General features: G+C 36.4%; 6 protein-coding genes and 2 long non-coding RNA genes across 11 annotated transcripts; 4 read left to right on the top strand and 4 right to left on the bottom strand.

Moving 5' to 3' along the window:
* The first annotated feature begins 23,223 nt into the window (after positions 1-23,223).
* LOC125058204 (protein ANTAGONIST OF LIKE HETEROCHROMATIN PROTEIN 1-like) lies at positions 23,224-25,691 on the top strand. Of its 3 annotated transcripts, XM_047662245.1 has the most exons (3): positions 23,239-23,331; positions 23,436-23,693; positions 24,755-25,691. In XM_047662245.1, exons 1-3 carry the CDS (start codon positions 23,300-23,302, stop codon positions 25,656-25,658), a joined length of 1,194 nt encoding a protein of 397 aa, XP_047518201.1. In that variant the 5' UTR covers positions 23,239-23,299; the 3' UTR covers positions 25,659-25,691. The 3 variants fall into 3 exon arrangements, 2 of the variants coding, with proteins under 2 accessions (XP_047518201.1, XP_047518200.1); XR_007118336.1 differs by lacking the exon at positions 24,755-25,691 and adding an exon at positions 23,798-23,913 and having other exon boundaries at positions 23,224-23,693; XM_047662244.1 differs by lacking the exon at positions 23,239-23,331 and having other exon boundaries at positions 23,386-23,693.
* LOC125058216 lies at positions 23,834-26,161 on the bottom strand. The gene is made up of 2 exons (XM_047662259.1): positions 25,693-26,161; positions 23,834-24,627 (listed from the first exon to the last, which is right to left on the bottom strand). Exons 1-2 carry the CDS (start codon positions 25,865-25,867, stop codon positions 23,834-23,836), a joined length of 969 nt encoding a protein of 322 aa, XP_047518215.1. The 5' UTR covers positions 25,868-26,161.
* Positions 26,162-35,828: 9,667 nt separating this feature from the next.
* LOC125058230 lies at positions 35,829-38,662 on the top strand. 2 transcript variants are annotated; one of them, XR_007118344.1, is made up of 3 exons: positions 35,829-36,415; positions 37,440-37,596; positions 37,730-38,662. It is a non-coding gene; the product is annotated as an uncharacterized LOC125058230 (long non-coding RNA). The 2 variants fall into 2 exon arrangements; XR_007118343.1 differs by having other exon boundaries at positions 37,725-38,662.
* LOC125058222 lies at positions 36,645-39,102 on the bottom strand. The gene is made up of 2 exons (XM_047662266.1): positions 38,560-39,102; positions 36,645-37,328 (listed from the first exon to the last, which is right to left on the bottom strand). The coding sequence occupies exons 1-2, from the start codon at positions 38,690-38,692 to the stop codon at positions 36,682-36,684; spliced, it is 780 nt and encodes a 259-aa protein (XP_047518222.1). The 5' UTR covers positions 38,693-39,102; the 3' UTR covers positions 36,645-36,681.
* A 6,284-nt stretch (positions 39,103-45,386) lies between these two features.
* On the bottom strand, positions 45,387-49,355 carry LOC125058882. Its single transcript, XM_047663026.1, has 8 exons — positions 49,135-49,355; positions 48,984-49,059; positions 48,174-48,267; positions 47,715-47,813; positions 47,121-47,631; positions 46,296-46,347; positions 45,815-46,190; positions 45,387-45,734 (listed from the first exon to the last, which is right to left on the bottom strand). The coding sequence occupies exons 2-8, from the start codon at positions 49,055-49,057 to the stop codon at positions 45,387-45,389; spliced, it is 1,554 nt and encodes a 517-aa protein (XP_047518982.1). The 5' UTR covers positions 49,058-49,059; positions 49,135-49,355.
* A 5,722-nt stretch (positions 49,356-55,077) lies between these two features.
* Positions 55,078-57,189, bottom strand: LOC125058881. Its single transcript, XM_047663025.1, has 3 exons — positions 56,630-57,189; positions 55,174-55,877; positions 55,078-55,090 (listed from the first exon to the last, which is right to left on the bottom strand). The coding sequence occupies exons 1-3, from the start codon at positions 57,056-57,058 to the stop codon at positions 55,078-55,080; spliced, it is 1,146 nt and encodes a 381-aa protein (XP_047518981.1). The 5' UTR covers positions 57,059-57,189.
* Positions 57,190-58,442: 1,253 nt separating this feature from the next.
* Positions 58,443-64,440, top strand: LOC125058243. Its single transcript, XR_007118357.1, has 3 exons — positions 58,443-59,596; positions 59,680-59,816; positions 64,020-64,440. It is a non-coding gene; the product is annotated as an uncharacterized LOC125058243 (long non-coding RNA).
* Positions 64,441-66,096: 1,656 nt separating this feature from the next.
* LOC125058880 lies at positions 66,097-69,443 on the top strand. The gene is made up of 3 exons (XM_047663024.1): positions 66,097-66,285; positions 67,296-67,637; positions 69,424-69,443. The coding sequence occupies exons 1-3, from the start codon at positions 66,138-66,140 to the stop codon at positions 69,441-69,443; spliced, it is 510 nt and encodes a 169-aa protein (XP_047518980.1). The 5' UTR covers positions 66,097-66,137.
* The last annotated feature ends 2,204 nt before the right edge of the window (positions 69,444-71,647 follow it).

The raw sequence follows: 71,647 nt of genomic DNA, 5'->3' as shown, positions 1-71,647 counted from the left end.
GATTTCTGGTTAAAAAAACTTAAAAAATACGTTTAATTAAAATACAATTAACAAAAAATCAACAATATCGTATTTTATAGGAATTAAGCTGGGTACAGATTTCTGGTTAAAAAAACTTAAAAAATACGTTTAATTAAAATACAATTAACAAAAAATCAACAATATCGTATTTTATAGGAATTAAGCTGGGTACAGATTTCTGGTTAAAAAAACTTAAAAAATACGTTTAATTAAAATACAATTAACAAAAAATCAACAATATCGTATTTTATAGGAATTAAGCTGGGTACAGATTTCTGGTTAAAAAAACTTAAAAAATACGTTTAATTAAAATACAATTAACAAAAAAACAACAATATCGTATTTTACAGGAATTAAGCTGGGTACAGATTTCTGGTTAAAAAAACCTAAAAAATACGTTTAATTAAAATACAATTAACAAAAAAACAACAATATCGTATTTTATAGGAATTAAGCTGGGTACAGATTTCTGGTTAAAAAAACTTAAAAAATACGTTTAATTAAAATACAATTAACAAAAAATCAACAATATCGTATTTTATAGGAATTAAGCTGGGTACAGATTTCTGGTTAAAAAAACTTAAAAAATACGTTTAATTAAAATACAATTAACAAAAAATCAACAATATCGTATTTTATAGGAATTAAGCTGGGTACAGATTTCTGGTTAAAAAAACTTAAAAAATACGTTTAATTAAAATACAATTAACAAAAAATCAACAATATCGTATTTTATAGGAATTAAGCTGGGTACAGATTTCTGGTTAAAAAAACCTAAAAAATACGTTTAATTAAAATACAATTAACAAAAAATCAACAATATCGTATTTTATAGGAATTAAGCTGGGTACAGATTTCTGGTTAAAAAAACTTAAAAAATACGTTTAATTAAAATACAATTAACAAAAAATCAACAATATCGTATTTTATAGGAATTAAGCTGGGTACAGATTTCTGGTTAAAAAAACTTAAAAAATACGTTTAATTAAAATACAATTAACAAAAAATCAACAATATCGTATTTTATAGGAATTAAGCTGGGTACAGATTTCTGGTTAAAAAAACTTAAAAAATACGTTTAATTAAAATACAATTAACAAAAAATCAACAATATCGTATTTTATAGGAATTAAGCTGGGTACAGATTTCTGGTTAAAAAAACTTAAAAAATACGTTTAATTAAAATACAATTAACAAAAAATCAACAATATCGTATTTTATAGGAATTAAGCTGGGTACAGATTTCTGGTTAAAAAAACTTAAAAAATACGTTTAATTAAAATACAATTAACAAAAAATCAACAATATCGTATTTTATAGGAATTAAGCTGGGTACAGATTTCTGGTTAAAAAATACGTTTAATTAAAATACAATTAACAAAAAAACAACAATATCGTATTTTACAGGAATTAAGCTGGGTACAGATTTCTGGTAAAAAACTTAAAAAAATACAATTTATTAGTTAAACAAAAAAAAATTATGCTATTTTAAATTATGGTTTAGAAATAGAACTTGAGAGGCTTTGTTCGGTTTTAATGAACTTCTCCTTGTACTAATCGTTAAACCTGCTTTCGAGAAAATTCGCTCACTTGGCACCGAAGTTGCAGTAATGCACAGTCGGCGCTTCATAAGTGTGTATAAATTCGGATAAAGAAGTTTGCGCTCGTGCCACCACTTAAGCGGATCGTCACATCGTTGTAATAACGGCTCTCCTAAGTATTTATCTAGCTCCACTATGGAGGCAGCTGTCGGATTTTTTATCAAATCTTCTTCCACTTGTCTGTCAAATTCTGCCCAAATGCTAGATTTGGTCGTTTGCTGCGCTTGGACTGGTTGTTGTGGCTGGATTTGCTCATGCGAGATCAAATTGCGAAGTTTAGTTTTAATCAAACGCAAACAAACTTCATACTGTTCCCTGTTAGAAAATGCATGTTTTTTAAATCGTGGGTCCAGGAATGAAGCTTCAGAGGTTAATACATTAGATTCTATATCCTTAAACCTTTCGTTTAATTGTTGTCTGAGTTTTTCTAACAAAGATTGACAGCGAGCGGAATTCATGATGGTTAGGGATTTTAAAACGTGGTTTTTCATTAATCTTACAAATATTATAGGTTTTGATATAGAAACTATTTGTTCGGAGCTTATTTCAGTAGTAATTTCATAAAATACTTTTAATATGTTGCAAGTTTCCTCTAGCATTTTCCAGTCTTCGGGTGATAGTGTATTTAGCTTCGGTTGTTCAATTGCTAATGTACTCACAACGGCGTCTTTAATTTTTAAAATGCGTTCGAGCATATCGTAGGTCGAATTCCATCTTGTGACTACACTTTGTTTTAATTTTAGTAGAGGAAGTTCCAACTGGGCTTGCATTGCTTTTAGTTTATGGTCAGCATATGAGCTATGTTTGAAATACTGAACAATTGCTTTTACTTTTTCTAACTCATCCTGAATTGTAGTCAGACTATGAAAAACGACCAGATTAATATCGTGGGCAAAACACGAAAAGTGACGCCACGTCGTTGAGCGTACAGCTGCTAATATATTAGCTGCATTGTCAGTAATGACAGCAGTAATTTTATTACTAAGCCCCCATTTCAACACTTCTGTCTGTAGAAAATTCAGTAAATTTTCTTTGGTTTTCCGCTCATGGAATTCGGTACATCCCAATAAAACTGATTGAAGTTGTGTTTTTTCATCGATGAAATGTGCTGTGAGTGATATGAAACTCACATTATTCATTGATGTCCAGCCGTCCGTTGTTAAGCACACAGCTTCAGCAGATGATAATTGAAGTAAAACTTTTTCTTTGGTTGTTTGATAGAACTTTGGTATAAGACTATTGGATATGGTTTTGCGAGTGGGTATTGAATAAGATGGGAGTATTAATTTAAATATGTTTTTAAATTCGTCTTCTTCTACAATGCAAAATGCGTGAAAGCCTTTCACAATAAATTTGACAATTTGCTCATCCAGTTGTTTTGTTTTATAAACAGGTAATTAATGGTTTTAAAGACTTTGTATATGTGTCGATACGAGTCTGTACAGGTGCCGATACTTGAAACATCCGATTATTTGGCATATTTGTAGAAATATTTTCTGGGCTTTCTGAATTTCCTGGCATTGTTGTAGAAGTAGATGGCTCTGCAAACAAATCGTCATTTGTTCTTAAATTTACTTCCCCAAACGATGGCAGTAATTGTATAGTCCCATGTAATTTTTTCATGTGCCTATTTAAATTTCCGGTAGCACCACCACTAAAAGAAAGTACTTTAGAGCAGTGCTCGCATTTCGCTTTTTGATTATTAATCGGTGAGAAATGTTGCCAAATATAACTTTTTTTTTCATTATTCCAGACATTATGGGAGTTCTTGATAATTGATGTTAGAAGAATTATAATAATATAATTCAGAAATAACGTAGCACGAATTTCAATTGATCAAAGGCACAGCTTCCAGCACCAAGTGTTAAGCTAAAACAAACAAATCATGCAATAACCGAAATAAAATTTAAAAAGTGTCACCAAATTAATATCTATAATAAATACTTACAATTTTTTTTAATATCCAAATCGAAATTAAGAGTCTTAATAATCACATTCTCTAATTAATAACTTTAAACTATACTACTTGACTCTATAAATTTCTATTTAACAATGCTTACACAAATCATAGGTACAAATTTACAACGGCAATTGTTTACATTTTGAATTTGACCCGCGTAAACAAAAAGCGCGTAAAAATCCACATGTTAAAGTAGCCCTTAAAATCTACAAGTTACGAATATTTTTTCCTTGAATCGAGATACGAAGGAAAATTATTACTTTCGCGCCTAAGTATTAAAGTTCAATATAGCTTGACCCTAGTTTCGGTCTTCAGAAATTAACCGAGTGAATGTCAATCGCGAATGTTCATGAGACCGAGAGCCGATAGTAACCGAGGAGCTACCATTTCATAGCGTGCGCTTTGTGAATACACGGTCGCGTCGGTCGTGTCGGTCAAACGTGATTGGGATATAGCGGCTATGAACGATTGTATCAATCACGCGATTGTTGGGACTCGGTCGTTTTGACTCGGTCGTTCATAACCGACACAGGACTACTGCAAATACCGGTTAAAAACTTCCCAATATGTTGATGTCGCAAACGAAACACGTGACGTTTCGCGATTTCGGACCGTTGAGGTTACTAATTTAACTGACTCGTCAAACGTTGAACGCAAAGGCCAGACGTACTGGAAATTGTAAGCGTTTAAAATCGAATGGTAAATCCGTTGGAATCATCGGTATTCGCGGGATCAAGACATCCTCTGACCTCTCCTTTGTATTTTCCTTTTATGATTGTTGCCTCAATGACGTTATTCATCAGCTTTTTAACAGCCAGTCTTGTTTCATTGCATAGTCGAGGTTGATTAATGTTACGCAGCATGATGACAACTGATCCTAAAAAGCGTAAAGGATCTGGTGGTGGGACCAATTGTGGCAATTTTACTTTGCCTCCAGCACAACATAATCCAGTAGATTCACCAGTGTATTTTAACGCCTTACAATATTTACAAATTATTTTCATTTCCCCAATTGTTACCGATTTGTCGGCACAATAATAATCAATTGCCGGATCATAGTGGAATTCAGCTCGTTCAAGAATCACAGGAGCACTGCGTCTGCGGATTCGCTCAATTTCATTATGTCGTGCTCGCTGTTGTTGTGTTTGATGTGCACGAACTCGTTGCATTCTAAGCATATCCACTTCATTGTCCCTCACTAAATAACGCAATTCTGACGCAGTGATCACCCGCCTCACAACCAGGTCGAAATGATTCATAGATATAGTAATCCTTGTTGCTGAAATCTTTGAAAAATGTTTGGTCATGTGTAATTACTTCGTAAGGACATGATTTGGTTCTAGCTTCTTTAGTGATGGTAAAAATGTTTACCGATTTTTCAATTTCCTCTCTATTACCGAGTGAACAGAGTCGACAGAGTCCGAATATTTCTGTGTTATGATTTATTTATTTATTTATAAAATTTGCCAACGCTCGGCACACTGATACATTGATAACAGAAAAATAAAAAACCATTTTTAATGTGTCAAGCACTTACAGGCAAACATAGCATAATATAAGAAACAATAAAAATAAATTAAGCAAAACAACAATATAATTTAAATAAACATTAAACGAAAATCGCTCTTAATGATTAATGACTATGTTCTTTGCCATATCTCAGCAACGTATTTGACACAATATTGTAATTTTGCGCAGTACAACCATCTGTATAAATTATCACATCCTTTGGACTATCATTAATTAACTTGGTTACATAATCTTCGAAAAATTATGCGTATGTCGTAGATTTCAAATCACAGACTGTCTCGTCAAACCAGAAACATGTGACACCATTATTTCCCAGGTAGACTGGTTAATTGCATTGGCAAGTATGTAATGTTACATTATGAGATGTTTCTCCAAGGACTGTCACTTAGGAATCTGTTGAAATCTGTTGTAATGTAGGCGTTTCTTGTCGTCATCATCATGCAATTCGAAGCCATTACATTCAACGTTATTCTGTTAAGTTATCGTCAAGTTGATTGAGGTAACTATCAGAAGGAGAATGAATGCTGTTGACATAGCATGAATCGTCTTCAGAATCTGAGCCTATCAGATCAGATATTTCAGATAAATTTTGGATAACCTCTTCTAAACAAACAACAACCATTGAGAAATAATTGTTTTAATGCAATTATTATTTCACAATCGTTGTTTGTAATTCTTCCTAGAAAGATATTAGAGCTACTCATGGCCACGTGTAATACCTTTTCAGAATCCCTATTAAATGCGCCAAAACTTGTAGTACTGGGACACTTCGGTGGAGTAATTTTTTTTCACAGTGGGGTCCAAAGTAAAGAAAAATTTATGATTTGAAAAAATGTTATATCGTATCACTTAATATTATCTTCAATACACTAAATAAACAACTATAAATAGTATGTCTAACGCAAGAACTCATCAGTACCAATCTAGTGGATATTATGAGAAAGATACAGGATGTAGATATTTTCGAATTTTAAGAAGAATTAGTAAAAAAAGTAAATTTTCATATAAAAACCAAAATAAATCATAACTCTGCAGGGGTTGACCTTAGAGACCTCCCGTAGAACAATTTTTTGCCGCTGATGACCTCATCTATCCCCTATTTGCGTTTGATCCACGACTTTTTGGCCACCCTGTATATATAGATTTATTTATAAATTTTCCATTGTGTTTTCATCTAAGCATGAGCTTGAGATAGAATATCGTCGTTCACTGCGTATTGTTACCATTTACTTTAGCCTCTTCTTTATCTTTATTATAATTATTTCTTGCAGAATCTGCTTTTAGTAAATGGAGCTTTCTCTGAGTTTCAAGATGGCTTTTCTCCTCCTCATTATCACAAGCTTGCATCTTTATATTCAACATGTCACACCTTTTACATGAGTCACTTGATTGGTGGATGAAATGATAAATTAAAATTTTCATTAAATATTTTACTAAACATGTAATAAGATAGAGGTGTAGCACTCTGTTCACAGTACAAAGAGTACATTTTGGTTATGGTCAACTCTGGATGCAAAAATAGTCTATCTGACCTTTTATGTAAAGTGTAATGGGATTCATATGTTGGAAATTTTTCTATAAATGACTTTACATTTTGAATTTGATCATCACTTCTTTTAATTTTTTGGTATATGTCTTCCTCTTTGGTCTTGTGGTGGAGTCGAAACCGACAACTTATTTTTTAAGCAATCTAGTAATTCGACCATCACTTACTTGAAATATTTTTTTAAAAAATTCTTTACACACCTTTGTTGGTACAACATCAGAATTTGCAACTTTGTATTAGAACGCCGAGACGTTGAAGATTCTGTTTTTATCTTCCTGTTGGTAATGTTATTCTCCAGCTTTTTTGTTGAAATAAAGTCCATCCCTTGTCATTTTTATGACATCAAATGGGTTGTCCCTAGCTGCCTTAATAACAGTAGTCTAAGTCTAAAATTGTTACTTTGTAAGTAAGTATCAAGTCGTGAGTAAATATTTTTGATATTGAAGGTAGAATGGATATCGGTCTGTTATTGCCGGGGTCGGCTTTGGGGTCAGATTTATAGATAGGAGTAACTTTGGCTTTCTTAAGAGAATCCGGAAATTCACCTTTATGCAGCAGCTTATTAAAGCAGATCGAGAGATATTCAGAGATATAATTGATTACCGTCAAACGGGGTGAATAGATGGGCTTTCGAACTTTGGTACCGATTTTTGTAATGTTGCGGAATTGAAAGCCATTTTTTTAATTATGCATTTATTGAGTCCTAAACTAAACTTTTGAAATATATTCGTTTCCATTAGGATAAGTATGTAGTTTCTGAAAAAAAAACACAAAGTATACGTGATTTCTATTTTCCTCCCATCAGGGGACAATAGACACACACGAGGGGTGATTAGAAAAATTTCGTAGGGCTGCGCCATCGCAGTTTCCCTGAATTTTGTTTATGTAAGGAAAAGACAAACAAATGAAACTCAATAATGTATTTCAGATTATATTATTTATTAATGTTTTTAAAATATATTAATTGAAGAAAAATAAAAAAAATGTGAAACTCGAAAACAAAACTAGAAAAATGTACTTAACTTAATCAAAAATTATTAATAGGTATAAATGCTTTTTCTTAAAGATTACACTTAACAATACTATCAAAACAAACTTAAAAATCATATTCTAAAACAAATTAAAAATTACATATCGACTGAAAAATAACAGTAAATATAAAATCAGTTATTTCTATAATATTATTTAAATAATGAAAGTCAGTCAGTCAGGCAGTCTAAGAATTTTCATTTAGGTATCTAATTTTTAAATACTGTCATCGTTCAAAGCCCTTAAAATTTCGGCATCACTTTTGTAATAATGTCGATTTTTTGTATTACTTGGTAATTGTTGTCGAGTTTTTTCTTTTTTTATATTAATTACAGTATTCAATGGTATTTTTTTACACTTCTTTAAATTCACGCCACTTCTTCTTGTTAGCTTTATAAATTACATATGGAGGCAGAAGCTCTCCTGCAGCAGTACCAGCCATCATTATAGATATTGATGATTTAGATTGATTCACGACTCTTTCTGGGTACTTAGTTCCCCTTTTCACTATTACCTTTTTACGTCCGGGGTCATCACTGAGGTTTGTTTCATCGTAATTAATTATATTGTTTGGATCTATTTCTTTAAGGGATATCTCTAATTCTTCAAAGTATTCTTTAATGGTTTCGGGTGAAATTTGAGCCCTCGACTTTTTTATGTTTTGACACATTCTCAAAGAAATCGTATCTTTATGCCTTTTTAAAAATCTTGCGGCATAATCTGGTCCAGGCATATTATTTTTAAAGCGCCTGTGTGTGATGCCTAAATTATCTAAATACATTTTAATTAGAACTCTTAAATCGTAAGTATCTAAAGGATAACCCCAATTGCCGCAAATATTTATATAATTGACGATGTGGCGTTCTGTGTCGTCATCTATGGCATTTTGACCACCTTGTGTTTTCATAATTTTTCTACTGTGTCGGTATAGCACCGATTTATTAATATTATATTTATTTGCGATAGAGGCTAATGAGCAGTTTGGTGCAGTATCAAACTCTTCCAAAGCTTGTTGAATTATCTCCTGGTCATATTTTCGATATTGCTTACCCCGTGGATCAGGCTTATAGTTACGAGGCATTTTTGTACCTGCGAAATAAAACAATGATGAAATAACCAAAACCAAAGATGTACCTTATTATTTCATTTTAGGTACTTAATGAATGAGGCTTCATGAGAAGGCGCTATTCACTGTTTACTAATACCATAATACAATTTTTGCTTGTTTCTGGGCCAATCTTCCTCTGTTTACCCCTAATAATAAGACTTGCTATAACCGGCGGGCGTAATCTGGTTCAGGATGCGGGCGGGATAGGGAAAGGCAGAGCATGAGTTCAAAAACGATTAATATTCGGAACGGATTGCAATCTCCTCCTCCCGCTACGCCGCGGCCATACCTAGACCGCGGCACAGCAGTATCGGTCAAACTAGATTACTACGGCCAAATTACTTAGCTATGATTGTATCTCAAGTACACTTATTAAGAACCTCAAAATTCCAAATTTAAACAAAACTAAAAGCTTCAAGTATGAAACTAAGAGTGGAAGTTGAACCGGAGATAAACACTACCAAATAGTCCTTTATCCTTTTTGGCAGCCCTGATTTTATCATATCTAATCACCCTTCTTTCGTAACTATTCACCCCTTTGCTGTATCTATTAACCATATTCGCGTGCTCATTAAACCCTCAGGTGTGTCTATTCACCCCCTTCGCGTGTCTTTTGACCTCAAAAAATTAAAGTAAACTAGACTTACAAAATAATTCTAATTAATTATAATAATGTATATTCTTACCTCAACAATTATAGCACAATATATTTATGATAACACTGACTGTAATTAGAAGATATTTATTGACTTCTATCGCCAAAATTCTCTAAATTACGAATGTTCAAACTCACTTGCACTTTAACGACTTTTTTTTGGTCAACTTTGAAATTTAGTTTTGACGTTTTTAGCGAAGTTGCCATAAATAAAATGTTGCCAGACCAAGGAAAATAAAACTACCAAATGAGTAAAGATACGGTTTTGTTTACTGGTATCACTCAGTTATATAAATTAAGGTTTAAAATTATGCCAAGTGTTTTTCTCTATTCCCCCCGTGAGTTCTATTCACCCCGTTTAACGGTACACATTTTATGGTTTTAGTGTTGATCCTATCTATTCCAGTACTACAATTTGTGTCTAGTGTTTTTATTAAAGTAAAAAAAGCTAACTGGTATAGACTAGCGATCATGCGCATATTGACCATTCTTTGGTCACATAAACTACCATTTTATAATATTGCTTTGATAAAACTTACTTTTAAGACTACTATGGTCTTTTCACAAAGTGATCTTGTAGCACAATGGATACAGAAGCTTGCTCTCTGTCATCAGCTGAAAGAAATATAAAATTTTAATCAAATCTTGTAAAATCTAATATTTCTTTTCTTTCTATTCTATGGGATAATAAATATTATGAATATCAAATTATTGGCACTCAAATTACAATTTTTCAGTGAAATCAGCTAAAATAATTAAACTTTGTTTCAGTGACAATTCTCGACATAACATTGAGATTACAAAGGTCGTAACACAAAGTATGACTTATAATTTTTCGCAATGTATTGCGACATTTGGCGGCAAGCTCCTCATTTTTTCAGCCACATTTTGTCCAAAACTTGCATATTTTTGTGGTTGTATTGGGGGTTGTCTCGGCTCATCGAGTTTTTTTGATATTTTGGTTAGCACAGCATCGGCCTGATTTTTAGTTTTCATGTTTTGTGGTATACGTACTGACTGGATATACTGATCCTTCCAGCTCTCCAGACTTTCCTCCAGGCCGCTCTGTGCTTCCTCCCCCACTAGAGTATCTTCTTGTTCGTCCATTTCTCCATCGGATTTGGTACCCGCTATCGCTTTCAACGACCCAACCCCTTATTTTCCAGCACATTAAAAATTAAAAATAAAACTAGGGTCAAAATTAATAAAACAAAAAAAATATCTATACATAGGTACCTAATAGGTTTCATTGCATGAATATTTTAGTTTAAAAAACTTACCGAGTGGAACATTCCTGAAGAATACTTAGTTCTGATTGGTTCAATCTTTCAATTTGAATATGCTTCAATTCATTATGAGCAATTAAAGAATTATTGAAGTCAGTCGCAATTTTTTTGCACTTTGTAATCACTGGCAAGAGATATTCTTCGCTTTCCATCGCCGATCGAACACACAATTGTAGTTGATGAATAGTACAGTTAGCATCAGTGAAATTAGCCATTTTCATAATAGAACCTCTGTCGCGTAAAATACAATGAACTGATTCCGAGCTTAATTTCCAGTCTTTCAAAATATTGTTCAAATTATTCGCTATGATTCCAAAACCTCCGATTTTTTGATTTAACCTTCCGATGATAACGAGGTAATGCTGCCTGCATTACTCTTTTAAACCCCACACCTTCCACAAAACTAAATGGCAAGTTTTGTAACGAAATCATTTCGGCCACCAATCTATCCATTTCTTTTTGTTTGGCATTACTATCATCCCAGGTACTACTCGTATTATTTTTCAAAAAAATCTGTTAATAATATTCTGTTTTTGACACTTTTGTAAAGGTGTCTGGATGTTTGTGTTTTTAGTTGCTTATTTTGTTCCAAAAGTTCTTTGAAGTTTCAGTGAAGTAGTGCCACCTCCTTTCCGGGAAAAGTTTTTTCTTGATAAAAAAAAATCCAAATAAAATCATCAAAAAAATGTCAAAATCGACTTTGGTCGCACTTTGTTTATAGAAATCAATTTAACACTTAACACAAGACTTTCTTAACCCTTATCGTGGCAAGATTCTTTTTTAGAAGAAAAGCAAAAAAAATTATATAGGTAGCTTCTTTGGGGCATAAAAATCATCAAAAAAATAAATAAAAAAAACGTGACATGAAAATTTTGGAAAAACAAGATGTATACTATTCTATACATTGCTACACGTACAGTGATTATCGCATTTTCAGGAATGTATATTATGCTATACATTGGTATGTTTAGGTAGAGTTGAAATGTTACTAGTAGTTTTTAATATATACCAAAAGATTATTGTTAATAACATGATTTAAAATAAAAATAACTGTCTTGGTGGAAATAAAATGTTTAATAAAATTAATCTTTCTTGAACAACAAAATAATCGTAATTTAATAATTCAGAGACCCTATTGCTTGCAGTGGTACTCCAAAAAACATTTTCGATTCTTCACGTAACAAAGATGAACCTTACATTTTGTTCACATCGTACTTGCCTGGCCAACTTTGCAGTACTTACACCTCTTATATCCGGTTATTTGCGGCCAATGATCATATTTGTCACACCGGACATCATCGCATGGTCGTTCAGATACAACTTTTTATATTTGCTTTGTCCGGTATTACGTCTAAATTTTTCACTGAAATCTTTCGACCTCGTTTCGGTAGGCCACTGTAGATTTCATACCTAAAATCTTCTAGACGATCCTGCTTTCTAGTGGTGTTTATCATTTTGTTATGTCTGTGACGTAAAGCCAAGCGTTGTTGATGCCTACGAGTATATTCAAAAGCTGCGAGAAAATTTTCATATACCACCTGTGCCATCTTATTCCAGTGCGATATAATGCAATCAGCATGTCTGCCAAATCGACACCTCTCATGTGACGATTATAGTCTTTAACAATTTTAGGACATTTTACATCAACACGAGATTTTGCTTCTTTGCCGAATCGTTTTATATTTTCGACAGGGTATGCATCATCATAAGAACTCACCAATGTGACCTGTTTATTATCAACCCACTTGACAATACTAAGTATATAATAATTCTTTCTTTTTCAAAGCCTTTTCAGTTAGCAGGTTAGTAGCAGCATCTTTGAGTCTATTTTGTATTTTGTCTGATTGTTCCTAAACTAAATATACCATAATTTTCCCTCAACATAATTTATAGCAGCCTAAACCCAAAGCAAAAGAAACATGCAAAAAACCCAACGTTATAGTAAAGCCAAACCATATTGTATTATAGATATATATTTATATATCAGTTATGTAGTATTTCAGTAATAATAATATGTGTATTTTTTGTGGGAATCGAACCCCAACTTTGTGTGTAGCTTTCTACAACCACTATATCAACGAGGCAGTCAAACATAAGTTCAACTGTCTTTTAAATTGTAATAAAATTGGTTTAATATATAAGACAGACATACTTGCAATTTAATTTTTATAGTAAAGTCCATTAAAATATTCATTCCGTGCAGTTAGCAATGTATATTATTCTATACACCATCAACGAAAGGTAAATTACTGCAACTGCGGCATTGTATAGGTATTGTATTATATATATACGTTAGTAAAAAACACGGCAAAAACATACTAATTCTCATAGCGACAACAGCATATATATAAAAATGTGTTAAAACAAACATTTAGGCATGTGTATTTTATTAAAAACCTGCATATTTAGGAGTACAAACATAAAAATAAAATAAAACTTACTATAGATAAACCTGTGCGGCGCATTTTGACGTTTATTTTTCACAATTGATTTAAAATTATGACAGATAAACTACTATTTTTATTTTTGAAGTATAAATAGACGTCTAGAAATGTCATGTGTTTAATAAAACTAAGTTAAAAATGATTTTATAGTGATCATATATTTTTATAATTAAAATATTTCATAATTATTAACATTGATTTTTGCTGAACACTGTTTTTTGTGGGATAGAGAATAAGTCGTATTGTATATTATCTGGTAGAATATTAGATAGAAAAGTAATGCTTACAGTTTGTAAAGGAACATACTCATGCCCTACTTTCTTTGTAAGTCTTCTGATCGCAATAATTTCGTATATTGATGATAGCCTACTGTACAACTATATGTAATATTGGAAATGTTAGTCGGAACAAATTTTATGATTCCTGTCTTTTCAATCTGCGCAGCAGGAATGAAAACTTTCATTTCGTATTAAAAAAAAATATGAATTGGTATAAAGTTATTTGCTGTATTATACTGTTTAAAAATAATTGCAATTTTACTGGCTTTCACTCTTTGAATTGCCGTCACACCTTTAACTTCAGTTGCAAAATTGTGGTTTAAGTAAATGGGGCTCTTGTTGCCCAGACTGTCCTTATTTCTTCTTGCATCGACAAATACTTTAAAGTCGGTATTAGCAGAGTTCTCCGGATACAGACTTTTATAATTTGGTTTGTAAAACGGTAAATAAGAGTCATTACGCTCACCGCCAACGCCAGAGTCCGCCTTGGGGTCATCACCACGATCCTCCACGCGAGGACGTTTATTTGAGGTGGGCGGGTTATCCCCGCCCCACTCGTTACCCTCCATTTCTAAGTCACTACTTCTAAATTCTGCTATTTATTTTAAAATTAATAAGAACTCAAAATGTACGCGCGCTCTTTTTGGAGTTCCCGCCCAAAAAAACTGTACAATATGAGAGGGCGTAGTAGTGCAGACAGTTTCACCTCTTTAATCTCTGACCTGAAAGAACAAGGCCTCATGTCAGTCACTTTGTCCTCACTACAAGCAAAACATAACCGAAATTTAGCACGAGCCTCACTTGTTTTTCCTTCACCACTTGAATGTTAAGAGTTCAAGAGATCTGAACAAGTTAGTTCATGTACACATATTTTTCTTATAGTGACACAATCTATCAAAGGCGTAAGCCTAGTACTCAAAGAAAGTAATTTTTTTTAAGTTCCTTGTATTTAGCCCTACCACCATTCATGTGATAATTTAAAACATGTAAAACTTTATTTTGTACATCCTCCAGTTTTGTGACATATATAGTGTAATAGGGATTGCAGATTGGACAGGCGTACTCCAACTGGGACTGCACATATATAGGTGAATGAATGTGGTTTTGTCTTTGAAAGGTCTGGTGACCCGTGTCACGCGTTGAGGCGGAAACATACTCACGTGTCGTGGCGTGTCGTGATGCTTACTGTCGTGACGGTGAGTGTGCACACTGATGTGTCGTGTCGCTGTCGGCGCGGTGGGTGACGTTAGTGTTAGTTTTGAACTGAGCATTATGCTCATTGCAGTTAACACTGGTGTTTATGTGTGAGCTGGTTTCAGTAGATTTACATTCAATGGTGTCATGTTGACCGGCACATTTAGCGCAGGTGGGGGCGCAGGGCATCTGCCTCTGGTGTGCCCAAAGTTAAGACAATGTCTACACTGGAGAAAAGGTGAAAAATTAGAGCAGTGTACATACTCGTATAGATAAGAAATAGCGACGTGGCCCATTTCGACAAACTTGCGCAAAGCGGAGGGGGAGGTTGAGAGAACAAGGTTGAAAAGGTTGTTGCGATTATTACGGCGGAATTTAATGGAGAATTTTTCGTTGGTCAGTTCGGGATTTTGATCCCGAATTGTGTCGATTACTTCTTCTTCTGGTGTTGATTTATTAATTCCCTTTATAATAATCATTGGGTCGAGTCGTTTTTCATTTTCCGCTTTGAGCGGGGAGGATTTGGTTAGTTGCCGAAGAGTATCATAGACTCCTTTGTCGAAGATTGTTGTGCGATATGGCGTTGGAAAGCTCTTTCAAAGAGCTTTCCACAAATGGCTGAAGGGCAACTTTTTCTATGTTGTAGAGGTAGAACTTCAAATTTCTCCAAAACTGCTCAATGGATTTTTTATATTTTAATATTGTTTTAATCACCTTTTTAACACCTTTAATAAACACTTAAAAACAATGGGTCATCGATTTAGATTTCGAGCCGCAATCACTTTTAGTTTTTCCTCCAGAAACGCACTTATATCTTTTTATACAGAACTCGTATCAAAAATACAAAAGCACCACTGTGTTGCTCTTCTTTTGATGTATAACACTTATTTTTAGCTATTTTTTCACTGATAAAACACTTGTTTCGGTCGGGAGCGCGTTAAAAATGATCCGGTCGCCACGGCGCGTGGACTGAGACTAACATAGCAGCAGTTCAGGCACTGTATGGTTGGAAGTTTGTAGGTTTCGACAGGGAGGGAAGTGTGGTAAGAGTAAACCTTAGCAGGGAACATTTGCCCCCTGAAGGTCAGGACGGCAGATTGGGTAGGCACCCAGGTGGTGACACCCTCAGTAACTGATTTTCGGTTCAGTCGCCTTGACAATAATACCTCACCACATCGAGGAAGAAGCTTTAATGACGAGTTCGTCCATTGACAAGTCCACTGCTACACCTCTGACCAACCCCATTCTGGTTATGTTATAAGTAGGGATAATAGCTTTGAAGAAAGTTGTTGGCAGCTTCAGCAGAAGAGAACTCAACGCTAATTTTGTTACGGCCTACATTTTTTACGCAATCGTGTATGGCAGAACTAATTTTAAAGAAAAAACTTTTTAACCGGATTAAAGTTATGTATTATTATTAATTTACAATTATTTAACATAATTTTAAATTTATCCGACGTTTCGCGTGCTTTACAGCGTGCGTGGTCACGGTGACTGAAGACAAAAGGTGTTGGATGTCAAAAAGTATCACAGCTGTAGAGAAAGTTGCATTATCTGTATTTATTTCCCCGGAGTTGGTATCGACTAATCCAACGAGTGTGATCTATTTTCGCGGATTGTTTTTCTTGAGAATTTGGATATTATTGGATCCCAGGTGTTTGACAATTTTAGGCCGTCTTCTCTATTGAAATTAGGGTGTTTTTTTATTTCAATGGCTTCGCGTACCAATCTTTGAAGAACTAATTTTGTCCTTATGCATAAACTGACCGAATGTAATAGCACGTAAAGAAGCTCCGGAAGATGGGTCGTCTACTTCCCGGGAGACGTGGACAATGAACGGACTTTTATCATTGGTTAGGTCGTAAGGTCTAGTTTGTATCGTGCCGGCGGATCGTTTAGAGAAACACGTCTTTACTTCACAAATGTATATTGGCAACTAAATTTCATCGTTAAAATAATTGAGACTACATATTTTTAGATTTAAATTGCAAAATAGAATCACCATAAGCCGCCCACCAAAGGACTACTGAAGTCCTTTCAAAATAAGTAAAATTAACAAAACTTATAGGTGCATGCTTAAACTTACATGCTTTGAGTTTGCTTCTACAACAATTATTAAGTTATCGGTGCGGTCAGAAGAATTTATACAAAGAAGAATAGTACAATAATAAATTTTAACAACTATATAGCACTAATCTATTTCGATGGGCAATGGACATAATTTGGTTACGCATCGCTTTGCTATATGATCACCACTCTTTACACTATAGACTCTGGTAAGACCGTCGGGGCCAGGATGCTTATCGATTATTCGTCCCATATGCCACTTTCCTGGTGGCAAATTGTCCTGTTTTATGAGGACAATGTCTCCTATTTTGAATTCGTCTTCGCGTTTTAACCATTTCGGTCTTTGTTGCAGCCGCGTCAAGTATTCTTTTTGCCATCTTGACCAGAAGTCGTTCAGCAGTTTTTGCGTGTATTGCCGACGTGTCAGGTTACTTATTTTAGCGTCTTTCACGTTCACATCAGGCACGGTTACAGGAGCTTCAGTTATTAAAAAATGACCCGGAGTTAATGGTTCCAACGTGCTGTCTTCCTGCGGGCAAAGCGGTCTTGAGTTCAAGCACGCCTCAATTCCACAGAGAACCGTCGTAAGCTCTTCATAGGTAAGGTTAGTATTAAGGATTCTTCGTAGGTGGTGCTTAATAGACTTCACACCCGTCTCCCATAAATTTCCAAAATTTGGGGAGTAGGCCGGGATGAAGTGCCATCGACCATGCAAGGTGATTGGGGATTAATGGCACCACACGGTCCATGAATCATATTAGTAGTAACAACATCATGTAGGTCTGTATCGACTTCATAATCAGGAATCTCGGCACATAGATGATCTATTTGGTCAGGCTGAATTATTTCCTAACCAAATAAGAATGTGTGCGTGCGGCAGGCCTCGCTTTTGCCATTCGATTGAATACATCCAGCATCGAGTATCTCCAAAGACTTTTGTTTAACAATAAAGTTCATCAGGGACCGAATTTTTTGCCTGAATATACGTGCTGTGATGTCGTGTCTATAACTTGATGTTTGTCTGGGAAGCAGTAATTGAGTGATTTCTATCCATTTTGGATTACAGGTAAAAGTATACACATGCATATGACGTGGACTATCATTGTACGTCGCCGGCAGAATAGTTAATCGACCAATATTAGCTGCATTTCCTTCAGTACTAACTGCATCACGTAAATGGATGTACTCCTCAGAACGCAGTTTGGCTTGGTTCAACCTAATGAATGTTAAACGTTCCGTTTCTATTTTTACATACATGTCAACGCAATACTGCTGAAACAACCGACGAAACCGCAGCAAATAGTTGTCAGCATTTTGACGAATCATCAAACCATTGCGTTTGTTCACCTGAAATTAAAAATTTGATAATTAACCATTTCAAAGGCAAATTTTAAATGCAAACAATACAGACATTAAATTTTTTTTTATAAGCATTATTTTAAATCAGTGTCTTTCACAAATAAATGAAATAAATTATGATACTGATACTCACCATTCAATGGATTTATCATTTTAATATTAAAATAATATCCATCTTCTCCTTGCCAAAACATCAGCGGGTATTGCAATGCGTCATATGATCGATGAGTTTCAGATATTTGTTGCAGTTGCCCACTATTGCGACGTGTAAGCACAATATCGCGTTTTTCTAATTGTTCACCAACAATCAGGATGGCAACTTCGTCTACTGTTGGAGCATTAAATGTCCTTTCGTGTGTTCCAGATGGTCGTTTATCTGCTTTGATGACAACTTTATAGTCATCACTTGGCATGCGCTCTAAAGCACTCTTAAACAACCTGACCGACGCATGATGTTCATGAAGCAGACACTGCAAGTCTTGAAGAATTGCTTCATTCCGGCATTGATCCCTAGGCGTCGATCAAGTTGTTCTTCCATGTTGCCCATGAAATATATTTGTAAAAATTTATTCTGTGTATCTTCGAAAGGTAGTAATGATCCAATTCGATGAATCTGTCCTTGTATCTACAAAATAAAAACCAGACAGTATTAACTGGGTTACACTTTTTTCGGTGGGAGAGTAGAGTTCAGAATTAGCAAATATAATACATACCAATAGATAAAGTAAGTTATTCTTTAACTACATTCTATGTAAGTACAAAAATAAATACCTTAAATGTCGGATTAAATCCTCGTTCTACGATAATATCTGCCCCAAATGACGTCATTTGGAAACAACCATTGTATTTTTGAGTATTTGCAAGAAAGTGGCGTGATTCTTGTGTTTCGCCACAAAGCAATGAATACAATGGCTCATGTGGCGGAGTCAACAATGGCAATTTCACTTTACCATTAAGGCAGCATAATCCAGGCGTTTCTCCGGAAAACTTCAATGCACCACAATACTCGCAAACAACGTCCATTTGCCCAATGCAAGCTGTAATCATTGCTGCAATCGTATTGAAACGCTGCTCGATATAAATCAGCACTTGATAAATATCTTGTTCTGCGTCGCAAATTATCTATTTGTTGACCTTTGTTGTTCGCTCGACGATTCTGCATTGCCAACCGAGCTGTTTCACGGGCTGCTTCATTTTGCTCTCTTGATTGAGAAGCACGAAGTCGAGCCATACTATCGCGGCGCTGTTCACGTGCAATTTCTTGTTCTTCTTCAGTCCTTTCATTTGCAGTATTTCGTATTCTTCTTGCATTACGGCTTTGTCGGGAAAGATCGTCTTGGTCGCGGCATTATTAATTGAACTTCACTTCACTTCAATTCACCTAAAAATTTATTTCAAAACTCATATTTTCAACCATACCGAGTTTTATAGTTCACTTCACTGTTTATACGAATGGGCAATGGCACTATCATTACATTATAATTGTTAATTATTTATTTAATAGAAATAGTTTTAATATTGATTTCTTACAAATATCAAATTGTCATCCATACGTCATTACATAGCTGTCATTATACGTCAATTACATAGGTGTCATTCGCGTTTTGTTATTCCAAGTCTGATTCTGTTTTGTTATACAACGTTTTATAGTGACTGACGTTTCATGTCAAGTCACACGGGAACGCTGTCGAACGGGATAAAAAGTCTTATGTCCGTCTCCAGGCTCTAAGCTACCTTCCTACCAATTTTCAGCCAAATCTGTTCTGCCGTTCTTGAGTTATAAGTGGTTTAACTAACACGACTTTCTTTTATATATATATATAGATAGGAATGCCAGCAGTAATGCAAAAAATGTAAGGGAAGCCTTTGTGCAATATTTTAATGGGGAAGGTGTCAGTTGGCAAGAGTTTAAAAAAAAAAAAGATGATAAAATAGTATAACGTATGCATGTATCTCAGCACTATCTTCAAATGGCATGTCATCGAGGATGGAATTCACTGATCTTGTGTACATCCACATCTGCTAAGAACATTTCACTATAGTACCACAACTTAGGGACATGAATTTCTGCTGTTCCTGCACCAGATCTTTCTGATGCCTTAACCTGTAACACAATATAAAGTCGGTTCAAATATATTAAATAAGTAATTAAGCAATTTGTTAACCATGTTAATATAAACTCCTAATTTTAATGTACAGTAAGAAATTAACAAATAAAATTACTTAAAAAAAACAAATTAGATTACACGAAATTTACCACACAACTACTATTAATTAATAAAGAACACATGACCACAAATTCAACAACAATAACTGTAAGTGACGTCTATATTATTCAGTGCGAGGCGGCGAAGAAGTGAGTGCGCCACACCACGCGCCGTGCTTTTATAGCCTGAAAACCAGTTTAGTCCAGTATACCCCACTCGTACGCTTCAGTTGAGTTTTTACAGCCTATTCGGCCTCTCCTGACGACGGTGCGTCCTCGCCCGTCTGGCGCCTTGAAACTAGATCAGGAGATGACTGCTATCGCGTGCGGTTGTTGTGAGGAAGGACTATCGTCATTTTGATTATTATAACGTTAAATTAACATTACTTACATCGAAAGTAAGAGCGCATCCATTACTTTCGACACAACATCACTCGAAATGACTAATTGTGTAGAACACAATATCAAATTGAAATAAGAGCGCATCCATTATTTCATTTATTTCACATAGCAAGAGTGTCTCCATTGCTATCAACAGTAAGAGTGACTCCATTACTGTACAACACACTAAGCAAGAGCGAATCCATTGCTTTCAACAGTAAGAGTGTCTCCATTACTGTACAACACACTAAGCAAGAGCGAATCCATTGCTTTCAACAGTAAGAGTGACTCCATTACTGTACAACACACTAAGCAAGAGCGACTCCATTGCTTTCAACAGTAAGAGTGGCTCCATTACTGTATATCACACTAAGCAAGAGCGACTCCATTGCTTTTGATAGTAAGAGTGACTCCATTACTATCATACAAGACTCCCGCAGGTCTTTAATAAAATTAGGTTCTAAGTATATGAAAAGCAGTCCTAATAAAATGTCAGTTCTCACAAAACATTTATCAACAAATACAAGTTTTGAAAAAGGCAAGTAAAAATTACTTACTCTCAAAGAATGCGGCACACACATCATGGGTCCATACCCCGCGCCAGGGCATCAGCATGGTCTTACCATAGAAACCAGCGACCAATTTTAGTTCATGCCCTGCGACAACACCGCTAAAACCACATATGGTCCGCGCATACAGGAGTCTAGCTTGCCAACAGATTGACTCGCCTTTTGCACCAATACAAAATCGCCTTTAGTGTTAATTACACCTCTACACGCCCTTTTGGAATGATTTTGGTGTCCTGCGATTTTTATTGACGCGAGCATCTTGAGATACACGGTTTTCCTCTAATCGCTGTGAGGCCTGTTGACGGGCAAGTTCACGTAGCGACTCTCGGTTTGGACTGGTGGCTTCTAAAGCAACATCTCGCACTAAAGATTTAATAACAGGCGTTGCTATATTACTACCAACTAACAAATTCATACGTGCCAATTTAGTAAATTTTTGCATAGTAATGTTCAAGGTGAGCTGTAGTTTCCATAAGATATTAGACCACTTTTCTTTTCCGTAATTAGACTCAACACAAATCATATTCATTACTGTTCTACAATATCGTTCAACTTGACCATTACTTTGATGCATCTCAGGTGTTGTGAAATGTAATTTACAACCTAAATCTTTATTCCATTTAACAAATAAACTATTCTCATACATTCGTCCACGATCGGCTACAATTGACATGGGCGTACCAAACAAAGATATTGCATTTTAAAACGTTTTTATCAATTTATTCGTATCTTGTGCGAGCTCGGCCTTACCTGACCATTGCAAGTAAAATAGGTGCTTTACCTAGCCGATAAATATTTGACTGTCTCTGAGTTTAGGGTCCTAAAATCGACACAAATCCTATCTGACCCGTCTTTTTTCTTTACAAGTAAAATTTGACTAGAATACTCAGAATAATTAGAAAGTCAGGCTCTCTAATTATTTTTTATTCAATAGGTCTTTTATTATTTCTCTTACGCGTAATTTTTCATCGTACGACATTTTATAAGGGCGGTAAACAACCGTGGTATTAGCCGTCCCAACTACTAAGAAATGTATGATTTTTTTTAACTATGCTCATTAAACGTTCCCTATCAAACCCTAACAGCGGAGTATTTACTTGTACGACGTCGGTAGATTCGATAGTCATAACTCTCTCAACACAGTTGGTAAGCCTTTGCACACCGCGAGTACGTGTATAGATAACGTCATCCCGATTTAACACGTCGGTCGCCACGATCATCGGGATATACATGCTTTTATCGCACACTACATAAAAATATATTTCAAGCGATATCTCAGAAAATTCTACTGTCAGAGTAGTACAAAAAGATACTTCGATGTCTTGGCTTCCTAAGCCGCGTAATACAAGAAAACACGATATTTGAGTTTACCGTAAACACTTAGTTACAAACTCGGAAATTAAAGATACCGTCGACCCACTACCTGGCAGTTGTAACATCATTTTGCTTATAGCAATTAGCTAATGAATCACTACAAAAGTTAACATTTAGCCTACCGCTCGAGTCAGAACGCTGTCGAACAAAACAGTCCTCCGTTTTATGTCCTACCCTCTTACAAAATGTGCAAATTATTTTATCATTAAAAAAACTGCCTTTTATTTAAACTTGTATTGTTTGTAGACCCAGGTGCGTTTTCATACTTAGTTTTTTTAGGACACAAAATTTGTCTATGACCAATTTCCCCACATGAAAAACATTTAATATTTGTCGTAAAATAATCTCGCTTTCGGGAATTAGCTCGCAAATTTGTCTTTTTAACATGATTTTGTAATATAGAGCGCGGTTCTAGGGACTTGGTAAATAATGAGAGGAATTTAACTAGGTCTTTCGATGATAAATTAGCACTAGTCGCGACGGCGCGAACTTGTACCCACAAGTTAACACCCCGAATAACTACTGCGACAATTAACTAATCACTCATTACCCGTACGACACGCAATCATAATAAAGAGCGTCTAGCGTATTCCGCATACGTGGGATAACTATCAGGCATCTTTTCCATTACACGGTTGTTCAAACGTACGGTGTGTAAGCCGTACGGTTGAAAAAACGTGCTAGCTTGTACATGATACGGCAAAATCACCGCGCGAGACATTGGTAAGTACTGGCTAGTAGCGCTTTTTACTCGGGCTGTGTAGGACGTGCTGCGTCATGAATTTTCTTACGAAAAAAAAGATTATAGTTGCTTATTACATATATAGGAAAAAGAAAATAGAAAAAAAAAGGGAAGTAAGGTTTTGGATACATCCGATTTTAGAAAAAAGGGAGGAATATGGCGCGTTTCATACACTTGTCAAGAATCAATTGAGAGAAGATGAAGACAAGTTTTACAATTATTTTAGAATGCAGAAAACTACATTCGACAACTTGCTCCAAAAATTATCCCAGGAACTAAAACATCAAGATACTTTTATGCGAGAGAGTATATCGCCCGCAGAAAGATTGGCTGTAACTCTGAGGTAAGTAGGTACAAAATTAAATGACATATTTTAGTTTAAAATTGTTTATTGCACACAAACAAAATTATTACATGTAATTGAATTTTAATAATTATTAATTTAAGAACAAGTAAATCAAAAAATACACTACGCTGAAAATGCTACTCAAGTGCGGTACTAAAATCGAATTCGTCTTCAATAGAAACTTGAGAATCTGCCGAGATACTTTCCGCATTTACACTATGTACAGATAATTGTGATTCGGGTCGGTAGTGGATTGGCTCTAAACCAGAACCGTGTCCAAAATCATGAGAAGACGTCTGTGGACGACTTATTCCATAGCTCGATCTAGCAGCTGTAGAATATCCATATGTTGACGATTGCGCATTTGAGGATGCTGTACCACTTAAATATCCTTGATGGCCTTGATCCCATTGGTTTCTTGATGTAGGTATATACTGAGTACACTGTCTTTGTTGAATATTTTTAATTATTGAAATTACTTGAAACTGAAAGTCTATCATATTTTCATCACTGAACTTGTCAACTGTATCAGCGATTCCCATAAAAAAGTTCATACTACGGCTTTTCTTTTTCTCATCTCGTTCTGCTGAATCCATAAACTTCATAAACCTAATGTCAACTTCACTTAGTTCATTTTTTCTTTTTTTTTTAGCCCTTTGCGTCTCACTCCGTTCAGTGTATCCCGAGCTTGATTGATTCGGGACTGCACTATCAAAATTTTCATTACTGAGGCTAGAATCATGAACATGTTCAGTCATGTTAGAATCGGTCTTGCGATGCTCAACATTTTTTTTTAGGAACATCATTTCATCATAGAACATATATTTTCTTATTTTTTTTGCTGAAGAACCAGACTTACATTCATTAATTTTTTTGTCATATTTTATCCAGCTATCTTTCATATTGGTCCACTTCTTCATCACCATTTGCCCTGAAAATAAATAAATAATAATTATTAAATTCAAAATTTATGAAAACCCCCGACCTAAACTGAATCGACCCCGACCTAAAATGGGGTTTTAGTATTTGAACCTGAACCGTTTTGTTTTATATTTCAGGTATCTAGCAACAGGAGATACCTTTACTGACCTATACTACAGCTATAGAATTGGAATAAAAACCATAAGTTGCATCGTACGTGAAGTATGCCACTACATTTGGTTAGAACTGTATAAAGAATATATGAAAATGCCATCTAAAGAAGACTGGCTACACATTGCAAGCAAATTTCAAGAATCTTCCAACTTCCCGCTGTGCTTAGGAGCGGTCGATGGAAAACACATCAGACTTATTAAGCCAATTGATAGTGGCTCGATGTTTTTAAATTACAAACATTTTTTTTCTATAGTTTTGATGGCAGTAGTAGATAGCGATTACAACTTTATATTTGTTGACGTTGGCGCCTACGGAAAGGAGTGTGATTCCAGTGTGTTTAAAGAGACCCCATTTTGGAAAAATTTAACAAACAACGGATTAAATCTACCCGATGCAACACGTTTGCCTGGAATTGACTACGATTTGCCATATGTGTTCGTTGCGGACGAAGCCTTTGCTTTGCATTATCACTTGCTTCGTCCATTTGGTGGTCATCAGCTTGATCAATTAAAACGTACATTTAACTACAGACTCACAAGAGCGCGAAGATTTGTTGAATGTGCGTTTGGCATTTTATCCAATAAATGGCGAATTTTTCACCGGCCAATGAATGTGTCCATCGATTTGGCAGTTGATATTGTGAAAACATGTTGTGTTTTGCAAAATTTTATACATAAGCAGGAAAACTTTCAGTTTCACAATGCGAGTGAAAATGAGTCCACCCTTGATTCAGAATCGGAACTAATCCAGTTACCTATCACGAATGCAGTTCGCGGAAGTTTGGCGGCTAATGAAGTTCGCAACAGATTTGCACAATATTTTGTATCTAACGAAGGTCGCCTCTCCTATCAAAACAACTATGCATAAGTAAAAAGTTAATAATTAAATATCTGTAACTTACCAAACTTGTTTTTCTCATCACCACTTAAATCTTCAAATGTGGGCTGGAAATGAATAAATATTTCTTTCCAGGAATCATATTTAAGCCGCTTATTTTTATAATCGTCGATGGTCTTATCCCATATTACAGGCCTTTCTTGAATCAACGTAATTAATAATTCTTGATTTATGTTCATTTTATAATAAAATCGCGAAACAGCGTATATAAGCGGTCACGAATCCGTGCGTACGTCCGGCACCGTCGACACACCCCGATAGACTGCCATACAACACTGGTGAAAATCACGCCGTGCGTAGACGCGGCGCGCCGAGGGGCAGTCACGGCGCACGCGGCCGCGGCGCCGTGCCTTGGCGCCACCGTGCATGTCGACAAGCTCATATAGTGATCCATACCACACTGACGACCGTGCCTACACGCGGCGAATTAACCGTAGATTTTCACGGCGAGAAACCGTGTAATGGAAAAGAGGCCTCAGAGTCGGTTTTCATTACGTTGAATAAAATATTTGCTATGTCTACTCGCTGCGGACAAAGTGATTTAAATTCCCTTTTAAAGTTAGACCAACTACGATCATTACTCGGCCACTCATTTAGCCACACTTTAGCATCTCCTTTTAAACAATATCCAATCTGAGATAAGCAATCACGATCATCCCAATAATTAGACAACCGTGCAGAGTCTACCTCCTCACACCAATATCGAAATCGTTAAAAGACGGATCGAAATTAGAAATATAAATGGAGGTCGATCTTACCGGAATTGTGCTCATCGCACTTACAAGTTTGTTGGTCACCTGATTAAGCACCAGGTCAGCGCTTGACTGGCACGCGCTGCTTAAACATGGCACCGGAGCCGGCCGTGGTGACACCACTGGTGGACATGGCTCAGTCACTTGCGTCACGTTAGGGCTGGACGTATTGTAACGTTTCTTCAAGCGCAGGGATAGGCACACCGTCCTTTTTCCGTATTCGCCGCTACCCTCCATTATTTTTTTACAAAACGTATGACACTCGCGTTTCAAACTGACTAAAGTAAAGACATGTGGGCGTAAATTTAAACTAAGCAGAAATGAGAACGAATCCCACTTCTGAAGTAAGAAATTAACAAATAAAATTACTTAAAAAAAACAAATTAGATTACACGAAATTTACCACACAACTACAATTAATTAATAAAGAACACATGACCACAAATTCAACAACAATAACTGTAAGTGACGTCTATATTATTCAGTGCGAGGCGGCGAAGAAGTGAGTGCGCCACACCACGCGCCGTGCTTTTATAGCCTGAAAACCAGTTTAGTCCAGTATACCCCACTCGTACGCTTCAGTTGAGTTTTTACAGCCTATTGTACCTATATTAATGATCGAAGACTTGAAATAAATATTCTATTTTTAAGTCCAGAGCTGCCTGACGTCCATCCAAATGGAATATTTTTTTAACATTCATGGGACGATTTTGGACGACTACTCCATTCGGATTAATGGACGTATCGTCAGTGGTAGCCTTTAGGCATGCGTTTAGTTCATCAGCACCAGTTGAATCGGGGAATAACTGGAAGATTCTGACGACAATGACCAACAGAATCATGGACCCACCAAAAATATTTTGGCTGTCATGAAGATTTATCAACGCTCTGTCCAGTGTCTCCAGTGATATCTTATGGGCCATTGTGCATACATCGCAATCCCTTAATTTGCATACCTGTAGTATTTTGGCCATTGCGCTATTTTTGGCGATGTTGGTTTCGTTGATTTTCAAGTATAATGGTAATTTCAAGGCAGGCAGAATGTTCAGTTCGCCCGCCTTCTAGCAGACCTTCTCGCAGCTATTCCAGATGAAGCCAACGCTAGATTTATATATATATAAATAATATATATATATATATATATATAAATAATATATATATATATATATAGCCTTTCCATATGGGGAACGTGCTTTTCGGAGTTTTAAATGATTTTTTACATATACCTAATCGCCTATTTTATATGGGTCTTGTAAGAGTCGTAATATTGTTTTGATCTCTCTTTAGCTTTCATAATACATTCGAGGACTTTTTCTCTTGAGTATTTTAATCTATGAGTTAGCATTGTGATACTCAGGGTATGTGGTATCTGGATTTGTATTGTTAATTGAATCAGGACTAGAGGGTTTTTGTCCAAACAAAAGTTTTTAAGGGGTATAATTAGTGGGTGGGGCAAAAGTAAAGACCCTATTTGGTTCAGCTATAACATTTTTTCTAAATTAGAAAACTAGATTTAGGTTTTTTTAAATGTATATTTGTGCCATTAAATTTCGTACCATTAGGATTTAAAGATGATGTCTTTTAAATGATGACCTCCAGAGTTGATGCACATTTATATTTATGACATTTTGCATAACTTGCCGTAATACTTCCTGCGATATGTTCCTTATTTCTTGATGAATGTTTTCTTTTAGAGCTGCGAGAGTCTGTGGCTTGTTCACATATACCCGAGATTTCAAAAATCCCCAAAGAAAGAAGTCTGGACTCGTCAGATCGGGTGGTCTTGCAGGCCAAGGCAAATCGCCAAAACGAGAGATAACTCGGCCTGGAAAACCGTTCCTACCTAAGTCGATAGTGTCGCGCGCTGTGTGTGCCGTAGCGCCGTCTTGTTGAAACCAGATGTGCTTCAGCCCCAATTCGTCCAAACTGGGTATCAAAAACTCACGTAACATGGTTCTGTCGCATTGCCTCCAGCGTCTTCGAAAAAATAGGGTCACTATGTCAACACACATGCCACACCATACAGTTACTTTTAGTGGGTGTAAAGGTGTTTCTTGAATAGTGCGTATCAGTGCCCCAGAACCGAGTATTCTGCTTATTGACATGCCCTGAGAGATGGAAATGTGGAGAGTGACGAGAGGATCCGTTAGGCCTGAATCTAGTGCGGCTTAGCATTTTCTTTTGGCAATATAGGGTTTACGGGATAGCGGGATATAGCATCGGCGATGGAATTTAATTTTCCTTTTTTATAAATGATTTCGTAATCGTATTCTTCAAGCTTGAGGCGCCACCGTCGCAGCTTACTGGAAGGATCTTTATGATTGAATAGCCACTTAAGTGGTCTATGATCTATTACGATATGGAATTTTCGCCCATATAAATATGGTCTGAATATAGTAGCTAGCTAGTAAGCTAAATATAGCTGTAAGACATTCAGATAGCCAACAACTCTTTTTCAGTTGTATTGTAGATCGATTCGCTTTTATTGATAGTACGGGATGCGAAAGCAATATGTCTTTCTTCACGCATTGGTCCTTGGGAAAAGAGAGAGCATGGTTAGAAGCATCCGTCGTAAGAATGAAGGGTTTCGTGAAGTCAGGATAGATTAGGACTGGTGCTGAAATAAGTTTTCCTTTAAGGAGTTTGCAAGCTAATTGCTGTTTTCTCCTATGAAAGAAGGCTTGAACCTTTTTAAGGAGTGAAGTGAGGGGTTTTGCAATCTTTAAGAAGTCTAGGAAGAATGTTCGGTAATTTAAAACAAGGTCGAGATTTTAATAAAAGAGTTTATATACCTCTCTAATTCCTAAAAATCTAAAATACTACATGGCTAGAATAGTGAGAAATGTTATTTCGGATTTTTTACTACGAATACTTTTACAATTCCACTGAAATACCAGATTCGCCATTTTTGGTGACAAAAGACTGGAGCAAGTTGATTTGTTAGGTTACGTGGGACGGTACGGGGATATCATCATACTTAGAAAGAATTTTTTTTTTTTTTTTTGTTTCCCCTGCCTACTTGGCCTACCTCCCCGGCAGCGACTGCTCCGGGGCCGTGGAGCTGCGAACCCACCCCTCGACATTTGCCTATCAAGGACCTTTTTAGCTTTATTTATTCATTAAAAATTACATTCATTTACATATTTGTGGTTCTAACATGTTATTCATTTTACATTTTGTTTCTTGCATATTAGTCTTATGCATTGTTTTTACTCAACATTTACTTCTTAAACAAAGTAAACACTTTATTTTAATTCTTAGATTTCTAATTCGCTTATTCATAGATTTACATTCGTTAGATAGGATGTTACAAAGGACTGCCCATTAGCAGTCAAGTACATTGTCATAAGGGGAAACTTCATTGTTGATGAGGGAAAGAGGGCAGATGAGGAAAAGAGGAGGGTAAATTGGAAGAAATTGCCTCATGGGCCGCCTTATCATAGGATTTACCTAATGTTGGCCTGGAGCGAGGAGGGAGAAATACAGTTTTTCTGTATAATGTAGTCTGAGGAGAAACTTGGGAAGGTATGGTAATGGGTTGAGATAAACTGAATGAAGAGGAGGGGGTTGTTTTTGCAGAATCTGCTAAAGATCTTCCACTGCTATGTCTAAAGCGAGCTGATACTTTCTGATAGAATATGCTATCCGATGTTTCTTTGTTTGGGACATGCTTTGGTGGTAGCATAGTGAGAGGCAGTGCAAAATAAACATAAAGATTCTGTTTCTGTTATTACGAGTACAATCATCGCCAGAATGGGCTAGAGTACAACGGTAACATCTTGGCTTAGATCGGCATTTTGTCTTTACATGACCAAATCTACGACAATTAAGACACTGGATTGTTGGGAGTTGGTAAGTTTCAACGGAGAGGGAATTATGGCAAGAGAGTACTCTCTCCATAAGGGTTTGTCCTTGAAAGGTCAAAACAACAGTTTGCTTTGGAGTCCATGTAATCTGACCATTGGAGTTCATCTTGCGATTAAGGCGTCAGTCCTTGAGGACTATATCAAAATCGGGAATTTCTAAAGTTTCAACATATTCCTGCATCGACCAATCACCTGGGACACCTCTCACAAGACCCATACGGGAAACATTGTAATTAGGAATGGTAACAGAATAATTGCTGGATGGTACATGGGATAAGACATAAAATGATTAGCATCTAAGCCCGACTTAAATTCAACAGATATTCTGTTACGTCCCACTCTCTAACACCATCTTGAACAATGTTGGGTACTTTGTTGTTTACTAGGAAGTGACCAAATTTAATTGGGCGGATTGTGGTACCAACGGATGAAAAAAAGGCCCCTTGTCCTTGTAGGTTAGTCAGTGAGGATGGGAGTTAAATCCAGGGTTGACGCCATCAGCAGACGACCGGACATCAGTTAAGACAGTTATCTCTGTTAGTGTGGTATGGACGAAGGCTCGACAGACCATATATTTTTTAACTGTTCTTTAATTAATGACCATCTTTCTCCAAAATTCCGTGGTCCATGTAACCTTAACCCTACTTTCCCTCCCATCCAGCCCTATCGTCAAAATTTTAGGGAAATTTATTTCTGTTAATAAGTTAAATTTATAAATAAGCTAATAAATCTAATAAAATAAGGAACTTTCATGAGATCCAAATATGAACAGTTTTATTATGTTCTTACACAATTTAGTTAATAATAAACATGCTTTAAAATTAACTTAAATAAACTCAACTAAAGAACAGAAATAATGTTTTTTAATGAGATGACAAATTTAACTGAAATTGCTGTAATAACTACTTAAAAAAAATAATTTGATAATTTTTTTCTCTTCCAAACGGTTTCTTCTTTAATTACATATCAGCGCAGCTTTAGAAAAAACTCGTTCTGAAGGAACAGAAGTCGCTGAGACGCATAAACATTTCATAGCTAATTTATACAGCACTGGCATAATCAGTTTCCTTTTCTCCCAGTAAGTAATAAGATCATCTTTTCTAAGTATTCTTCGTCCTTGTATTGTTTCACCATGATAATAGCCGAGGCTAATGATGTTTAATTTGTAGTACGTTCCGAAGGTTTGCATCAAAATGTTCCCATAAATCATTCAAGTCCTTATTTTCTGGTTGCGGTTGGCTTGACGATGAAGATCCGATTCTGTTCGTATATTATCTTGACTTACTTGGCTTAATGTCCAATAACCCCTAGATGGGGCAGAGGGCGTCCACAGTGAGTCTCCATCGCGATCGGTCTTGAGCCTCGTATTTCACCTCGCTCCAAGTCTTTCCAGCTCTCTTTGCCTCGTCTGCGACTGTACGGCGCCAGGTTTGCTCGGGACGGCCACGCTTCCCTTGCGGGTTCCAATCAAGCGCCTGCTTGGGAATATTATGATCCCTTCGAAGTCCAATTCCACTTGCATCGCTTGATCTGCTGACTGATCGTGGTTTCTCGGCAGCGTTCCCAAAGTTGCTCGTTAGTCGTTAGAGATTTTTTCAGGCCAGTAGATGCTCAGAATACGGCGAAGACAGCGGTTGACGAAGACTTGGAGTCGGTGCGAGATATCTTTGGTGACCTTCCACGTTTCACACCCATAGAGCAGCACAGACTTGACGTTGGATCCCAATATTTTATCCATTGTACGTTGCAAAAGTTTGTAAGACGCTTTGTTTGAGATATGTGACTGGGTTGGCATTAATTTATAACTTCCATAAATTCAGGGATTTCAGCTTTCTTACAATCAATGATCGCCAAGTTCAAAGCATATAAAATGCATGAAGCAAAACCTTTTTGGACAAAGTGGGGAACCGATTTTTCTAAACACCATATGTCCTTTTCATCATATTTCTGCTTTGTATTTGAGATTCATTATAAAGATGTTCTGTTGGAGTCATGGGGTTTTGGAGTGGAGTCAGTAGGTATGAAGTATTTTCATAGCCTTTATCACCAACAATCAAAAGGTTTCCAAATTCTCCATTTATCAATCTTTGTTTTATGAATGAATTGTTGAAAATTGTTAATTGGTCTTGGTTGCTCCTCGCTATCTAGCCACTCACTACAGTTTGCACAATAAAGGAAAACTGTGACTTTCTGTCAAAAAGCTTTTTATTAGCTACTAGAAATTCTTTTTCATCAATTCTTAAAGATTTGTCAAACATATTAATTGCATCATACGAATTACTTGTAACTTTGGGGGGAATAGCTGTTTCTCTGCCAAAGAAGAGGAAGGATGGAGTGTAGCCTGTGGTTTCATGAACTGAAGTCCTAACAGCATGAGCAAAACTTTGTAAATGTAAATCCCATTCATTATTTTGCTTAGTAGTAATGAAACTTGATATTGTGCGAATAACCCTATTCACTCGCTCTGTAGGGTTACTCTATGGATGATAATTAGGAGTATACCAAATTTGAGATTTATAACTATTGACTAATTCTTTAAACAATTTTGATTCAAATTGCTTACCATTATCAGAAATAATTGCTTGTGGAACATCAAAAAGTAAAAAAATGGTTTTCAACAATACTGCAAATCTTATCTGCTTTACCAGTTCTAAGTCCACTTAAAACAAATTTACTAAAAAAACAGGTTATAACTAAAAGCTTAGTGTTACCACTTTTGCTTCTTGGAACCGGTCCCATTAAATCTAATGATATAATTTGCCACGGTCTATTAACATGTCTTTCATGACCCATCTGACCAAAAGGTAAAGCTGCTGGCTTGTCACTTAGAAAACCTTTAAGATAATATAGCTTTTGAACAGGTGAGAGAGACTCATCTTTGTCAATCATTGCCCTGAAAAGGTTTATAAACGAGTAATACTCGGTATATTTGCCAGTGAATGTTGACATGACTACGTTAGGTAATTGAAGCTTTGACCTAATGCTCGAAGTTTGCTTACAATCTGAGTCGTTAAGCGTCTCATTTTTAGTGTTCAAACTGTGTTTTTTGATTGTTTTATCGATATTAGAGAGAATGTCGAAGTATATTTCTTCGATTTTACTAAAATCCTCCGGATCTTCAGGATTTTGTGCACATATTTGGATACAAGCATCGCTATATTCTTGAAAAACGCTGACGACCCTATCTCTTACAACTATAAGTCGTTCTAGCGAACGTGATTGCAACTCACCTGATATTAGTGCATTATGAATTTTAGTAATAGACATCTTTGCATAACCCCTTTTTGCAATATTAACTTTTGTGTCGGCCATGTTCACTAATAGGGCAATATATTGCTAGCTTTCCTAATGTTAGTTAACATTTGAACCGAAAAAATACTTAAAACTATGTGTATTTTGTTACAATTAATTAGTAATTACTACTAAAATCAAAATGGTGGAGTTAAATGACGCTTGATGCTTGCTTACGCGCAGTACGAATGTTGTCGGCGACCACGTCGTTTGCTACGGTGAGGCGCGCAGTGATTGGCTACTGGACACTGGTTGCACTCGACACTCGTACGTGATTCGTCGGTTTCGGCGCTCGTATGCTGTGGTGCCAACTGAAGGAAGTGAATCGCAGTTGACATTGACAGACAGCTATTGTGTTTATCGACTCGCTCTTTCCGGTCCGGCTTCGTTTGTTTGTTTGATTGATGTGCTCCTTCCTCTTTGTCTTTGGTAGTATGTTGAAGACTTTGTGAGGGCTTCGTAATAAAGATGGCGGGCGTATGTAATAAAGATGAGTTGGTAACTAACTTGATGTTGATGCTTTTTCTTTCTACGGATACCTCTGCATCCTGGGTTCTGCGTTGTAGCTTCTTGCTGCCCTCGCGGGAGAATTCTTAAAGGCGAAGACGGCTCGCGGGAGAATTCTTTAACGAAGACGGCACGTGCAGACAAGGCGATGGCGCATCATAGAAGGAACATTATGTAGGGCACTAGTGTAAATAGTTACCCAACACACACGGTTATTCCAGCTGCAGAGCGTGGACTGTATATTAATGGTTTCCAGGTGAGGTCAGGCGTAGAAAAAACACTTATTTTTTAGTTATTAACACACCACTTTATTTGAGCACTCGTATAACAATCACGAATCACGAAGCGGAAGGAAGTTAACACCATAGACAAATATGTATATGAAGAAAAATTACAGATAACAAAAATAAACTGTATCAATCGAATCATAGATACTATATTATGTTGCCAACAACATAAAAATTATAAGGGATGCAACGGGTGGCCTTATCGCTAATAAGCGACCAGGCAATAAGCGTCTCTTCCAGGCAACCCTAGTTAAATAAAGAGAGAAACTAAAAAAAGAAACATGATAAGTGCGAGAAGTGCAGAACCAAATGTTATATAAAAAAATATTAATAACAAACTAAAAACTTAAAAGCTAATCTTACAAATTCATGAACAGCGAATAGTGATGCAATGCAAAAGAAAAGGAAACACAGAATTACACAAGTCACGATTGATCAGGATAGGATAAGGTTAAGAAATGTTTATACAGAAGAGTTTTAAAAGATGATAGGGAGGTAGCCAATTATATGGAGTCGGGCAGCCTATTCCACAACTTCATAGCGGAGATCCTAAATGAATTGCCTATGAAGGATGAACTGTGGGATGGAATTTCCAATAAACATCTATTAGAAGAGCGTAACATATTGTTAGAAGGACCTAAGAATTGTAAGTGATTTTTGAGATAAGAAGGGGTTTTCGGATTGAAAAGAATTGAGTATAGGAGTTGAAGATGAGCGTCACGTCTGAATCGAATAGGTAGCCACCCCAGCTGCCTGCGGAATTTAAGACACATGTTCATATTTTCTAAGACCAAATATGAAACGTATGCAGAAATTCTGCAGGCGTTCGATCTTGTCAAGTAGCAGATTCATCTGGATGTCTGTTGCTGGTAATCTTCACAGTTGGTCGGATCCTTGGCTCTTGCTTCAATATCTGAAAATGTGGATCGCATTGCTTGGACGTAACCATTTAATGATTCATAAAGGACATATCCCGTATTAAGGTCATGGTCAGACGACTGCAGAGAAACACTAGTCGCTTGCAAGCGTTCTAGGATTCCGTTCCACGTAATTGTCATTATTCCTGTTTCTAACTTATTCATCGTTGAAACTAGTCCGTAAGATTTATTACGGTACTCCGCTTATCGGTCAACTTTATTGAAAATGTCTTCTAAAACTTGTTTAATAGTGATAAAAGTGCCTTCGTAGCATCAGTTCGTCTAGAAACTATTAACTTTTTACGAAAACCAATCCTCGTCGCCACTGAGATAATAAAGAAACGACGTGTAATACGAATCAAGGTTTATTGGTGACTGACGCACAGCACACTACAATGGTACATTTAGGTATCTCAATTCGTGCGCACGCACACGCGCGCTTCACTCATACACTACAACATGATAAAAAAAATATATCAAAATAAAAAAATCTGAATCGTAACAATATTTTCTCGGTAACGATTTAGGGTCCGTTCACACAGACCGGCTCGGAGAGCATCGGCCTGCTTTTTTCTTTTCACACAGACCGGGTCGTATACGCTTGGAATTGGCCGGAGCGGAGCCGCCAACTATTTCACATCGACCGGCTGGAAGAGATCTGAAAGCGGGTGCGGTTGGATGTGCTCGGAGCCGGTCGGATGCGCTCGGAGTCGGGTGGATACACTACAAAGGCAGTGCCAGTATTCCGCGCAGTCTAAGTTTTGTTTTCGGTGTGTTAACGTGTGCTTTTCGAAACATGGATTTAGATAGCTCCGACGAAGAAATATATTTGTTAGCAAGATTACTTGAAATAGAACATAGGAAACGTAAGCGCAAGCGGAAACAAATATGGGTAAAACATATTTGGAAAAACAGACTAATCCATGGGGAGTTTCACACCATTTTCGAGGAATTGAAGAGAGATAGCCTAAAATTTTATGAGTATTATCGTATGGAATATTGGCAATTTTTGAAATTGACAGATTTGTTAAGAGTACATATAACAAAAAAGACTACAAATTATCGTTGCACCATTACAGCCGAAGAAAGGTTAACGGTAACTTTAAGGTAAATAAAAAACAATTATTTATACTAATCATGTTATTTAGATCACAAAATCACAGCCCTCCATTTATTAAGCATTGTTTACGTTAATGAAATGTAAATTACTTATACTAATCATGTTAAATAACACAAACATCTAAATAGATCACAAAATCACAGCCCTCCATTTATTAAGCATTATTTACGTTAATGAAATGTAATTAAATAGTACAGATTTGTGTGTGTATTTAATTATTATTATTATAATTATTATTGTTTTTGATTGTTTATTATTTTGTATTTTGTGTGCTGGTATTGTACCCGTAAGTAGTCTGATCTGGATAGTTTTGAGGAATATAGGTTTCGTTTGACACTAGGTAAGTAGATTGATTAGTCGATGGCGGTGAATTTATAGACAAAGAATAATTCAAATCTGTACTATTTTCATACAGACTTAATTCAGCTTCATTAACAATGTTAAACACGCGCCTTTTAATTCGTGCTTGGACTTCTTTTGGGAATGTTTCCACTGTATCTGACATAGACAAAAAAAAATTACGTAATGCCTTGTCACGGGGTGTAGTATTTCTTTTTTCTTCAAGATACTCTTCGAAAACCGTAGCAACATCTTTGCTTAAGCGTGGTCTCTTTTTCGAGCCAGAAGTACTTGCAAGCGATTCAACTTCAGAATGGTCAGAACGTTTAGATGATGTCGATGGTGGTGGTATTGGTGTGCCAGGCTCTGAATCATCCGATGATAATGTTACATTAGATATTTGGTTTCGATTGCGAAAAAATGGTATTATAAAAGAAAGTTCTTTTTCAAATTTTATCAATTTGGACGTAGTTGCACCATCGCCACTCTTGCCTTTTCGGTTATAATAGGCTTTTCTGAAGTTATCTCGCAGTTTCTTCCAACGATCCTGGCACTGCGTCACTGGAAAGAACAGAAATGAAAAATTAATAACATAACTCTTTTTTATTTTATAGTTCGTTTTGGTACGGCAGTCTTATATTTCTATTTTGTGTGTTTGTTTTATTTTTACAGATTCCTCATCACTGGTTGCAGTTTCAAAAACTTGTCATTTAATTTTCGAATGGGAATTTCTACAGTTCATTCAATTATTCATGAGACAATCAGAGTAATTTGTGATGTTTTGATGCCCATAGTTATGCAGATGCCAGATGAAGAAATGTGGGAAAAGGTTTCACGTGATTTCTTTAATATTTGGAATTTTCCTAACTGTTTGGGCGCTATAGACGGAAAGCATGTCAATATACAGGCACCAGATAATAGTGGAAGCTTATTCTATAATTATAAAAACTTTTTCAGTACAGTGTTACTAGCTGTGGTCGACGCGAAATACAGTTTTTTAATTGTTGATGTCGGATCATATGGTAAAAATAGCGACGGCGGAATTTTACAGAATTCAAAATTTTGGAAAAAACTCAACACCAATAAGTTAAAGCTGCCCCCAAATAAACCTCTACCTAGTACCACTGAAAGCTTACCACATGTTTTTATAGGAGACGAGGCATTTCCTTTGAGCAATAATATATTGCGGCCGTATCCAAGAGAACAAGCAAGAACAGAATTATCAAAAAAAGTATTTAATCTGCGTTTAAGCAGGGCAAGAAAAGTCGTAGAATGTGCATTTGGAATGCTAACTCAAAGATTTGAAATTTATCAAAAACGAATGAAAATTCAGCCGAAGTACTGTGATTTAATTATATTAGCAACTACATGTTTACATAATTTTTTAATAGAAAATCGGACGCCAGGACAAGAGAATGAATTTCACAGCAATATAAATTTATTAACAGCAATAACAGACAATAATAATGAAAACAGTTCTAATAGCGACGCAGTTCTAACCACAAGGAATAAATTTAAGGATTATTTTTCATCAAGTGGTGCTTTAGATTGGCAAGATCAAGTGGCTACGCGAGTTTCTTAAGTTATATTTAATAAAAATTGTCTACTACATAAGTATATTCTAACGATCAGATACTCAAACGAGTTTTTAAAGTAAGGGCGCATTTAAACTCATGTTATTCCTATTTTGACTTTGAATCTAACACGTCGCAGCACGAGTTTAAGAAGCCCTTGCTTTAAAATTCGTTTGAGTATCTGGGGGTAGGTGTAAAACAATGAAAACCTTACTTACCACTTATTCCGAGACATTTGCTAATTTCCTCCCATGCATTGTCTTTCATTATCCGATCGCTATATGATGGCTTGGTTATGTCAAATAAACACTCATATTTTGACACGAGTATTATTAATTTTTCATCATTCATCTTTTCGTACAAGTACGCACAACTATTACGTTCAAATGTTGCTATCAAAATGGCGGTCGGCGCGGCCGCAGCGGGCACGCAATCGGAGCCGATCGGCTACGCGATAGAGAAAGAGCACGCAATCGGAGCCCATCGGCTGCGCGAGCGAGAAAGAGCACGCAATCGGAGCCGACAGGCTGCGCAAGCGAGAAAGAGCACGCAATCAGAGCCGATCGGCTGCGCGAGCGAGAAAGAGCACGCAAGCGGAGCCGGTCGGCTCCTTTTATTACTTCACACGAAGCGCGTTCAGGCATTTTTAATGACAAAAAAGGTGCAAATGCAAAAATAAACTTTACTACAATCACTCAAAACACTGTTTCCAACGTGATAAAAATCTGCTCTCCTCTCCGAGCCGGTCTGTGTGAACGGACCCTTAGAAATCGGTAAACCGAATTGGGGGCGAGGAGGGGGGAAGGGTTGTAGTAATCACCCCCCCCCCATTTTTTTTTACCTTAAATCCTTAAATCTTTTTACTGCCCTCCATTGCGACTCAATTCTTTGTGTATGAGTCCCATCTTCAGCCAGGTTGTCAGGATCCGAGTGATTGACCTTTTGATGAATGTACCCAAGTCGGTGTGGATGATAGTGCCAACTTCTACGCACATTCATAAAAATAAAAAAAACTTAAAAAGTAATGGCTTTTTAACTGATATTTTGCTCTTTATCACTGTTCTAGCAAAATCCACATTCGATATGCCCGTTTGCGTTTATAAAATTAATAGGGACGTGAAAAATAATATATTTTTTAAAAGTCAAAATCGATTTTTGTATTCGATTTCGAGTTTCGGTTGAACAGTTATTTTAAACAAATATTAAGAGCGCTTATCCCAATTCAGCCAAGTCAAAATCGACGCGAGACGAGCTACACAACAACAAAATGCGTCTGTGTGCGTAAGCGCTATATCGAACGTGGAATAGTAGGATAAAATAATATTGATACTTTGATATACACGGTCACGTGTGTGTGCCCCCATGAAACTTTTTAATTTTTATCAAACTAGTATTGGGTAAATGATACATCATAAATTACATTTTTAGATTTTATTATTTACAAACAAGTGCTCCTGATTGGCATCGACCGGCTTTTCCTGGGGTCGATATATTCAGGTAAGAGGCACTTTTCGTAGAAATTGATTAATTTCGGTTTCATTTTTTGGCACCAAAAACCCTCGTCCCTTGATATTACTTCCACTTTAAGTGGAAATTGTTGACCAGTCCACACAGCAAAAAGACACAATTTCTTTTCGCTGAAACATAAAAAAAAAATGTGAGAATGATTATCGTTACATTCACGTTAGACCCACCAGGCACGCCGTTTGATTTTTACCCACCAGACTTCCCGAGGGTTAAAAGATGTACACCTTTTTAGGGGCGTTTAGTTCAATTTACGATTGGTATAGCTCGTGCAACGAAACGCGCCTAAACGGTATATCGATAATATGAAAAAATATTAACAATGCTGCAGTTACCTAATGTGAAGCTGCCCCTGAATTTGGTTATACCAATCGTGGTTTTTTTTTTTTTTTTTTTTTTTTTTTTTTTAATTGCTAGTAGGCCTACCTCCCCGGCGACTTAAGCCCCGGGGCCGAGGAAGCTAAGCTAAAATAAGCTTTTCATGGTCGTTGTAATTTATTGATGTAAAAGAAACAGTATATACATTGAACGTGGTTAAGGTGGCTGAGGGTTGGTTTTGCTATAGGATACAATTCTTTTCCCTCAGCCACCTGAATAGAGTCCGCGTCTTAAAACTAATCTTAAAATAGTAGTTATTTGTGTACAGTTGCATTATATAAAATTGGGTTTAGAACTTAGTTATATAAGAGTAGGCTATGATAATGGTAACGTTTAACAAAGGTAAATGGAATTAATATATTGTAAACTATAATATAAAAGTACAAAACAAAGGTGAAGTTAACACTTATACATTGTCAAGGATAAGACACGGGTAGGTTGTTGAGGGTCGGTTCTGCTATTTGATACAATAACCGACCCTCAGCCGCCCGATTTAAGTCCGCTACTTAACACGATAATTAAATTAAAATCTAGATATAACAGTACGAATCAAGGTAAATTCTATTCTAAACAATATTAAGTACAATTGAACGGTGAAATTTAACACTACTTCCATATTAAGGATAAGACACGGGTAGGTTGTTGAGGGTCGGTTCTGCTATTTGATACAATAACCGACCCTCAGCCGCCCGATTTAAGTCCGCTACTTAACACGATAATTAAATTAAAATCTAGATATAACAGTACGAATCAAGGTAAATTCTATTCTAAACAATATTAAGTACAATTGAAAGGTGAAATTTAACACTAAAGCCATATTAAGAATTAGACACGGGTAGGTTGTTGAGGGTCGGCTCTGCTATTAGATACAATAACCGACCCTCAGCCGCCCGATTTAAGTCCGCCTCTTAACATGCTAATTAAATATAAGTTTAGATAAAAAGGTACAATTCAAGGGTGAAATTTAACACTAATGCCATATTAAGAATTAGACACGGGTAGGTTGTTGAGGGTCGGTTCTGCTATTGGATACAATAACCGACCCTCAGCCGCCCGATTTAAGTCCGCTTCTTAACACGATAATTTAATATAAATCTAGATAAAAGTACAGCTCAAAGGTGAAATTTAACACTAAAGCCATATTAAGAATTAGACACGGGTAGGTTGTTGAGGGTCGGCTCTGCTATTAGATACAATAACCGACCCTCAGCCGCCCGATTTAAGTCCGCCTCTTAACATGCTAATTAAATATAAGTTTAGATAAAAAAAGTACAATTCAATGGTGAAATTTAACACTAATGCCATATTAAGAATTAGACACGGGTAGGTTGTTGAGGGTCGGCTCTGCTATTAGATACAATAACCGACCCTCAGCCGCCCGATTTAAGTCCGCCTCTTAACATGCTAATTAAATATAAGTTTAGATAAAAAAAAGTACAATTCAATGGTGAAATTTAACACTAATGCCGTATTAAGAATTAGACACGGGTAGGTTGTTGAGGGTCGGTTCTGCTATTAGATACAATAACCGACCCTCAGCCGCCCGATTTAAGTCCGCCTCTTAAAACGGTATGAATCTAAGTATAAATATACCTGTAAGATAAAAACTTTAAAACACTGAAACGCTCCCATTTAGAGTCTTTGAGACACTGATATATTAGGCTATGGTAGAATAGAATATACAAGAAATGATTCGTATGTTGTAGAAAACAAAAAGAAAGAAATGCCTTGTTAAAAATATACAAATTAATTAACTTCAGTATCTAGTAGATTAGTATGTATGTGAAGTCTTGTAACATTAAAATATTAGGTGCTTGCTATACAAATTTTAAATATAATGAACTAACATAAGGTGGTAAAGTGTTGATAAATATCATACCAACCTTAAATTATGTAGAGAAAGATTATTTAACATTAAAATTTAGATTAAGATTAAGATTGTCCGCATGTTATATAAATGCTTGATAGACAGATCTTCAAGTAAGTTACATTTTTTAAAAACAAATATTGAATATAGAAAATAGAAAATAGAGAATAACTTGTTTTTGACAAATTTGAAAATTGCAGTTCTATATACGTTTGACTGATTAATTGATTACATATTTTATAATTGGTGATAGAGTAATATAAAGAAAATGAGGTAAGGTGATAAGTAATTTACATAATTGATGCACAGAGTAAGAAATAATGTTAATATAAGTAAGGGTGGATTACGAGCGTATTATTATTATTGGTTTATTTATTTGATAGCGTCCAGTAGGTATGGGAGGGGTGGTGGTGTTTAATGTTTGTAGTGAGGTGACGGTTGTGTTGTTGTGTGTTATTTGTGTAGGTGGACAAATGCCCCCGGGCGAGAGACGCGTGTGAGGTCGCTATTAATTAATGTTTTTGTGTGATTGTGTTACTGTGTTTATTGTGTTTATTCGAGTGATTATATTAGATGTTGTTGTGTATGTTGGGAATTTATGTGTAATTAATTTTAGCCTCGACACGGGCCCGCATGGCCCTTACTTTAGGGCACTTGTCAGAATCAGCGCGGTGTAGAGTGCCAGTGTTGGTGTTAAATTGTTTATTATGTTCGGCGCAATTGGTGCAGTTATGTACTTCGGCCTTGCACTCCGCTGTGGGGTGGTGAGCGGAGCACTTGGCGCATGTGGGTGTGGTGTTGGGGCAGCGGCTCTTGGTGTGTCCGAAGTTTAGGCAGTTTTGGCACTGCCTAAACGGTGAAAAGTTCTCGCTGTGGACCCGCTGCATCCCTATGTTAACTCTGCCTAGGTCGGCAAACGCCTTCCAGGCAGAGGGTGTGGTGTTTAGTACTACGTTATAAAGAGTTGTGTTCCTGTTTTTTGATATGAATTTGGTGCTAAATGTGTGATCAGTAAGTGTCGGGTTTTGATCCTTGATCGTCTTTGTCAATTCGGTTTCGGGTATTAATTTGTTAATACCTTTGAGTATTATCATCGGATCGATCCGTTTTTCCTCCTGTGTTTTTATGATTGTATTTTTCTGTAATTGTGTAAGTGTGTGTTGTTTATGCTCGTCTCTTTCGAACACTAATTTGATCTTATTTTTAGAAAGCGGGGTGACCTTTAAAGGGGCGTATCCGCCCCGTCTGAAGTCAACTGTTCTGCTTATCTGTGTTAGTAATTGCTCGGCTGTGTTGAGACCCTCTCCGGACACTACGACGGAAGGGCCTGCAGGAGGTTTGGGCGTGGCGGCGGTCTTAGCATAGGATTGATGAATCTTATTCAGGTCCGCCACTACTGGCTGTATTTCCGTCGGCGCGGGTTTAGGACATGCCTTTAAAGCCCTCGTGTGTTCCTGCATAACCCTGTTCGACTCCTCGAGTAGCCGAGAGTGGGCCTCAATTTTGTGTACAAGTTGTGTTTGTGTGGTGCAAATTGCAAGTGTTGTAGATTTAGGTGTAGTAGTTGTGGATGCTGAAGATTTGTCAGCCTGTGGTGTAAGTGGTGTGGGAACGGGAGGGGTGGTGCGGATGGTGGATGGAGGGTCAATTAGGCCAACGACTCCAAAAAGACCTTCGATTGCCTCGGTAATAGCGGCTTTTAGTTCGCCCTTAATGTTGCGAGAGGCAGAGAGAGCTTGTAGGCCTGTCTGCCTGTATTCTCTGGCCATCTCCATATGAGCCGACTCTGTTGGGCGTTTTTCGCGAGCGAAGGCCGGGCTCAACATCTCTACTAAAGTCCGTCTTGCTGGTGTTGAGGACGTAGAGGGAGTAGAGGCTTTGTTTGTTGGTTTGGGTGGAGTTCGGGGTAACATTTTGCTGGTGGAGGGTGAGGGGGGGTGAGGGGGGGCTGAAATGTGGATAGGTGTATTCACCTCTTCGAGCTGAGTCGTTTGATACCCAACTCGAGGGGGTGGGGGTGGGGGGGAAGATTTTGTCGCGGTGGGGGGTGAAAACCTGTATTGTGGGGTGGAGGGGGGTTTTTGAGAGGAACAATGTACACTATCAAATAGAACTCGCCGAGCCGGTTTAAATAAGCCCAAGCTCGACGGGTTTAGGATAAAATTTTGAGAATGTTAAAAAATTTTAAATATGGGGCTGGTAATCCACCCTACCTTGTGTTAGAGTCCAGGATTGCTCGGCAGCTGTTGCTCATGGGGTAGAGGTGATTGGTGTTTTCAGACTGCCCCCGGAGAGGACAAGCCGTTGGTGTTGGTGCTGGAGCTGTTCCAGCTGGTCACCAGACAATCTGGTCTCCAGCTCGGTGAATGGGAAATTCTTGTTGATGAAATGTAAGATGTCTGTTGGTGTTTTTTACGGGCTATCCGGTGAATGTAAATTTAGAATTTTAGGTGTTCTGGATCCTGTGGATATCCTCGTTTCCAAGCTGTTTCTGACCGTTACTTCCTGGCTATGGTTCCGATTCTTACAAACTTGGTGTCAGTAGCTTTGTAATTATTAGCTTGTCTGTGGTATATATAGTGAGGTGTTGTGCATTTGAGTTTGGGGCTGATTAGCACCCAAAAACCGGTTTTCCCTCAGTTCGAGGGGATATTTCAGCTCGGATTTTCTTGTTATAAATATCAAACGATTCCTCTTGGTCTAGCGGATCTAATAGACACGTTAAATGAACTGTAACTTATGGGGCACTGGCAGGAGGGGCAAAACCCTTATTTTTGACGTTATTTGGCTCTAAAAAGTTGGTTCTTGGGCCCAAAATTATAAACTGGGTATCGGACGATAGCCCTCAATTAGGACTATCTTTGAAAGCTATAAAAACACTATGTCACTGATTTAGATAAAAAGTTATTGACCTTTTTCCGGTGTTTTGTCCATGGAATCCGTGGTTGTGGACCCTTATCAACCAAAATTAGGTCGAAATGACCGCCTTAATTCACTCTATTACACTATACCACAAAAACAATTTTTGAAGAACTAAAAGTATTTTTAAAAGACAAAAAACCAAAAAATTTACTGTTTTTTATGAAAATAAAATATTAAACTAAAACTTTTAAAACTGATTTTAACACTGTTAGATAGATCGCAGAAGCGCGCATCTACTAATATATAACACTGTACTAATAACTTAAGAAAAACCACTGTTTTGATTTTTGCAAACTTTTTTAAGGCGCGGAGCGACGTGAGTTCGACCGTTTCGGGTGGCGTTTGGACGCGGACTTACCAATCGTGGTTGGTATTAACGGTGCCGTCCAATTTCCAAAATTTAATTTTGCGCTGCCTTATCGCTTCCTCAGCATCCATGTTGCGTGCAGAATATGGACATTTTATTTCAATAATTCCCTGGTTGTAGAGACCATCGGGAGATGCACCCAAGAAATAATGCTCTTTGTCGATGAAAAGTCCACACTTTTCCACAACGATGTTTTCTTGTTGCTGTAGTTGGTCTATAGCAGATTTTTCATTACTTTTACCATATTCTATGGCTGGCACTTTGTCCAACGAATACGAGTATACGATGGACTTCACAAGAGGTGCTGAGCTTATGTTGGGTCGTCTCTTGCAAATCTAAAAAAAAAATAGCTTAGTACGGATAGCTGAGTTACATTCCAGGAAGAAACCTGCGCTTATATTAATATTTAAATTACCTTGCTGAATGATGAGGCTGTCAACAGGCATCTACGGAGCTCTAGCCACAACGCACTTTCAGCTTGTAATACCGTGTCACGTTCAACGGCATGACGATTTTCCACAAGTTCTTTCAAATTAGACAAAAACAAACTTTTGGCTATGTCGTACTGCTCTGGACTCAAATCTGGTTTTTGGCATTTCTCTCCGTAGTCTCGGTTCTCATTACTAAATATTATTTTCCTTTTAGGACCTTGACGGCGGCGATGAATATTGCGCCTACGCCGGCGCAACTCCAGAATTTTTACAGCTTTCCTCGGACTTTGTTTGAAGTTAGTTTGGTATAAATTGTACTGTGGTTTACCGGTATTAAATGCAACAACCGCAGCATGGCACCTATAATAATAATAAAATATCCATTATCCACAAACAATATGCTACAAATTCTATTCTATTCTACTGGTAATATAAAGGAAAGAGCAATTAGACATTTCATAATACCTGGCAGTATAAGAGTTTTTTAAAGAAAAATTTATTCTTTTCCCCCTATATGCTTAGCCACAATGCTATTAAACTGTTCGGCTCTGTTGTTGTTGACATTCCAGAGTAAACTTTTAGAATGCAAGGCTATTTGGGACACGTGAGCTATAAGTTTACCAAACAAGTTTTTTACAACAGGAACTAGGTTCTGCTCTTTTTTTTTATCCTCTGGACAATAATAATTTTCACATGCACTGTGGTCGCCAAAAACATGCTTCGGACTGTTGATGATAGACGACTCTCTTAGTTTTAAAATTTTTTCAGAGTTGCTTGTAGTTTGAGCATTGCGAAAGCGAGCTGCTGCTCTTACTACCGCTGTTCGGAGACGAGTGATGCGTTCGGAAGTTAATAATTTGCGCTCAGTAAGAGGAATCGAAGTATCTTTTTGCAGTTGCATTAGTTTGCTACAGTAGTTTCTTAATAAGTGATTGGAGCATTCAATTTTCTAGACTTGAACATTGGCATAGGGCCGGCTTTCCAAAATTTTTTTGTATGTGCTCGCATCTCCATCGGCGATAAGCGTCGAGTATATTAAATTGCGCTTTTCAACTGAGTTTTTGAAGCCTTCGACAATACTAGCTTGTTCCATGCTACTCGAGGAACCTGTGTGATTACGAGCACATTTATGATTTGGAGGCGAATTATTGTTCTTCAACGATCGGGCACAAATTATGCAGTATTTATTTTTTACTTCCATATGTAACACCTTCCCTGTTTTAATTCCAATAATTGCGCCTGCTCCAGAAGGTGCAGAAAAGTTACTTTTGTAGGACCGTTTCGACCAACAAGCATCGGCTACTACTGTGATTGAAGGAATTCCTGTTATAACTTCACCACCTTCGATGGCTAGCTTTGCTTCCTCCTCAGCAGCCTCTTTCATTGATGCCTCTGCAGCAACTGCCCACCACTTAGATACGTCATTATGGCAAGTTGCATAAGATTTTTGACCTAAATTTGGAAGATCTATAGCACTCAAAAACTCATTCAGGTTGCTCCAACCACAACCAATTAACATGGCACCAGTCACTGCAGCATGGTTTGTGGTCATCTCTTTTGGAAAATTATTATTGCATAGTGTGACATTAAATTTCTTGTTACACATTGTACATTTGAAGTGGATTGTCGATTCTAAGCCATTAAGTATTTCTTTGACAATTTCAACATTACTTATTGAACAACCGAGTCCAGGATTATGGTTAGCTACGATTTTGATTTGATCAAAGAAATACATGAAATCAACAATCCTTCTTCCTATAATTTGATATGGAGGAATGATATGTTTTTGTGGCTCCACTTCCTGAAATCAGTAATCAAGATTAATAATTGAATTACGCATGGCAGATAGCGTGACTACGTGATATAGTGACCAACGTTATATACCAATTCAAACTCTTCAATATTTGCCGTTTCTTCTAAATGTATATTTTGTTTTTTCTCATCTATTTTTTCCAGATCCGATATGAGTGCATCAAATAATTCCTATTAAAAAAAATAAAGAACTGGATTAACGTTTTATTTTAAATAATAATAAAATAGTAGGAAAACTTGGAGATACCTCCAAGTTACATTGCGTACAACTTACTTGGTCACCTTACCCAAACATCACAAATCCATAAATAGGTATCTGATTTAATATAAATGACTACACGACATTCAGCCATCTGGTTTAATATTGCGCTCAATTACTTGGCTGGTTATTAGACAATGATTTAATTGGAAACCGGGGTTTAGTAAAAGCCTCTAATTTACTGATTAATTTACCCAGATGACTGCTAAATATATACTGATTTAAATTTAAGTATGAATAGCTAATTATACTAGCTGATAGTAAATACTTACATTGTCACGATTATTATTTTTTGAATCAACACAGGAGTCGTTATTGTCAGGAGATTCATGAGTACGTTGGTTTTTTTCCTCGTTAATCTTTCTCCTGGAAAACGTTTTATTATTATAACATTATTAAAATTAGTATTTAAACAAACATTTGTTTGTTTAAATACTTATTTTTTGACGTTACTTTTATAAATATTGGAAATTAATTGACATATTTTTATTTTATTTTTAAATGTAATACTATTGTATATGTAATGAATATTTACATCACAGATATAGATTTACATAGAAAACGCAAATGCATGTACTTCGCGTGTCCGAACCCCGACCAAGCGTCAAGGTCGATCGCCGCTAACTTCAGTCCACGCGCGTCATAAGAAAAGACTAACGGTATAATGTAAGCTGGTAGCAAAGCTAGTAACTAGTGGCATCGGCGGCATCGGTGTCTTTGAATCGGTTTGGATTTCCCGTCACTAAATTTCGGCTGTGACGTCACAATAGGTATTAAAAAGTCGGCACGCTTGGTTTCAATACAAATCGTGATACTTGCGTTATCTATGTACATCTATATCTGTGATTTACATGCTATTATTTTAGCTAAACATGCGAACTCTGTTGATATTGTAACACCAATTTTATACTATGTTTAAAACTAATAAATTATTCTTATTCATCAACCAAGATATTAATATATTATATTGTCTTTGGTTGTCAGTACGCCGTAATTGTTTACTAAACAGTAACGATGAACAGATTTTACTTACATACCAAATTACCTGTAAATGACAGAAAAATATCGCGAAATTAATTTACCTTTTTGATTGCCTGGCGTTCGCTGCAGACTTCGCATTTCTACTGCAACTATATTTTTTGCGTTTGTTACCCATGCCTGTAATAATATTATTTTTTAGCAAAATTGCGATATGACAACTCGAAAGAAACATTAACTAGAAATTTTACTTACTAAAGTATCAAATCCAATGACGCACTATACTCCTTTTGAACCTCGGTCGTACGTAAGGTCAATCAACTTTTAGACGCGCGGGAAATGAGCGATACGTCCACCCTCTGGGATGACCCGGCGCGTACTAAATCACATTCGCCCGTGCGCGTAAGGCCATTTTCAATAATAGTTTGTAATAACTATCGTCGTATAATAATTATGTAAATTTACTTTTATTATTTATTCATCCTCAGTTAATCGATTTAAAATAGTTTTAACGAATAAAATCGGGCTTTTCTCATAAAAAGCTGTTTCCAAAATCGTATAATAAGTCATTTATAAAAATGGGTGCGTAATTATTAAAATATATAATTTTTAATATTTTCCGCTGTGGTTCACCAATAGACTATATATTCTGTCCTACGAAAATATTTAAAAAAATGTATTTACATAGCTTAATGTTAATTTCATATCTCAAAGTGAGCTCTGACGAGCGCTTTTGAAATTTTGCTTTTAAGAAATAACAAATTAAACAAAGATGTACTATTAAATACCAAAATTTTCCTTTGCAGTACACTTCTATAAGACTTTATGTTTACATAATTGTACATTTCTTTATTTAATAAGCTTCGATTATGTGAAAAGTAGCATGTCAAAAGTCACTAAAATATCGAAATCTCGCCTTCTCACGGCTGCACCCTCTTAAATGAAGATTTTTAAGTCCGGTTTTCAGCAGTATTCATAGGAAACAAAGTCAGTTTTAAGATCGGCATAATAATTTGATTTCAACCCCTTTAGAACACGGTATTTTTTGAAAATTTCGTTTAGTGTCACTATCATTCGTATTTTATTTATTTTGTGATATGGCTCCAAATTAGGAATAACGTCACTAAACCTTCAGATTATGAAATAACGTCACTAAAATTAGATAGTAGGTAAAATTAGAAATGGTTTTAAATAAAAGAATAATTTATGTATTACAAAACTCTTTATTCTTTAATAAAAAATAGGAACATTGGCATTTTTATTAAGTTCTTTAAGACACTTCTCTCATTGTTTATAAAGATAGGTTAACTTGAATTCAAAAATCAAAACAGGTAACAAGGCTAATGCCGTTTAAATCTACATAAGTAGGTAACTTAAAGTTTCACGTCTAGTATAATAATTATACTTAAATATATACGTTTAATCACAGAAAAATGTCACATACATAAACCTTCTTAATTTTAACATCAAACTAAAAAAAAGTAATAAATAATCGGCAATTCATGCCAGTAAAACTTCTACAAAACTTGTTTGGTAACGTAAAACGTAAACAGTATAAAAAAATATATTAAAAAGGGATCAAAATTAACATTATAATAATCAGTCTCAAAATATATCAGATATGGCGAGGACTTACATAAGTTACATAATAATACTATTATAAAAAGAAGAAGCATAGTAAGGTGGTATAGCACGTTGTCTAATAAGAGATTTCAAGTCTTCTTTCTTTCTTTCTGCTAAAGGTATTCTTGCGGTATACAATCGTTTTAATGTTGGTCTGGCTCGTCTTTGGCTTTGTAATTTGAATTCTTTAAATTCTTCTTGTACGTATGATGTCTTATAGCTAACTTTCGTACCTGTAGATTCTTCAGTCTTTTCTATTTTTATAATTTTTATATCATTTGTTTTGATCGTTTCACCTTCCGTATTTTTAAATATCTTATATTCCTGGAGACTTTTAATGTCGTAAAATTCAGTGTGGCTCATTTCCTTCACTACGTATTTCTTTCCTTTTTTTTTTGCTTCTCTAATGGCGGTTATATATTGGTCAGGAACGTAAATTGGCCCAGATTTGAGAGTCTTTTTAATCTGTTTCTCTATGGTCGAATGAACGGAGTCACCTTCATTCTGAGTATGACCTTTTATCAAAAACTTATGAGTTATTGACTGTATATTAGGTAGATTCTTCACAGCATAGATATACATAGAAAATATAAACTGGTTTTTCTGCTGGCCGCAGCAATTGTCACTGTAGAAAATTATATGTAACTTCTCAGATGACGAAACTGACTTTTCACGAAGATATCTAAAAACACAAGAACCTATCTCATTGGCTCCTTTCTGGCCCTCAACTTCATTCCAAAAATAACATTCTGTCAAATCGGTCTTTAATTCACTGATAGTAAAATTTAAACAGTTCAGTCTGGATTTATAATAAAATCCGGAAACGTCACCTTTAGGTACTTGTAACATTGCTTGAAGATCGTAACATGCTACTATATGATTCTCGTCTACTGCTTTTTTATCGTTAGTTTTTTCTTCCCTACTCTTTTCTTTTTCTATCAAATGTTTATTGTAATTCTCTTGAAGCTTTTCTTTTTCAACTGGTTCTGCATTTTTATACGCAACACAATCGCCACACTGATCTTTTTTAGGAATAAAAAAACTTATGTTAAAATCTTGATTAAACACCTTCCGATATATATGTATTTTAACGAAATCTTCACCCTTGTCTTTACAATCTTTCTTGTAGTCATTGTACAAATCTGTAATATTTTTACCACCATCAATGTATTCTCGTGTGGTTTGTTTCCTCAAATAATGGCTCTCAATTCTAGGAATACTATCGATGTGTCGTCGGACGCCAGACAGAAGATCCTCTCTAACTTGATTATGTTTTTCATGTTTACCACGCAGATCCGGTTCAATTATCCCAGAAGAATTCAGTTTTTCGATTACAGTACGTATCGGTCTGTCATTGATCCCCAAAGTCCTTTTAAAGTAAATCTTGCAAACTTTTTGTTTTATGTTGTCAATAGTTAGATAAAATGCATGTTTAGGTTTCCGGTTGCTGTCTATTTTTTTATATTGATATTTGGGTTTTACTTCAGTCATGTGTTTGGCAATAAATTCTCTTTGTAGAGACACAGATCCTAAATTCCAATACCTGTCAAAAACAACTTTTCAGTTTCAGTGGCAATGGATTATTTATGTTATTGACCACTTGTGATTCTACTACCAACGATTCGTCTTGGTTTTCAGTGGTTTTGTCGTATGGTGGCAACGATAATCCAAACCTGTGAATAACTTGAGTGGCTATAGTTTTTAAAGAGAGTGGGGTTTTTCCGTTATGATTGTGTGTTGAGTTGGAGTTAATAGGAGGGTTGTAATTTTTAACATTGTCTACAGTGAATTGATTATCTGAGTTATTGCTGAGGAGCTCATTAGTGATGTCTGTATAATCGCGTTCTGATTCAGGTATACTGCAATCTTGGTCATCTGACGAAGACATGTAAATGTCTTTCAGTAGCTGTAAAGTAGATAATGATTGTATTTCAGGTAATGTAATTGTAGGTTCTTGCTTTTTTTCAGGTGTAACTATTTGTTTTTGTTTTTTTGGTGGAGGACCACCCTCAGTTTTTTCACGTGAGATGGATTCTGTGTCAGAAGAAGAACTACTGGAGTCAGAGTCGGAGCTGGCGGAATCAGAATTGGTGCTGGTGGAATCAGAAGTAGAGGTACTTGAACTCGATCCAGAAGACGAACGTGAAGATTTTTTTTTTAGCGTAGTTTTGTATTGAGCTTTGCAACTTTGCTTAACGGGTTTCTTTGTAGTACTTTGCAGTGAATCATATTGTGACGATGAACTATCGGCGGCAGAAGGTTTGTATTCTTTATCGTCATCAGAAGCAGGAGAAAAATCTTCGCCAGAACAAGAGGAACACGATGATTTTCTGTTTCGAAAACTCTGCGTTTGCTGCACATTTTAGGTCTCTCAGTTAAATGTGACTGATTTTTTTTTGTCTCAGACGCAACGTTCGGCGAATAATACTTTAATGCAGGTTTGTATACTTTCCTATTATTATCTTTCTCAGCAACACGTAAGTATTCTTTTTGCGATGGATTTTCAGAGCTTTGTAAATTATGTGGAAAATTTGGCTGATGATCATCTTCTGAAGCGAATGAGTTATCTTCGGAATCGAACTTATTCAAATCTTTGATTATATTTTTTAACTTCAAAGACCGCGGGTTCGGAGGTGGCATTGTAACTGTAAATAATAAGATATGTTTTTGTCAAGCTTGCAAAATGCTGTCACAAAACAAACTAAAACGTTTACCAATTAAATTAGAGAGAAATAACCATGAAAATACAAAAAAATAAAGGCTTATTTTCTGAAGTGTCGTAATGTTTATCTTACATTCGATTATTTTTGAAGAGAATTTAAATGACATCGGCTTTATCACTAATATGTCTCTAACAGTTTAAATAATAATAGTGATTTCTTACAAGGAATGACAGTGAAGAGTCACTAAAGAAACTGTGTCAATATCACTTTTCAAAGCAAATTAAACATAGTGAATTCAATTAACTATCAATGACACTTTTAACATAATGTCGTTGTAAGTTGACGAAAAAATACGAGATATTAAAGTAATAGTGTCAATAAACGAAAAGTGACATTAATACTCTGAATGAATCGTTACAGATTTGTTAGAACTTAATGTAATAATGTCACTTTCACGATAAAGACGATATAGCTTTAATTAAAACATATAACTTACCGGTTAGATTTACTGCAAAACGACACTAAACAAAAAATGACGTTATCCTTCACAGACCAAGCACTTATCTCTTTGACGTCCCCGTCACTACTAAAAATGTGCCGATATCACGCCACGTCATACGCTCCGCCCCCTTAAACGACATAACGACACCACGCCATCTAGCGGTTTCTATGAGACCTACGTTCACAGGAGTCTTTGCATTTTAAAGTTCATGCCTAGTAATGAAAGGTGGCGCTCACAGTAAAGATTACCTGATTTTCGTATAGTGACGTTGTCGTTATCAAGGTTCGATATGTATTTGCTATGTATTTAAAAACAATTAGGTAGATAAATTTTTTTTTTATTACATTAATTATCAAAAACAATTAACAATGTGGTTATAGTAGCTTAATCTCAATTTTGTTCATTGATTAGAAAAAAGTCATTGATAGTTGTCTGTTTACCACCGGTATGAGTTATGACATTCAAAGCGCAATCTAATTTCGTGATGGCTTTCACTACATCGTCACTCAAACCTCCCTTTTTAAGAAACACAGATTTTATTGTATTCAAACCACTTTCTTCTGAAAACTTAGTCAAAACGCGAGGTCGCGCTGGAGCGTTTTTAAAAAGAATAAAATTTTATTTTTAATTAATATTTAATCAACCGGTTACATTGGTGATTAGCTTAAGACTAACTTAATATCTAATAATCGAGACTGGGAGCTAGACAGTCCGTCAGCATATTCCGTGAGAACACGCGTGGGTGTTTCGGTTTAAAGATTAGGAAATATGTCTTGTGACTGTATAACTCCTCTCTCCTTAGAATCGAGATTATCCTCAGGGTTTTGATGATCTCGAATATTCTGTTTAGGTTGAAACATAATTTTCTTAATTCTATTTTTAATTGCTCATAAAATGACACATGTCATGAGTAAAAAACTTATTACTATATTAATTATAACAAAGAATCATTGATTTAATTCACTTTCACTAACACTTGTAGGAACACTATTTTTCACCAAAAGGTTTAAGAGTTGAACGTCTGCAAGGTCAATTCCATCTAAATTCAGACGCTTGTTCTGTGACTTAATTTCGCTGGAGATTAACGGTAGGTTTACAATTGGGAATCGGGTAAACGCGATATCGTTTCCCTGGTGTTCGTGTCTTTTTAAGTTGAAATCCTTGATTCTTATCGAACAATCATCATCTCGGGTTATCAGGTAAGTGCCCATTAATGGCTCATGTGAAACGTCGTTGTCACACATTTTAGATATAATGATTTCTATTCTAGAAAATATTATCCAATGATTTTGTTGTACGAAATAAATCTTGACATCTTCGATTAGAACGGGCACAGGACGACATGAAGATGTGTTGGGGGAAAAATTCATTAGTGTAGTAATACATTCGTCCTTCAATACCGGTGCAGTTTCAAATAAAGGACCTAAAAATCGGTTTTCATCTATTTCTTGGCATGGTCGTGAGAGCGGCTCGACTTTCAACCCTTTCACTAGGACATAGGGATACTTAGGAAGGATAATGTTAGATATATATAGCCATCGGCCGGGTATTACTGTCCCTTCAACTTCGGCATCGAATGATCCTGGGGGAGTGAACCTTTGTGAGGAAGCTAAATCTCTACGCAAGTAGTTATATAAGCATATGGTAGTCAATACGACTTTCGTAGCTTTTTCTGGTTCTAATAGTAGCGGCTTCCTCAGTACTCTAAAAACGGAGCTTAAAATGCCAAAGGCATTCTCCACAACTCTTCTTGCTCTGGACAGCCTGTAATTGAAAATCCTTTCCATTGAACCTCTTTCTGGAGTACCTTCATAAGGTTTCAATGTGTAATCATTGAGAGCAAAAGCTTTATCGCCTAGAATAAAATAGGGCACTGCAATTTTATACGGTATTTGTAATATTTCTGGTGAAGGAATGTTCAATTCCTTCTTTTCGACCTTTTTATATAAATTGGTATTTTTAAACACACCGCCATCTGATATACGTCCTTTGCTGCCAACGTCTACGTACAGAAATTTATAGTTAGCGTCAACTAAAGCAAACAGCACTATACTTGGAAACATTTTGTAACAGTCATAATCATTGCCACTATTTATCGGCGACTGTAATATAACATGCTTCCCATCCATTGCTCCTATGACATGTGGGAAATTCCATTTGCTCTCAAACTCTTTCGCTATGGTAAGCCACTCTTCTTCGGATGATGGTATCTGTAAATAAAATTAAGTAATAATTTCTATCTTTACAGAATGCAAGTCTGGATAATACTCGAAATGATGACGGTTATAACGAAGAAAAAAATGAAACTTCAAACTCGACGACAACGGAAGGACCTAAACAAAAGTCAACTAGACCTAAAAAGAGATCCAAAATGAACGAAAGTGATGATCTTACTGATAACGCCATATCTGAAGCATTAACACTCTTACAACAGTGTGCAAGCGATAATATATCAGAAAAAAATGATCCCTATAATGTGTATGGCCAATATATAGGAAATGAGTTGAGAAAGTATGATAAAATTACATTAGCATACGTAAAAAATGCAATAAATAAAATTATCTTTGATGCAGACATGGGAGCATACAGTGGTTATAGTTATTATACTCAATCATATGGTGAACACGATAATTTAAGATATATGTCTCATCCCTCTTCCTCATCGACGCCATCTACATATTCGATGCCTGCTGCCTCACCAATGCCTTCTACCTCACCGATGCCTCCTACTTCACCGATGCCTCCTACTTCACCGATGCCTCCTGCCTCATCGATGCCTTCTACTTCACCGATGCCTGCTGCCTCACCAATGCCTCCTATCTCACCAATTTCGATGCCTCCCCCTCCTCCTTCTCCAGCTCCTCATCATTAAATATTTGTTTGTTTAATTTTCTTATATTATTTGTCCAATTTTCTAATCAGATTAATAAAAAAATAATAAAAATATGTAATTTTATTTTACCTTAACATAATCCTTTAACACCTCAATTATAGCATCACAGACTTCAGGAACTATAACCGATATCCTTTGTTTTGATATACGAAATAGATACTGTAGACTGGTATAAGAATCTCCTGTGGCCAAAAATCTCAACGTCACTAATAATCTTTCCCTAGCGGATATTGCTTCTCGAAAATTTGTGTCCTTCTTGCTTATTTTGGCGTTTATGAGAGAATACACATTGTCAAATTCGATTTTACTCATTCGAGTGAAATTTTTTTCTTCGTCATCGAAGCACAACTCTTCAAATAATCTGTTCCCAGCCTGTAATCTATTTTTGTATAAGAGTTTAATCCAAAAACGTTTAGTTTTCTGTTTTCTTTTTTTTGCAAGCCTTAGGATTATTAAAAAGGCAGTGGTAGCGACAGCTTTCCGAATGTGCGGCCTCATGGTGGTCTCGGGCAAACTATACGGGCACGCGCGGTCTCTATTCGACTTCAAGTTAAACTGAGCGTCGATGCTCACGATGGCTCGGACTTGCCGCGCGAGGCAGCCTCGGATTAGAAAACTTACAGACCGAGGCTGCCTCGCGCGGCAGACGTTGCGAAGCAAACGTCCGAGGCTGCTTCGCGAGGCTGCTCGCTCAGTCAGTACGCGGCTATTCACGAGCGAGCAAACCGTACGGCACGATGGCTCAAGGTCGATTTACATCAAACGAGCGAATGCTCATTCTATCCCCACTACATCAAATTCTTCTAGTGTAAACAGGCGTAGAGCATTCTTTCGTTGTTCTTAGTGCGTTCGCAAAGATTCTATAGAATATTCTAAGAATGCTCGTTCGCTTGATGTAAACTGCGCAAGAGCGCGCGAACAGTTGCTTAGAGCGTTCTAGCGTGTTCGGACGTGCTCGCGCCACTGAGCGGTCTTTTCAAAGCGTTCTTGTGTTCTAGCGATTGTTTACGTATCTTATCGATTAAATTATGGATTGGTCTCAAGAAAAATGTTTATTAATGATAGAAGCCTACCGCAATTTCCGACGTATGAAAACTATAAAAATACAACTTACAAACAAGATGCTTGGCGGGAAATCGCAAAACAACTGGAATGTAATGTTGAAGAGTTAAAAAAAAGATGGACTCGCTTCTTGCATCTTACCGCCGGGAAAGGCAAAAAACAATGAGTACGAAGTCAGGCAGCAGTGCCGATTGTATTCATAATTCTAAAAGCGATGTAGTGGAGATTTGTGGAGCTGAGCAGAAAAAGTTAGGGAAGTGTCTATAAGAGTCGAACAAATTAATCATAAAAGAGAAAAGGACTACGCATCATTCATTATCGGGGTACCAGAATATGAATATGAGTTATTATGTAAACCGGATAATTGGCTTTTTAATGTTGAATATTGTGACTGGGTGTGGTTTCGGAGATCACCAAATAACCCAAAACGATGGAAGTAGACCTATTAAGATATGTTACCAAAATGTGAGGGGTCTTCGGACCAAGTTAAAGGAATTTTATATGAGTGTCTCATCAATCTCTGTTGAGTTGTTTGCAGTTACGGAAACAGGATGTAATGATTCTATAGCTGACGCTGAGTTAGTCCCTCCCAGATATACGGTATTACGATGTGACCGCGTGGATGGGCGCAAGCATGGTGGCTGTAACTGGTGGTACTAAAACTGAAGTTATGTTTGCCATTTATTTAATGAAGACAATTTCCCCAACACAGAATTTTGAATTTCGGTTCGAAGTGATGAAAATTATTAAAAATATAAAATATAGTGTACATAATAATTATGACGGTGGTATGATGCAAACAGGATGGACGAATGCCTACCAGTACCCACATCAGTATGGCTATGCAAGTGGAAGCAGCAGTACACCAAATGTGCAAAACTACCCTCGAAAAAGTCCATCACATAGCTCTACAGGTTCTTCAGCGGAAGTAGAAGACATAGAAGCAATATAGTATATATTATATAATATAGGCGATTCAAACCACATTGAAGATGAGGAATGACTGGTTACCAACTTAATGTTACCTTATTTGTTCCTAATTCAATTTAATAATACAGTAATTTTGAAAAGTGATTGTTAAATTAAAAACTATAAATGCGAAAGTGACTTTGTATTAAAATAAAAATAACATATCTTTTCGGGTTTATTTATTGTAACTAGCACACACACTACACCTGTATATTAATGTAATACAAGATTTTTTTTATTAATTTCAGAATGTCTTATAAAATAGTCCAGACTTGGGAATACAACAAACATAGATTGTTAGCAGTACCATCAACATGGGAAGATAACAATATTTTAAAATATCTGAGAAAAAACATAACTAAGTACTTGAAAATTGGGACATTAATACCAGAACATGACTCGAAACAAATAAAATGTGACGTTAAATGAAGAGAGCTACCAAGCTACGAGACAGCCGAATACGTCCTTCAAGAAATGGTTAATCATACTGACACTGAAGATGATACCACAAATTCAGCTTCTTCTAAGCAGTCCAAACCTGAATTAAACATGAATATCATCGCTGATGACATCGAAAGTTATTTTTTGTTGTTGATATTTTAGATATAAAAGTCAATAAAATACATATGTTTCATACAAATACAAAGTTGAGCCCAAAATCAAAATTTCCGGCTAATAAAAAACAGGTTTTTACCTATTTAGGACATCTTTTTGAGTATGTAACAAATAAAGCTATGCTACGTTCGTTTGTGGTTATAATTAGTAATCCAAAAAATGTAATAAAATTCGATGCCATCAATTTACCACCATGCAAAACTGAGTTATTTCAACAATTTCTCCGAGCTAATTATATTACCAGCATATGGAATAATGCAAATGAAAAACGACCGTCTACTTTTACTCCTGAAAACAATGGATGGACGTTTGAAGATAACCAGTATCATTTTTATTTATTTGATGGTGACCAATTACCAGGACTCGTTAGCGAATCACTTCAAGAATCAGGTACCGTACTTTGATTTCTAGTTAACAATGTATTATATTTGTCGTTCTATTTTTTTTAATTTTTTGTCTTTGTGTTTTTACAGAAGATGCTACCAGCAACAACAATATAACTAGTGATGATGAGGATGATGACTTGAGTGGACAGTATCGTGATGTACTTAATGATGAAAATTCAAATGATTATTATGACGATGATGAAGATGATTAAGAGACAATCAAAGTATTTCATTAATTCATCATAATTAATTATTGTTTATACTAAAATTATTACAATTTATATCTTTTTTAAAATAAAATAAAAATGATTATTTTTGAAAGACAATTGCTCCGAAAAAATTCATTTTTCCCTATACATACATACATTTATATCTGTAATATATATAATTACTTTTAAAATGATTATAATTTTAATTAAATTTTTTATCTTAATTAAATACATATGCAAAAATATGAAAAGTGAGTCCGCTCCCAGCATTTTCAAGGACCCACAGCGGTCAAATAGGGAGGCAAGCGACAGGAAGTCCGCTCCCAGCATTTTCAAGGACTCACAACGGTCAAATAGGGAGGCAAGCGACAGTGAGTCCGCTCCCATCATTTTCAAGGACTCACAACGGTCAAATAGGGAGGCAAGCGACAGTGAGTCCGCTCCCATCATTTTCAAGGACTCACAACGGTCAAATAGGGAGGCAAGCGACAGTGAGTCCGCTCCCAGCATTTTCAAAGACCCACAGCGGTCCAAATAGGGGAGGCAAGCGACAGAGAGTCCGCTCCCATCATTTTCAAGGACTCACAACGGTCAAATAGGGAGGCAAGCGACAGTGAGTCCGCTCCCATCATTTTCAAGGACTCACAACGGTCAAATAGGGAGGCAAGCGACAGGAAGTCCGCTCCCAGCATTTTCAAGGACTCACAACGGTCAAATAGGGAGGCAAGCGACAGTGAGTCCGCTCCCATCATTTTCAAGGACTCACAACGGTCAAATAGGGAGGCAAGCGACAGTGAGTCCGCTCCCATCATTTTCAAGGACTCACAACGGTTAAATAGGGAGGCAAGCGACAGTTAGTCCGCTCCCAGCATTTTCAAAGATCCAGAGGGGTCAAAAAGTATATTAGCGTCCTTTCAACCTAGAAAAAGGCAACGGACGTTTTTATCTTCCTTCAGCATAATAACTAAGTAATCCCTTTCGAAAAAGGGCAAGTTATACAGCACTTTTACACACCATTGTTTATTGGGGCATTTTATTAACAAATCATTATGGATAAGTTATACCAAGATCAACTTACAGTATGGGGGGGATATTCAAAAATTAACGAATAATTACAAAAAGGACGGAGCAGATAGAAAAAGGAAGTTCGAAGAAGAAAAAAAGGAGTTAAGAATAGAAACGAATTTACAGGAAAGTCAAGAGGAAAGGTCAGAAAGAGTGGTGATATCTTTCGTAAAAGGGGAAGATTGCGAAACGTTATCGTTCCACACTATAGCAGGCTCACCGATTTAGGATTTCGTAAAAGTAACATACAGCAAACTTATTCGGTTATGCAATCCTATGAGTCAAATATGAGTAATCAGAGGAAGAGAAAGAAAAACACCATATTTTAAACCATTAACTTCAATTACCATTAAACTTCCTTTAAGCATACAAAGCAGACTTTCGTATGTTCAGTTCCATTTATGTATAACATACATTGTCGAAACTTTACATTCAATATTGAGCGAAAGTTATTATTATACAATATACATACATCAATTTACATCAATCATTTTATAAAGTGAGAAGCGATAAATATAATATCATAAACAATAAATGGAATGCTAGTTCAGCAAAATATCATATGTTACAAGTAGCGGCACGAAACTCTAGCGCTGACCGTTATTATAAGTAAAAAATAAGGTACCTGAGGGGGGCTAGCGGAATGAAGAGCGGGCGCGCGTAGCGTCGATTGGCTCTCCAGTAGCATTCCGTCCCCCGCACCGATACGACGCCCCGCGCCCAACCCGTGTACAGTCGCGTCATTAATATTATTGTTGCTGTTGTTACGTTTTGTTGTTTTTTGTTTGTGTTTTGTTGTTTGTTATTTGTTTTTAAGTTTGTTTGTGACTTTAAAGTGAATATGCCTAGAACAAATACTGTTTTGAAAAGACAAGCCAGGAAAATGGTTTATGACGTGAATTGTTTTTTAAAAAGGGATTCTAACGAATTAATTGATTCTTTGAAACAAATCCAAAGTGAGATTGACGAAGCTACAATACTTTGTTCAGTCATTCGGACAACAACATTGTAAATTTGAGCCAGATAAAACAAACTGCCGAAATCATTAAGGCAGGAAACATAAAATTTAATAGTATAATCAGCGAATTAGGTAAAATCCAAAAAATGACAACAGAGTCAACAAAAACGTCAATTGCAACGGTAAGAAACATCTCCAATCAAGCCAAAAGTTCTGATTTGATCACAGTGTTCAGAACACCTGGCAAAAAACGTTCCAGAGCAAAACCGGTCACAAATATCCATAACTTCGACCAAGGAGTAATAAAGAGAACCATTCATAACTTTCACAAGACAAATATTGAACTTCCTACCATCGGAAATCTTAAAAAGCAGCTAGAAGATGACATAAATTTCAAAGGTTCAGAACGAAGTAATTGGCGAATAGTTATTGTTTGGGATTTCGGTGGAAAAACACCGAAAACAACCGGAAAGTGCTGATTGAGACTTCTAATATACGTTTGCAACGTATCGAATATTTAAGGGAAATAAAGCAATATCGCCAAGAGGGAAAGCCTATTGTTTATACAGACGAATCTTACGTAGATTCATCGCACTCTTCTTCAAAAGCCTGGACCGATGGTACTACTAAGGGGCTTAAGAAACCTATTTCGAAAGGACAGCGAGTTGTTATTGTCCACGCAGGGTGTGATACCTAATGCGTTGCTGACTTTTAAAGCTGGTACCAAATCAGGCGACTACCACGACAATATGAATTTTGAAAACTACGAAAAATGGCTCCGAACCCAATTAATGCCCAACCTACAACCCAGTTCCGTCGTGGTAGTCGACAACGCGTAATATCATAATAAGAAGTGGGATCGCGCAACAACCTCTAATTCTAAAAAAGCTGACATGCAGGCCTGGCTCACTGAAAAAGGTATACAGTACGAGGAAACACATTTGAAACCTCAGTTATACAATTTAATAAAGATCAACAAAGATAAATTTAAAACATTTTCGATTGATCTAATCCTAGCTGAACGAGGTCATCAGATACTGAGACTACCACCATACCACCCCGACCTAAATCCGATTGAAGTGGCATGGTCGGATATTAAACAATATGTAGGCAGCAAAAATATAAAATGCAGTGTCAGTAAATATATAGACCTAATTAAGGGTCTTTCAATAGGGACTTCCGAACTTTTACAGTTGATAGCGGCCATCTTGTTGAAGCTACATCTTTCAAATTGGCTGTCATTTATTCAGTCTGTTTTGCCAAATCACCTTGGATACAATGGATGGATGGATGGACCAAATAACAACATAGCGTTCAACAACACGTGCAAATGATAAAATTGTTTTATCAAAATGGGTGTTCTGTTCGGGAAACGTTCCGCGCGCTTCGCCCATTTTACGGGCGCCATAATCGTCCTACCGAGAGGACTATTCGCAGTGTGGTGGATAAATTTGATTCCACTGGTTCAGTAAACGATCAACCATCACCCGTACGTCGACGAAACGCAAGATCTACCGAAAACATCGCCGCTGTCCGTGAGAGCATGCGGGAGAATCCGAGGCAGTCGATTTCGCGTCGCTCACAAGAACTCGGCCTTTCACAGACCACAACTTGGCGAATTTTGCGTCGTGACTTGGGCATGCACCCGTACAAAATTCAACTGACCCAGGAGCTGAAGGTAAACGACCATAGACAAAGACTTGTGTTCGCTGAATGGGCTCTGGAGCAGTTGGCAACTGACCCTAATTTTCATCGAAAAATCATCTTAAGCGATGAGGCCCATTTCTGGATGAATGGGTACGTGAACAAACAAAATTGTCGAATTTGGGCCGATACAAGTCCACATGAGATCCAAGAGCGTCCAATGCATCCCGAAAAAGTCACTGTTTGGTGTGGATTTTGGGCTGGCGGCATCATCGGTCCATATTCCTTTGAAAACGACGTTGGCCATTTATAATTGCTATCCACTAGTGCCATTAGAACAATGCTAAAAGTCTTCTTATAGTTATGAAACTCGGTTCCACTGTAATAAGGGTTTTCCATTAAGATATGCTTGCCGTCTATTGATCCGATACAATGTGGAAATTTTCTTCTAAATCCTTTTTCGATATCTAACCAACCGTCCGCTGTTGTGGGCATCTGAAATAATAATAGCATATATTAGCATTAAATTAATTAAAATACCTTTTTTACAGACACCATCAACGTCATCAGAATCACATGATTCACAAATACCAAAGGAACCTTTTGGAGATGAAACAACACCGGAACTACATGAAGCTATCGACAACGAAAGAACTGATAGCGAAGTGATGGAAACATTACAATCGCCAAGGACTTCAACCTCACAGATGCAGCCTACTCAAGCAAAAAATAGCCGTCGTCGCTCAGTACCTAATACAGCTGAGCAGCAAATGGCTACAGCATTCGGTCAATTGACTAATGTTTTAGGACAACGTCAATGACATACTGCAATTAAAGAAGATGATGACTGCGATCTCTACGCCAAGCTTTTGGCTACAAAACTGCGAGAACTGTCTAAAGACGAACGTAAATTAATAATGTATGAAATAGATGCCATTGATTTGTTTTTGGAGAGTATGGCGATCACTATTAAAACGATGCCGATGTGAATGCAAAATCGTATTTAGAAAACCAATTGATGAAGAATAATAATGATTTAAGACGAGAAAGGCATCAATTGAAGCAGTATATGGACGAAACCGATTTATTCTTTTTAAGTATGAGTAAGCCAGTCAAGGCGCTACCAAAGCTAGAGCAAACAAAAATTAAGTTAGATTTGCATATGGCCATTTCGCAGGCAGAAATTCGTCAAATTTCTAAAACGGAACATGTGTTGAACACGCCTATTAAAATAAATTCGCAAAAAATAATTTCGCCTTCTAACCTCGTGACCAGCATCCGTAAGCACCTTCGTCGATCCAGCCATGCACCAGTTCATCAAAATCATCATCCAGCAGGATACTTTCCAAACTAACCTACCAGTATGACATGCAATAGCCCACCCGCATCCGAGTCAATACTCAATCCTCAGATTTCAACCAGCCTGACATGCAATTTTTTTAAATTGATAAACAAGAAAAGTGGAGCAACATCATAACTGACTGGTACCCTAGAGATGGGAAAAGGAACAGAGGAAGACAAAGCAAGAGATGGGAAGACGAAATAAAATTAACAGCAGGCTCAAAATGGAGAAGGGTTTCAAGAGACAGAGTACAATGGAAATTGTTAGAGGAGGCCTTTGCCAAGAGGCACACTGAACTCAGAGATATTTTATAACTTAAAGACAAGAGTCAACCACAAAGTCAAAGAAATAGTTGAGGATAAGAGGCTTATTATTATTATAACAATATCAATACAACTAGCGCCATATATTTTTCATTATGTAAGTGATTCAGTGAATAAATTTTTTTAGTTTGCCAACGTCAACCATTGTTTCATTAATATAATCTCAACCCCTGACTCACAGCCGGGATTTCATTGGGTGGCTATTCATATCAACGTCGAAAGAGTTGGGGAATACTTTGATTCATTTGGACGTAAACCTCTTGAAGCAAAAGAAGGATTTTTAAGGAGGAATTGTTGCATATACAATAGCGTTACGGTTCAGGATTATCTAAAGTCTGTGTGTGGAGAGTATTGCTTGGTTTATCATTTATGTATATGATAAGGTTAGAATACTTCCTTAAAAATTTTACATGTGATTCAGTGAATAATGATATAGTGCTAGTAAATTTGTAGAGAAATATAAATAAAATAATAATACGTGGAATAAAAATGTTTATTTAACTAAATACAATTAAAGCCCGATTAACAGTATTCAAAGGTGTTCTATTGGTTATTGAACAAATTGAAACCGATAGCATCACGACAAAAATATAAGTTATATTAATTTAAGACTAACAAAAATAAACCAACCAACTTTGCCAACTATATCTCTAGAGGATATCTTCTCTAGAGGATGGTGCCGCTGTCACAATAAAATCAATTGAGTTAACCAGTGAAAGTTATCTGGTTGCTTGGGAATGAACAGATCCTTATAAAACAAAAGTTTGATAATGGAAACCTAGTGAGCAAATTCAGACTAGTGTAAGTACCTATCTACTTTATTCTATTAGGCCCTTCTCCCATTACCATACGCCCGCGCGACTCTAGTCTCGGAAACTAGTCGCCGCGAAGTATCTCACATACATTTATATGGACACTCTCACATTACGATACTGGTATTCTACGCGTTCGCGATACCCGCCGTGTTGGTCGCTTGTGCGTCGCGTCTCGCGCGTTTCGACAAGATGGCGGCGGAGCAAGAAACAAATATTAAGTTTGTACAAGAAATTGAAAAACATGCTTGTTTATATAACTACAAACTACCTGAATACATGCGAAAAAATATAATAGACAAGACTTGGGCAGAAATTGGGAACAAATTTCAAATAACAGGTTGGTTTTTTTTGTACACATACATAGTTTATTATTATCAATGTTACATTGTATTCTGCAAACAGGATTGGTATTGCCAAGGCAATGAACCTTGCTCAGATATAAAGTAGTTTGCTAAATAATTTCGTTGATTATGTGGTGACATATTTGCCGTTATTTCTATATTATGAGGTTGTATTGTCGTTGTAACGGGAATAGTGACCGATCTGTTTTGTATAAACTCCCTTGGACTATATAGAATACCCTCACGTTTTCGAACATAGTTGTGTAAAATACACACTGCTTTTATTATATTTGATACTTTTTCTATTGTATGACATCTTATAGCAGTACTTAATACTTGAAATTTTTCAGCCATCATCCCAAAAGCACATTCAATTGTATTCCTCCCTCGGCTTAGTCTGTAGTTATATACCCTTCTCAAGTCATTCAAGGTTCTTTGGGGATATGGTCTCATCAAGTAAGATAGAAGGGGAAATGCCTCATCCCCAATAAAATAATATGGAAATTCATAGTTAGATTGGTCATTAGGAAGTTTGGAAGGTAAAGGAATATTAAGACGTCCATGTTCTATCCAACGTTTGATCCTGGAAGCACTGAAAATTCCACCGTCGCTGTTCCTACCAGCATAGCCAGTCTCGATAACAGTAAATAATAATCTATCGGAATCACAACATGCCATTAATACTATCGAATGGTAGGATTTGTAATTAAAATTACTTGATCCTGAATCAGGTAATTTTTCTATTCTGATGTGTTTACCATCACATGCCCCTAAGCAGTTGGGTAAATTCCAGAGGCGATCAAAACGAGCAGCAATGTCTTTCCAATGTTGCACATCTGGTAATGGCATATAGTCTCCATTTAATATCTCCCATATTATAACTGTCATTTCAGCTATGACCTTGCAAATTGTATTATCTCCTCTTGCAAAATACAATCCTAGGCTTACAAACGTACAACCTGACCCCAAATATCTGAAAAACAATTAATATTAAGGTTATTTTCAGGATCAGAAGCTAAAGAAAAGTGGAAAAATCTACGTAGTGTTTTTGTTCGCCACTTGAAACCGGCCAAAAGTGGAGCAGGTACTGCACAAAAAAAACCATACTACTTAGCAGACTATATGCAATTTACTGTACCCTTCATAAAAACAGCAGGAAAACCATCAGGAAATTTGAAAGAGACGATAGAACCACAGACACCTGATCTTGAACTATGTGAACAAACACAGTTCACAGAAAATGTACCTACAAGCACTCAACCAATCTCGCAACAGCAATCATCTCTTCCTTCTACTAGTACAAACACTCAACCAATCTCGCAACAGCTATCATCTCTTCCTTCTACTTGTACAAGCACTCAACCAATCTCGCAACAGCAATTACCACCACCACCACCATCAACAAATAATAAAAAAAAACGGAAGAAGCTGGAAGAAACTCAAGCCGAGCAAGACATTTCAGATTATTTTAAATTTAAACAATCTAAAATTCTAGAAAACTGTGACAGTACTGAAAATTCAAACAAAATGTTCTTACTGAGTTTACTATCGGACGTGAACAAAATGACTGATAGTCAAAGAAGACTGTTTAAGAGAAGAGTGCTTGCATTGATAGACGATATAATGGACCAAAGTAGTGAAAATATGAATAGTCCCATCACACTTTATTCTACTTCTTCACCGATGAGTGCTGCCGAGGTAATAAGTACGCCAATTACCATAAACGAAAGTCTGAATGTAGTACAATCAAATACTGCCAGTCTTTATTATGAATCAATACCTATGTTATTATCACAGGAAGATGAAGAATAAGCAATAATTATTAAGTACTTACATATTAAAATTTAATAAACATTTAATTACCTACATATGTCACAATGAAGTATTATTTACCTTAGGGTTATCAGAATCCTTTCTTCCGCACTGACACATTCTCTAAATTTAGTATTTCGTTGATGTATAGCTGGTTTTAATAATGTAACAAGATGCAAGTAGGTCTCTTTAGACATTCGGTAGAAAGATAAAAATTTCTTATCATCATGTTGTAGTTCTTGTGCGGCTACAAAAACTCTACAATTTATGTTTCTTTCAATATATGGATGAATCCAGTATTTTCTACTCTTGCGTTGACGTCTTCTATTTCTATAAAACAGAAAAACTGCAAGAGCTTCTTCGTCACTGGAGTCGCTCGACTTAACGTCCGTCTACAAAAAACAAGTTTGCACAAATGATGAATTTAGTAATTTTTCAGTAGCATAATATGCGAGTGTCGCGTAGCGAACATGTTGGATACATACTAGTATTATACTCGAGTATCGTACCCTACAAGTATCGTAATGGGAGAAGGGCCTTAGTATTCATACTCAGACCTTAGGGGGCGTCCATAAATTACGTGAGATGATTAAGGGGGGGAGGGGTTGAATCAAATCTCATCTAATATCACGTTGGGAAGAGGGGGGGTGGGTCTCGCCAAATATCACGCAGTTATTTTTTGTTGAAGTTGAAGGAGCAGATGATTTTACTAAAAATAATATGGACATGTTGGTTTCAATAGTTTCTCTTGAGACCGTGCTTAATTCTCAATGGACTGAATTAGAGTAGATATTGTTAATTTTTTATTACATTGATTACTAGTCTTAACTAGTCGTAAATAAAAGCACGAACAAATAGTTTTTTCTTTTTACATTAACAATCCAACGCGTTTACGTCAGTAAACCACATTCTGAAGAATCTCACGTGAGGTTGGCGGATGGGGGAATGGTTGAATAAAATCTCACGACATCTCACCAAGGACGGGAAACCAGGGACGGGCAGAAAATTTAGAAAAACACCTCACGTAAATGATGGGCGCCCCCTTATAAAAAAAATATAGGTATATAATGTTTATAAATTTTTTAAGAATGCAATTGAAAATGAAAAAGAAACTGAAGTTGCACTATTAATCAGAAGTAAATGCCATATTGATGATGATAATAAAACATACCTTCAGACATCTATATAGATGTTCAACAATTGTTTCCTAATGATACTACTCAACACATACAGGTATTCATTTTATATGACCTAATTGTTATTGATGAGACACTAGTAGAATTAAAATGGTAATATGTATTTATTCGGTCTTTTCTTTGCAGGTCGCGGCAGCGCTGACTGACTCTGACGTGGGAGATTTTTCACCTAGTGATGAGTCGACTTTGATCCAAAAAAATCCGGGCTATGATAGCTATGATAGCTTAAATAAGGTGATACCATCGCATTACCACACAACATATTGTTATTATGAGAAATATGCACGCGATAGTAGATTTTTTTTAATGATCACCGAATATTAATTTGGCACTTGTAATTGTTGAAAACTCCGGCTCCATTTTACAAGTTTATTTAAAGTTTATTAATTAAAAATTAAAAAAAAACTTAGTTTATACAATATTTATTGTTTTGTTTTAGTCTTTTAACGATGAATATAATGACGACCCAGTCGTTCAGTTGAAAAAAAATTGCAATAGAAAAGTAAAACAGTTACAAGAAAGAAACACACAAGTCAATAGTGGGGAAAGTAGCCAGAACTTATCGACTAATGAGGGCGTAAGTGTACTCATAGAAGGAATTCCGGATTTTGGAGGAGGTAAAGTTGAAAAAAACGTAAGTGGGACCGAAGAAATGCATGTTTCTACTGTCAAGCAATTGTAACTAATTATTCTAGACATCTTTTACGTAACCACGCAGATGAAATCGAAGTTCTTCAGTATAAATCTATCAATGATACAGACCCTAAAATACGACAAAAAATTACAGATAAATTGAGAAACAAGGGAACTTTTTTACACAATTCTAAAGTGAGCTTTGATCAGGACGCTCATTTAACCTTATTACTATCAAAACGAAGCAACCAGGGTACCTCTAGTCCGTCAAATTAAGCAGGCCGCACACCAGCCATACATTTGTAACTCGATAATTGTGGCGCTACATTTGAAACGCGACACATTTATCGCCCCCATACATTTGTACGTGAGCACGCACACCGAGGAAACATTTGTAGCGAGACGTTGTCCGCGCTACACGAATTCAAGATCGAACACGTTCGTTTTTTGTGTCGCGTTGGTTTGCAAAAATGAAAGACAACATTGAATTTTACGTTGAGTTTATTGCAGAGGTTGAAAAAAACCCTGTATTATACAATCACACGCTCAATGATTATAGTAAAAGACGGATTACAGAAATTATTTGGACTAAGATTGGCGAAAAATTCAATGAAAAGAGTAAGTACCTACCTTTATTTGTCCTTAATCGTGCTACACTGTGTAATTATTTTGCCATGACACCAGCCCGTATAGTTTTAAGAAGTAATTACACAAATAATTTCGATTTTCTGTAGCATCGTTATTCGGTCTGCCTTGATTTCTATGATTGGTAGTGGGGTTAGGTATATTTCCGTTTTCGGTTGGAGTTAAAATTATATTATCATTCTTTTTTATAAAGTTATGTAAAATACAAGCAGCTTTAACAATTTTGACTGCTTTGTCGACTTAACATGAAATTGGAGTTTCAAAAATTCGAAATTTAGACACTAGCATACCAAAGGTGCACTCGACAATCTTTCGTCCACGGGATAGTCGATAGTTAAATATTCGGCGATCATTGTTTAAAGATCTACTATTGTACGGTCGTATTATATTAGTGGACAGGGGAAATGCTTCGTCAGCTGCAAAGTAATATTAAGGAAATGACCGTCCAAATTCTTCTTCACCTGGCAAGGGCCGTGGCGTAGGTATATTTAAAGTATTATTATTTAATGCTCGGCCTAATCCCGAATTTTTAAATACTCCTGAATCATTTTTCCTCCCATAATCACCCACATCGATACTCGTAAATAATCCGTTTCCATCTGCACACGCCATAAGGTTAATAGAAAAATATTCTTTATAATTAAAGTATGAAGATCCAGAGGTTATAGGCTTCTTCATTCTAATATGTTTTCCGTCAATGGCTCCAATGCAATGAGGTAAATGCCATCTTTCGAGAAATCCTTTTGAAATATCTATCCTATCATTTGTTGTGGGTATTTTCATGTACATTGGCTGTAAAACTGTCCATATAACATCACAAGTTTCATCGATAATTTTTCCAATAGTTGTTTCACCTCTTTTAAATACGTAAGACATTGCTCGAAATGAGGATCCAGTCGCCAAGTACCTGAAACAATTCGTGTAATTTGACTTTAATTAATAATACTGATTTTTGCAGGTGATGATTGTAAGTCCAAATGGAAATCCATACGTTCAGCCTACATACGATCTCTCAATACAAAATCTAAAAGTGGGTCCGCTGCTGGGTCGAAAAAGGAGTACTATTTAGCGC

Source organism: Pieris napi, chromosome 18 (genome assembly GCF_905475465.1).
Source record: "Pieris napi chromosome 18, ilPieNapi1.2, whole genome shotgun sequence".
NCBI classification, from domain to species: domain Eukaryota; kingdom Metazoa; phylum Arthropoda; class Insecta; order Lepidoptera; family Pieridae; genus Pieris; species Pieris napi.
Note: the sequence above shows the minus strand (reverse complement) of the source record. Positions and strands in the feature narration are given on the sequence as shown.

Excerpts from the sequence above, each read along its gene's own strand:
- LOC125058204 (XM_047662244.1), top strand. The coding sequence starts at position 23,386 with ATGAATTTTCTTACGAAAAAAAAGATTATAGTTGCTTATTACATATAT. Across the intron at positions 23,694-24,754 it reads AGATTGGCTGTAACTCTGAG|GTATCTAGCAACAGGAGATA; the intron begins GTAAGTAGGTAC and ends TTTATATTTCAG.
- LOC125058216 (XM_047662259.1), bottom strand. The coding sequence starts at position 25,867 with ATGAACATAAATCAAGAATTATTAATTACGTTGATTCAAGAAAGGCCT. Across the intron at positions 24,628-25,692 it reads TGATGAGAAAAACAAGTTTG|GGCAAATGGTGATGAAGAAG; the intron begins GTAAGTTACAGA and ends ATTTATTTTCAG.
- LOC125058222 (XM_047662266.1), bottom strand. The coding sequence starts at position 38,692 with ATGAATGATGAAAAATTAATAATACTCGTGTCAAAATATGAGTGTTTA. Across the intron at positions 37,329-38,559 it reads CAAATGTCTCGGAATAAGTG|TGACGCAGTGCCAGGATCGT; the intron begins GTAAGTAAGGTT and ends TGTTCTTTCCAG.
- LOC125058882 (XM_047663026.1), bottom strand. The coding sequence starts at position 49,057 with ATGGGTAACAAACGCAAAAAATATAGTTGCAGTAGAAATGCGAAGTCT. Across the intron at positions 48,268-48,983 it reads AACGCCAGGCAATCAAAAAG|GAGAAAGATTAACGAGGAAA; the intron begins GTAAATTAATTT and ends AACGTTTTCCAG. Across the intron at positions 46,348-47,120 it reads CACAGTAGTAGCCGATGCTT|CATATAGGGGGAAAAGAATA; the intron begins GTTGGTCGAAAC and ends ATTGTGGCTAAG.
- LOC125058881 (XM_047663025.1), bottom strand. The coding sequence starts at position 57,058 with ATGAGGCCGCACATTCGGAAAGCTGTCGCTACCACTGCCTTTTTAATA. Across the intron at positions 55,878-56,629 it reads TGTTAAAGGATTATGTTAAG|ATACCATCATCCGAAGAAGA; the intron begins GTAAAATAAAAT and ends TTTTATTTACAG.
- LOC125058880 (XM_047663024.1), top strand. The coding sequence starts at position 66,138 with ATGGCGGCGGAGCAAGAAACAAATATTAAGTTTGTACAAGAAATTGAA. Across the intron at positions 66,286-67,295 it reads GAACAAATTTCAAATAACAG|GATCAGAAGCTAAAGAAAAG; the intron begins GTTGGTTTTTTT and ends GGTTATTTTCAG. Across the intron at positions 67,638-69,423 it reads ATCATCTCTTCCTTCTACTT|GTCGCGGCAGCGCTGACTGA; the intron begins GTACAAGCACTC and ends TTTTCTTTGCAG.